The sequence below is a fragment of the Zea mays genome, chromosome 1 (assembly GCF_902167145.1).
Source record: "Zea mays cultivar B73 chromosome 1, Zm-B73-REFERENCE-NAM-5.0, whole genome shotgun sequence".
Taxonomy (NCBI): domain Eukaryota; kingdom Viridiplantae; phylum Streptophyta; class Magnoliopsida; order Poales; family Poaceae; genus Zea; species Zea mays.
The window spans coordinates 93216902-93288990 of record NC_050096.1 but is presented as its reverse complement, the minus strand read 5'-3'; positions in this window follow the sequence as shown (position 1 = coordinate 93288990).

Below are 72089 nucleotides of genomic sequence, written 5' to 3'. Positions count from 1 at the left end.
ATTACTCCACTGGACCTTGAACATCTTGATCGATTTAGCCCGAGTTGATCTTTCCTTGCAATCCAGAATCTTGGAGGGGTACTCTTGGTACGAGAGATCTGGCTCTATCTCCAATTCTGGCTCTGCTATGATCTCGGTCGGCAATCGAACACACTTCTTCAGCTGAGATACATGGAATACACTGTGAATGGCAGACATCTTTGAAGGTAACTTCAGCTTGTATGCCACGGGTCCACATGCTTCGATGATCTCATAAGGTCCAATGTAACGAGGGGCTAGCTTGCCTTGGATCCCAAACCTCTGCACTCCCTTGGTGGGTGATACCCTGAGGTATACAAAACTTCCCACCTCGAACTGGAGAGGTTTCCTTCTTCTATCATGATAGCTCTTCTGCTTGGCCTGAGCAGCTTCTAGATTCTTCCTGATTAGCTTGACCTTCCTTTCGGCTTCAGTCACTAAGTCAGGTCCAAAAACTTCTCTTTCACCAGGTTGAGACCAATTGAGTGGTGTCCTGCACCTTCTTCCATAGAGAGCTTCAAAAGGTGCCATCTTTAGGCTGGATTGATAACTATTGTTATAAGCAAACTCTGCCAAGGAGAGGTGCTTATCCCAGTTCTTGCCACAATCGATCGCACAAGCTCTCAGCATATCCTCCAGAATCTGGTTTACCCTTTCCGTCTGACCATCAGTCTGTGGGTGGTAAGCTGAACTCCTGATTAGCTTGGTTCCCAAAGACTCTTGCAATTGTTCCCAAAATCTGGCAACAAATTGGGCTCCTTGGTCAGAAACAATGGTCCGAGGTAATCCGTGCAAACACACGATCCGGTCAATATACAATTCTGCATACTTCTGAGCCTTATCAGTGGTGTGCACAGGAAGAAAATGTGCCACTTTCGTCAATCGGTCCACAATAACCCAAATCGAATCATGATGACGAGAGGTGTTGGGTAGACCCACAATGAAATCCATGCTGATGTCGTCCCACTTCCACGAAGGTACGGACAGTGGTTGCAAGGCTCCAGCGGACTTCAAGTGGCTTGCCTTAATCCTCTGACAGGTGTCACACTCTGATACATACTGGGCTATCTCCCTCTTCATTCTGGTCCACCAGTACAAAAGCTTCAGATCATGGTACATCTTGGTGCTTCCCGGATGCATAGAGAATTTGGAGAGATGAGCCTCATCCAAAATTTTCTTCTTGAGATCCTGATCCTTAGGAACTACCAATCTGCTTTTGAACCATAACACACCTTTCTCATCCTGGCGGAAACAATTGTACTTTTCAACCTTCTGATGGAGATTTTTCTTGATAATCTGCACTCCCTTGTCACTGAGCTGGGCCATGATAATCTGGTCTTGCAAGGCTGGCTCAACAGAAATGTGAGACAAAGAACCAGAAGAAATCACTTCAATTTGCATCTTGCTCAACTCATCACACAAGGTGTTAATGCGAGAATCCATCAAAATACAATTGCATTGCAACTTCCGACTCAAGGCATCTGCTACTACATTAGCCTTCCCTGGGTGATAATGTACCTCCAGGTCATAATCCTTGATCAGCTCTAGCCATCTTCTCTGCCTCATGTTGAGATCAGCCTGAGTAAAAATGTACTTAAGGCTCTTATGATCAGTGAAGATGTTGCAGTGGGTTCCTATTAGATAGTGCCTCCACATCTTCAATGCATGAACCACTGCTGCTAACTCAAGGTCATGAGTGGGATAATTTTGCTCATGAGGCCTGAGTGCTCTTGAGGCATAAGCAATGACTCGGTTGTCTTGCATCAAGACACAACCTAGCCCGGTGCCAGAGGCATCACAATATACATCAAAAGGCTTGCTGCTATCGGGTTGCGCCAATACCGGTGCTGTGGTCAGATGCTGCCTTAATGCATGGAAGGCATCTTCGCACTTCTGACTCCACACAAATTTGACTTCTTTCTTTAGCAACTCAGTAATAGGCTTCGCAATTCGAGAGAAGTCCAGAATAAATCTTCGGTAATAACCAGCCAATCCCAGAAAACTCCGAATCTGGCGAACAGTCGTTGGTGGCCTCCAGTTCATCACCTCTTGCACTTTATCAGGATCAACAGCTATTCCAGCCTGAGAGATAGTGTGACCCAAGAATTTGATTTCCTTTAGCCAAAAATCACACTTGGATAGCTTGGCATAAAGGTGGTGCTCTCGCAGACGTTGAAGCACTACATGCAAATGCCCGACATGTTCTTCTTCGTTCTTCGAGTACACCAGAATATCATCGATGAAAACCACCACGAACTTGTCCAATTCCGGCATGAAAACAGAATTCATCAGATACATGAAATATGCTGGTGCATTTGTCAGCCCGAATGACATCACCAAGAATTCATACAGCCCATATCTGGTTGAGAATGCCGTCTTCAGAATATCACTTGCTCGTATTTTGATCTGATGGTAGCCAGAGCGAAGGTCTATCTTGGAAAACACCTTGGCCCCGACCAACTGGTCAAAGAGAACATCAATACGAGGCAAAGGATACTTGTTCTTGATAGTTACCGCATTAAGAGGGCGGTAATCTATACACAGCCTCAAGCTTTCATCCTTCTTCTTCACAAACAGTGCTGGACATCCCCAAGGCGAAGTGCTTGGGCGAATGAATCCCTTATCCAGCAACTCTTGTAATTGCTTCTTCAACTCTGCCAACTCAGCGGGTGGCATTCGGTAGGGCCTCTTGGAAATTGGGGTCATTCCCGGTTGCAACTCGATGGCGAATTCAATATCCTGGTCCGGTGGCATTCCTGGCAATTCATCAGGAAAGACATCTGCATACTCACAGACCACTGGGATCTTCTTCAAGGGTAACTCCGTCATAGAGAAAGCACATGACTGAGAAGAACCCTGACTAGGCAGAATCAAAGTGAAATTCCCGCAGAAGGGAGAATTAACTTCCACGGTACGATTGGCTACATCAAGCACAACTTGGTGCAAGGTCATCCAATTTGCTCCTAGAATAATGTCCACATTTTCCAATCCCAATACAAGAAGAGTGGTTTTGATAATGTGGCTTCCCAGTTGAATAGGCACACTTTGGTTTAATTGATTAGTTGCAATTTTACCCCCAGGTGTGACTATCATGAATGACCCTTTTGAGTGAGAGAATGGCAGTTTGCAATTAGCACTGAACTTTTGGCTAATGAAACTATGAGATGCACCAGAACCAAACAGAATTAAAGCAGGTTGATTATAAACTGAAAAAGTACCGGTCATGATAGGAGCTCCTTCTGGCACTTCCTCCAGAGCAGTGAAGTTGAGCTTCCCTTGCCTGACTTGCACCTTCTGCTTTCTTCCCTTGTCTTAATTTGGTGCTGGCATCTGCCTCTGCTGGTTCCTGGGACAATTCTTGGCATAGTGGCCCACATTGCCACAAGTGAAACACTTGTTCCCATTGCCCTGGCGGAACTGCTGCTGCTGCGGAGGCTGATTGTTCCTTGGGGCGGGAGCTGGATAGCGGTTGGGTGCCGGCTGCTGCTGCTGCTGAGGTGGCCTGATCACCCATCTGCCTGCCTGCTGCTAAAAACCCCTGCTCCGATTGTGAGAAACAATCCGGAACCTCTGAGCCTGAGCGGATGGTGCTGCCATTGGTGCCTTTCTCTTCTTCTCTGCCCGGTGAGCAACAATGCAATCCTCCTGAGAGATGGCCATGTTGACCAACTCATTGAAGCTATCAGCCCGGACAGTGTTGAGTCGTTCCCGCAGTTTGGTATTGAGACCCCTGCGGAAGCGATCCCTCTTCTTCTCATCAGAATCAGCATGATACCCTGCATACTGGCATAAGTCGTTGAAGGCTTGCGCATACTGCAGTACCGTGCGGGTTCCTTGATTAAGGGCCAGAAATTCATTCAACTTCTGATCAAGAATGCCAGTTGGAATGTGGTGTCCTCTGAAGGCAGTCTTGAATTCCTCCCAAGATACCTCACGATCAGCGGGGAGCATAGCACGGAAGTGGTCCCACCAAGTCCGAGCAGGGCCGCGAAGCTGCTGTGCGGCGAAGCGAGCCTTGGCCTCATCAGGGCAGTCTCCTGTGAGGAGGGGAAACTTGGACTCGACGACGCGAAGCCATACGTCGGCGTCCAACGGATCCTCTGCCTTGGTGAACAAGGGCGGCTGCGTGCTCAGAAACTCTTGGTAAGTTGCCATAGCCGGAGGTCGCTGATGCTGGCCTCCACCATGATGCTGAGGGTGGGGCTGGCGCTGCAAGAGCTGTCGCAGAATCTCATTCTGCTGGGCCATCAGCTCCTGCACTGTGGGAGCTGGAGGAGGTGGCGGGGGAGCTTGCTCATTCTGCCCGCGATGCTGCCTCGCTGCCATCTGAAAACAAAGATTGTCGCCATTGTTATCCCAACTCACATTTCCGAACGTCAAGATATCATCTCATATGGAAGAAAAATGCCATAATCATAATATTAGGTTCGAAATGAAGATAACATGGTGACAAGGATCCCACAGATATCAAAAGTTTACAGGGTTACATTAATCAGGGGAAGGTACCCACAAGCCTAGTCCAAAATGTGATACTACTAAGCTCGCATAGGTTTCTATCCGCCTAAAAACGTCAAAGCGACTGCTTAACCCTGAGCGGTGGAAGCGACACTGGATACGGGTGAAGGAGGCATCGCGGAGGTAGTCCCATTGGCACCAGGGGCTGGTCCTAGCTCCTCGGGAGCCTCTTCTCCCTCGCTTCCTGCTTCATTGGCCTCCATCTCCAGGTGGTGCATGTCCAAGTGGTCATTTGCTTCCTCGAGTTCCCTCTGCACGTCGTGTAGCTGGTTCTCCAAGACATCAATGGTGTTGTCTCGGATCTCCACTTGCTGCTCCAGGGTAGCGATACGCTGGCTCAGCCTCTCCACCTGCAGATCCTTCTCCACCAACTCTGTGGATAGGTCGACCACAAAATCTTCCCGACTGTCGAGAGTGAGCTTGGCAGTCTGAGCGGTGTTAGCAAGAAGTGTCATAGCATCGCTCTGAAGGGCCTGAAGGCGGTACAGCGCACTCATGCACTGAACAGTGACCCTCCCAACCAAGTCAGGATACATTGCCCACACATCCTTCACATGGCTCACGCGGTTACACCACATGGGATCATCCTTCTTCTCAGCAGGGAAGAGTCCCAAGGGGTGCATCACCATCTCCAGGGGATGGTAGCCACAGAAAGTCGTCAGAGTCTTCATGGCTGCTGCCTCAACGGTGTCGTCCGTCCTGAGTCCAATCGTCTCGGAATCAAGAGAACGCCAACCCGGCTGAAGGGGATGAGCCTCCAAAGTCAACCAGACCCGACAACGAGGTACCCGATGCTCCTCATACAACTGCACCGTGTACAAAGGGGGCGTAGGGTAACCGGCGGAGTTAAGCACTTCCCACAAGATGGAGGGAAAGCCATCGCGAGAAAGGAAGTCAGAACTGAAACGAGAGTCTCCTCCACTGGCGGGGGTGGGTGAATTCATCTGCGGAAGGGAATCAAAGATAAAGATTACGGTGGAAGGAAAAGAAAAAGAGAGCCCGGATGGTTTTAAAGAAAAGGGGTTAGCTCAAATTTTAATTCCTCTTTGTGTTTTATAATGCATGCATGCTGAAAGAAACGTTGCCTCTCAAAAGGAAAATAGGGTGCCTTTTTAGGGCATCCTTAAAAATATAAGTATTGGCCCACAGGGCCTAATTAATTAGCCACCTATTTCTCCCTCTATGCCTAAGGCCTTTCGTCCTAGGTCTAGCGATCTAGTCCTGACGATCCGTAGTAGTTTCTAGGCAAGTTTTAGGTTTTGAAAATTGGTATTCATGGTTTATTGCCCTTCTCTGTGGTGGAATTTGCTCCGATACCAGCTGTGGCGGAACCACCCGAATTATTCCAGCTTAAGTGCTTAAGTCACGCCTCAGGGGCCGTAACACACTTAAATCGAAATAACCCGTCAGTCCCTCAGATCTAGTCTGATAGAGCCACTTAACCAAGATCAAATCCCACAATCTCACTCGAAGGTGAGTCACAGAAGAAATACAATAAAACAGGAAACCTCAAATTAAGTACGGAGTTATTACATAAATCGGAGTTTTTGAGTAGCAATTAAAGTTCATAAATTAAAGTGCAGCGGATAATCAATGTCGTCGGTAATGAGGAAATGGGCAAGGCCTAGCCCACTACTCCTCATGCTCCTCTCCTGCCGGAGCAACATCCCACTCGACCGTCCAACCCGGTGGCAGGGTGGTAGGCCAAGTCACACCATCAACTACATCCTGCATGGTACCTGCAAAAATGGTGCCACAAGCAAGGCTGAGTATACTAATACTCAGCTAGACTTAACCTGTGTGAGGAGTCTACTCCTCTACCTCTAGACTATGCAGCTGTTTGGCTGAGGGGTTTGGTTTGCCAAAAGCACTAGCTGTTTCTAAAATCAAATTTTAGCTTTTCATATTCTACCATCATTAACTTAGCTAGATTTGCTCCTTCTAAGCATCCATGGTAACAGTCAATTAGTTCAATCAACAAGTTATCTCATATAACCACATTTCATTTTTTACTCGATGTAGTACAAGGAATCAAGCAGTCTCATTAGCTGCGAGAAGCAGACGATTCGAATCGAGTTTTAAACCTTGCAAGGTAAACATAAACACACGTCAAGTCAGGGTACTCCGACCCCACACAAGACAACCGTCCCCATCGATTCCCCGTTCGCGTCCAGGCCTCACCGCCTTGGCATACAATGCTCCACTGACCCCGGCTGCCGCCGTGTAGTGACCGCACTTGTACCCACCATAGCTAGCATGGGAGACCCAGTCTCAGGTCGCATGAGGGATAAAGTCCGCGCCCGGCTTCACTCAGGTACTAGGTTTACCGGTTACCATTTTTCCCGGCATGTGCTTAGTACATTCAAAAGCTTGACTCAGGTATCCACACATTAATCCTTAATTCATTTTTCCCGTCTCATGGACAAGGCATCCCCCCCGGATCCAAGTCCATAGACCAACATAATTCCCGTTATCAAGATGAATACAATCAATTCCTGACCTCGCGCGAGTGCTAGAAAAATCACTCGACTTCTACCGAGATCCTGATTAGCAAGTAGCTACTCGACCTAGCATACTAGTATTCATCTCAAAAAGGAATCCTAAGTTCATGCAACTAGAGGTTTCAAGCAACTCCTACACTTAAGTGCACATTGCAATCCTACAAGCATTAAGTGTAGTAAAGTAGCATATAATAACACGGTTATGCATAAAACCGGGGCTTGCCTTCAATTGCTGGGGCTGCGGGGAGATCCTCAATAGCAGCTTCTGAAGCCTGCTCCTGGTCCTCCTCTTGGACAGGTCCTTGCTCGGGGGTGAGCACGTACTCTCCGTCGGCAAGATTACAATCTAATGAATGCAATGCATAAGATATATGCATGGTATGATATGTGCTTTTAGAAATTACAACTTAAAAGATGTATGACCTTTTGAGTTTAAACAAGTTAACTCTACTTATGTAAAACCCTTTAGTGGTACATTTGGTAAATTGGTTTAAACTTAGCTAAGGTAAGTAGTAGATTAAATTTTGGGGTTCCTCTGAATTCCTTTTAAGTCTCAGGGAGAATTGATAAGTTCCCAAGTTAGATTTATTGAGGTGGGGTTTTATTTCTTCTTTTCTTTTTCTTTTATTCTTTTAATGTTTTGGAGTAGGTTTGAACTACAAGTTGCTTTTATAAAATTCTAAAAATTCTGCAAAAATTACAGTGGCTTGTTACTGGTGTGTGTTGCTCTGTCTCAAAATTTGGGGATCAGAAAGTGAATAGTTTTCTCTGGACAAAATTACCAAATTTTAGGGCAGAAGGGGTACTTTGAACTACAACTATTATTTAACAGTGGGTAATTCTCAAAACTTATTTTTGCTGGCTTTTAGGTGTTATAACATGAGTTGATACAAATTTCTAGTCATTAATACCTTTTAATTCTTTTCCTATGGTTTTCTTAAGGTTTCTAGCCAAAGGGGTACTTTCTACTACCACTATATTTGAAAAACATCAAACAACAGAGTTCTTATTTTTCTTGGTTATTATTTTGTGCAAGAGCAATCATTCTGAAGTTTGGCTTCCTTTTGCTTAAGGATAGGGGTGGTTTGCATTATTTGAATTAAATGGTCTTTCTCATAAATTACTAGCAAAAGGTATGGGTTTACTTCTTTTTCATGGGTTTGCATTTTTCTCTGGTGGATTGTCTCATCAGGGACTTAGCTAATTTTTGGTTGCCCATTATCACATTATTTGGGGTTGTTCATGATTTAGTTGGAAAATGCCTTATTATCACTTTGCATTTAATTTCCTTTCTTAAAGAGTTGGGCTGGGGTGCTCTGTATTTTTGCAGTGGGGCTCTGGTGGTTATAAGTTCACTGGATTTTTATCAATCACTTTGGTTATAGTTTTGTAATTCTAATAATTGATTTGCAGTCTATATAAGGCTACATAAATCATCTTAATTAAAAACTGGTCCAAATTAATGATCTCTGTATTTTTCCTAGGTTCTCTGTTACATAAGTAAACTAGGAAAAATATTATTAATCACTGTTCATTAATTTATAAGGCCTTTCTGATTTTCTCTAAGTTTTGGACAAAATAGCTTTAAATGAATAACTACATCATAATCTATAATGCTGGGGTTCCTACTATTTTTAAATGGTGCCTAAATAAGGTATAAACATCTACAAATTTTCTTAAGCTCAGCACAAAAGAAAAACTAATTTTCCTTAATTAAACAAGGTTTAGGGGTTTCTGTTTTTAATTTTAAACTCTAAACTTTAGAACAGAAAGCATATGGTTCACTATTTTTAAAAGACAGATTATAATATTCCCAAGCTAGCAAAATTGGTTTGACCACTTTTTATTAAGATTTCATCAAGTTATGGATTTTCTAAGTTCTTTGGTTATTTTGAAAAGAATAACAGAATTGATTAAATGGAAATCCACTTTGCACTGGGGTCCCTGGCGGTTTTCTAAGTTTTCCTCGCGAATCAGTCCTTAGGTTACTATTCACATGAGTCGCTGACATTACAGAAAACCCCTCGAGTTCTACAGATCCTAACCCGAGGTCCTTCTTCTACCTTAAACAGTAGCCGCGGCGAAGAAAAGGGCGGAGGGACTTACCGGCGGCGAGACTGTTCCGGTGAAGTGGTCGAGGGTGAAGGGGAGGTCGCGGGGATCACAACGGTGTGCGGAACGCCGTCGGAGATGGCCGGAGTCGGTCGGTCCACGCGCGCAGGCGGGGATGCTCGTCGGCGGCGAGGAGACCGGCCTGGTCACGGCGAGATAGTTCAATTAAATAGGTCAGGGAGGTTCACGGGATGCCAGAGAAGACATGAGCGAAAGGAATTGGGCGGAGACTCACTGGATAGCTTGGTCCACGCGCGGCGGTGGAAGACCAAAGTCCGGTGAGGTTGATCTCGGGCCTCCGGTGAAGTCCGGTCGGGTCCGAGGGCTTGGCGAGCTTCACGGGCTACTGGCGGAGCTAGCCGAAGCACTGGCCTGCCCGGAGGATGGCTGGGGTGGGCTGGCCACGGTGGCCGAAGCTCTGGCGGCAATGGCGGGCGGAATTGAGCTCGCCGGAGCTAAGGGAAAGGGGCTGGCCGGTGAGGGTGAGTGCGGGGCGAAGTGGGGCGCTCCTGGGAAGGCTTTATAGGCACGGCGCGGTGCATGGGCGGTCGTGGACCGGCGAGTGCGCGCGGGCGTGCACTGGGAAGGCGCGGTGCGCGAACGGGCGTGAACCAGGGGTGTCAGCCGCGGTCGAACACGTGTTCCCGTTGCCTCTGCCCCTGTTCAAGCGCCGATTGGGAGCAAATCTTCGCGAATTTGGGCAAGATCACTGCAAGGGATTTGTTCACCAGACCAAGCTTTGTCTTTTGTGTATGGATGACGTGCGGTTTTAGGCTAGGGACAGGGAGTTGTAGCGTCACCAAGGTGCCAGTGTCAGAATGCCTGGTCCCGAGGTTGAGCTGCGCCAAAACCGTGTCAAAAGAATTTGGTTTGAGTTCAAACTTTCCCAGAATGTGTTCAAGGTAATTTGGCACGACTTTGATATTTGGATCTTCTGGCTTTGAGTTTTGAAAAACAGAGAACACAGATGATCTTTGAGAAGAGGTCTGAAATTCAGAAATTCAGAAATCTGAATTTCTCTAAGGGTTCATTGATCAAGGGTTGTTTTGGGGATTTAATTGAGTTATTTTGGCTAAGCCTTCTCAATCTTTCTTGTTGCTTAATAAATATACTTTAACTTATATAATTGGCTCAACTCAAAATTTTAAACTTTTCATTCCCTTTTCACATCTTCTTGAATTTTGTTCATGGGATTTACTTAGGGTTTTGAATTAGGGTTGCACATTCTTACCTTTCAAAAGTATCAATTGTTTTGATCATGACAGTATATACTTGGTGAATTCTTTCTCACTTAATTTGTTTTGTTGTTCATGCTTACTTTGGTTCACATAAAATGATGGTTCTTGGTTTGGCATTTGAGAAAAACCCTGAGGGACACTGGGGTGTCACATATATCCTGCATCAATAATAAGGTACGGGGTAAGCAAATAACACAACACTAGGGTTAGTAAACTGTGAAGGATACCAGTGCTGCAACATTTGCCCCTAAAGTGTTAGGGAAAACACTAAACATCCTCGGTCCCATGGGGGGATAACATTCAACACGAGAAGGAAACTGTATTCCACAAGGGAAGTGAGAACCAAAGCCACTGCCATGGGGTCCTTGGCCATATGGCACACGACCAACATCCTGCTGGGCATGAACACCCTGTGGTCTCACTACTTGAGATCTAGCAGCATGAAGCAAAGCTCCTCTAGGACTAGCAGGACGTCTCTAAATAGGAGGCTCATGAACACCATGAGAACGACAATTCATGTTCCTCCTGCTTGGCTCAGAACCCTGTCACTCGTCTCTCTTACTCCTAAAGCAAAACACAACCAAACGCACATCCATATCACAATACCCATAATGAAACCTCACCTCTCTCTTTTGTGGATCTATTTGTGGGTAGAGATGGCATTGTGTACTAAAAAATCGAATACTCGGTGGGTTTACCCGATATAAAGGTGGGTATGGGATGATTTATTTACCCCTAGGTATGCTAATGGGTGACAACCTCTACCCATCGGGGTAGACATGTACATATATGGGTAGGCACTATCCATACCCATGTACCCATGGATAAAATATACACGCATCATATCACTATTTACCATGTAATTAAAGTCATCTTAGCTAAAATAGAATACTTCTCCAGTTATTGTTTGTTTATCTATCAAGTTATGTAATCATATGGTTTGTGTATTTTAAGTTGAAATTTATTTTTTTGTGTTTGTTTGATATTTTGAGTGATTGACAAATTAGTATTTTAGACTTTTCTAGCGGATACTGGGAACTCGATGGGTACAACTACTAGCACGGGTACTGGTAAGATTCTATACCCACGACCTTATACGGGTAACCCGATGGGTAGGATTTTCTGATGAGTACGGGTATGGGATGATACTACCCGACAGGTACACACCCGTTCCCATCTCTATTGTGGGAGTGGATCTTTTTGGGTGGCTAAGGAGCTCTTGGATGGGAACAATAGAGATGTCGGGAAGGGTGTCAAGTGTGTTCCTGGGATGGTTAAGTTTTGGACACCATACTTGTTTCTAAGGAGGGGCTCTCATAGACTCCTCAATCACTCCATTTTTCACAGCAGGGATGACAATTTTAGGTGGAGTGAGCTTGATAACTTTTGGGGTGGCTGAAGGTTTCTCTGAAGGTTTTAAGCCACTACACTCACCAACCTTACCAAAACAAGCAACACTCCCATCCTTAGCAGCAAAGCCTAACCCTGGTCCGCCAGTTCCCCTCTTGAACTTACTAACCATCAAGCTAATTGGGGCTCACTGCACGACACCCAACTCAAGACCGATCGAAGGTATGTGTTTTCTTCCTTGATCTGAGTCTTGTCATATCTACAGGACCCAAGAGCAGACTACAAACCCTCAAAGTGCACAGTACACAGGTGCCAATGCACTCACTGAGTGTGACGGAACCTCCCAAGTCATTAGGCCCACCTACAGTTGCCCTTGTCCAATGGACTTCGGACAACCCTGTAGATGCACATAATCACTCGACAAGTTCGGTATCTGTATCCTTTACCTTTCCCAAGAGCGTTTCACCCGTCACGCAGATATTACAACACATCGGAGGAACGAATGAGCGGAAGCGAATTACAATAACTTAATTTACATTCATTAAAATATAGAAAGAGTATTATTATTACATCACCAGGTCATAAGAGTGCACAGTAATATTATTACAACCCTAGGAGGCAAAAACCCCTCCCGCATAAAAGTATATTGTTTTTCAAAAGGAAGGACCACGTCCTTCCGCAAGCATGTTACTGTTGAGGTTTGTCCTTGGGCACCACCTTAGTGCAAAAACAGCAAAAATCCATTGTTTCATCACCTACAACAACATGGGTTCGAAAACCCTGAGTACAAAGTGTACTTTCGCAAGTCTTACCTGTCAAAATAAAAGACTCTCAAGGATATGCTGGCTTTAGTGGGTCAAGGTAAGGCTTATTCAAGAATCAAGACTCTGTTTGCAAAAATGCTTACTATTAGTGGATCCGTAAAAATCCAGTTTTATTAGCAAGTTAAGTCATTACCTATCACTAGAGTTCTTTCTACCCTAGTTCAAGTACTTGGCCTATACTAGCCATCCTTTTATCAACCCTTCTTGTTCACTGGAATGCTACGTGTAAGTCAGTGACCAAGTCTTCATGTCCGAGAAGTAACGGCGATTCAAATCGATTAATACTCAGCTGAGGATCTCCAATCACACGATATATTTTGCACTTAACCCCTTGCATATGTCAACTCACCACCGGTTTTCTTAAGACCAGACTGGGTTCACGCCAACCGAGAGCACAGATACACCACCGTCCAGCCTCTTGCCACGGAGGGTACATGCTACTCTCGCCATCTCTCCACTCCCATTGCGTGTTGGCTTTTCTGGTATTAGTCTGCCCGAGGCAAAGCTTACCCATGACAAGGCATGTGACCAGTTAAAGGGTCCTCGATCATTAGGCCTACATCGACAAGGTCCTTAATTGACTCAAACAGAGACACTACACCGAGACTCTCTTCTCGTGCAAGTCACCCGCCTGGTCTCAGCTTTATCATTTCAAACCCAAAGTTTGGTACCTGGCAGAGGTACATCTTTTTCGATGTTGAACCCATCATGGCCATGATGGATCCACTACCAAGTTTTATGTTTGAAAACATCCCATCCTCTGTGAAGCATCACCTTTTGTTTAGAAACAAATCATTTGTTTTTCTAAAGCAGGGCTAAGCATTAGAAAAACCTTTTAAGAAAACAGGTAATCAAGGAATGGTAAACAGATCCAAGGAAGGAAATGCATCAACTGGTTTAACACACAACTACCACCTAATGCATTATTCAAGTGATAAAGAGTTTAAAACAGCAAGGAGGTGGCAAATGCACCGGGGCTTGCCTTGTGTTGTAGGAGAATCGGGCTCTATTCCACAAATATCAAAATAGAAGCAGTTCCCGGTAGGTGGATTTTCTATTGACGGAGTAGGCTCTTCCTCTTCAATAGTTATCTCTTCTTTGTTCTCTATACATAGCCAAATATAATTATGAATGCTTATGTAATGCTTATGAAAATGCAATAATAGAGAAACTACACTAAGTTGTATCTTGAATACAACTTTCCTTCACGCTGCACCAGGGTAACTAGGGTTTTTCTAGGTCAATATCTCATTTCCCTAAGGCACTTATTACCTAGAAGGCTAGGGTTTTGGGTTTGGGGATCAAACATTGTCCAAATTATGTCAAATTTCACCCAAGGTTTCTAAGTACCATATTAGACTTATATAAAAAGTCTTGTAATTTTTGGAGTTGCCTAGTAATTTCTAAAATTCCAAAAGTATAGGTTTTAGCCCTTTTAAATACTACATAATTCCTTGTTTGGACTAAAAATCCTAAAACTATTTTTATTAAATACTATAGAAATTTAGGAATCGAACAAAATTGGTCCCATATTTTTAGCATTTTTCTAGAATTTTCTATGATTTCTCTAATCTGTCAGCAAAAAGAAAAGGAGAAACAATGAACAGCGTTGGGCCCAATTCAGCCCAAGTCGGCCTGCAGAAGGGAGAATACGCGCGCGCCTGCGCCCGCGTTGTCACTTTGCGCAAAGGACCCTAGCGATTTAAACAACTTGAAAAGAGTCCGTAGCACTATATCCATGAGTCACCGACATTTGCATCGAGATGCTCGCACTTCTATTCCTTCACAACGCCAGGTCCACGATGCTGAACGACGAAGCAGTGGCTTCGACGAGCCTGTACCGGCCGGATAACGCAACGACCGGTGCTCAAGTATGGCTGACACCTAATTTAACCCCTAATGACCATTTCCCCTCAACCAATTGCACCAATTTGGGTCGGAATCTATCTGTCCACGGTGATGGCGCGAACTACGGATGAACCGAGGCGTTCCCAGTGATCCTATGTGTTCTAGCTCAATTGGCCGGGTCGAGAAGCATCAAGGGCACAGAGGGGCACTGAAACGAGGGAATAGAGGGCATGAACGGACCTATAGAGTGTTGGCCACGGCGAGCTTACACACGGTGGCGTGTTGAACCGAATTGGGGGAAGAGAGAAATCGGGAGGCTCTTGTGGATAATCCGAGGTAAGGACCAGTGCGTTGGATGCGTAATTACCTAGCGGAGTTCACTGGGGCGGCAATTTATCGGATTCATGAGTGGTGGCAGCTAATTTGGACATGGCCCGCTGGCGGCCGGAGAGAGGGACTGAGTCACTGGCGCGGTGGCCGTGGCTGTTACCGTGGCAAGACCTTAGGCAATAGAAGGGCTGTGTATTGTGATCAATTGCGACGTGGTAAGATGGCTGACGGCGTGGCATAACTGTGAGGAACGGCGGCACGACGGTGATGGTCGCGTGGCCACGTCGCCGGTAAGTGGATGAGCGACAGAGTGGCTACTGTACTCCAAGTTCATCCACGGCGGGATCTTTTCACCCGGGGATCGTTATCTGCGTTTAATTGGGCGTGAATCCGAGCGCAAGATCACCGGTGGCGAGGGGGGCTATATCCGTGATCTTTGTCAGCTACGGTACCATGGGGACCTTCTCCATAGCGCCTAACCAAGCATATTTGGGGATGATTTGCTCTAGAATTTGTGTAGCAACTTGATCCATCATCTGTATCAAAGTTGTTGAGCTACAATCCATCTTCAATTTTGTTATAGCATCCCTAGTCAAATTCTCATTGAATCCTACTCAAACTTGATCCCAAAGTTCGGTCAGTGTCACTGGTGACCATGTTTCAGTTTAAAAGCTGACTGACAGCCCGATTTGAAGTCCTTTTATCTCTCATTTATGTGCAACACTAGGGCTTGATCACTTAATCAAAGTTGTACTCCTATTATAGTTCTACAAATTTGATGTATTGACCCTAGGCAAATCCTTTATGGATTATGAGATATAAGGCTCCAAATATGCCTCCATCTCACTAAATTTCAGGCTTAGACTTAGGTGGCTTAAGTGGTGCTTTTTGCAAATAAGCCCAAATCCCACATTTTGACATGCAAATCCTCAAATGTGTGAATCATATAATTTGTGGTGCTTTAATACTTTGGTTTTTGCACTTGGGTCCAAAAGTGCACAGAATTTACACTTAGCCCCCTAGGGTCCTAATTTAGGGTTTTCTAGGGGTCTTTTCAGGGTTTTTAGCACCTTAGGGTTTTAGGGTCACTAAAGTCTATCCATGATGATATCTTATGATCATTCCTAATGAGTTTTGAGGTTTTAACTTATTTGGGCTTCATTTCCACTCATAAGCCCCAGTTAGGGTTAAGTACTCTACCCAGAGTTAACCACACATGAGTCACATCATTACAACTGATTTGAAATTTTTACCTAGTGAATGCACTCTAGGTGTAACAAACACATGATATGCCAATGCTCATGATGTTATGCTCAAGTTTTAGTGACAGTAATACCAGGGGTGTTACACTGAGCTAGCCTTATCAAGCGAGGCTATCCTAGTGTTCTTCTCTGCCAGCACAGTCTGCAAGTCAGGACAAGTCTAACACGCACCCAACAAACTAGACCTAGATTGAAGCTCATCGCGCTCATCTAGCAGGGGTGGCAAACTTGGTCTACAAAGTGGTGATGTTCAACATGTGAAAGGCACACCCATCACATTCAGTCTCATCGTACACCACAACTAAAGCTATAGCAGACTCAAGCTCCCTAAGCGTGCCCTCGTACTTGGACTTAAACTCTTTTCTCTCACGAGTAGCAAGCCTAAGCAACTTGTCCAAATTTGCCAAAGCAACGTTCAGCTCTTCTACCTAAGTGGTGAGATCATCGATGAAATGTGATACCTTAGAAGTAGAGTTGTCACTGATGTTCGTGCTATCGCCACCCACCGCATCATCAACAAGGGCCATGGTGCAAAGACCTCTAGTGGTGTCGGCGATGAATCATAGCCCATTGAGCTTGTCCTCAATGTGCCTCTCGAGCTCCTTGTCGCTTGAAGCAGACGCGGACTTGTTGGAGTCATGGTCGAGGTCGCTTAGAGAGACAAGGACAAAACGCTCCTTGATCTTTTCCTTCTGGAGGTACGTCTTCTTGAGTGCCTCCTTGTCGAACCTCTCCCTGTACTTATGCTTGTCAAATGTGTTCTCCCACTTGCTCTTTTGCCGACCAGAGTGGTGGTCGTGTGAGCAACCTTCTACTTGACATTCTTGGGGCAGCTGGTGATAAAGTGGTCAGGGTTGTCGCAGTTGAAGCAACCGTCCTTGGACCCACCATGCCGCTAATTCTAGCGGTTGTTGTGGAACTGCATGGACTGACTGGCTACAAGTGCTAGCTCCTCATCCCCAAGGCTCTCCACCTACTCCTGTGGTGAGGGGTTAGATTAAGAACCACCTCTAGAGACCTTGGCCATGGTGGGTGCACTTGGGTTCTCAATCTTGGCTTGGGTCTGGTGGTCAATCTCGGTGGACTTGAGCTGGCCCAAAAGCTCATCCATGGTGAGGGTCTCATAATTGGGTGACTCAATAATCACCAAGACCTTCACCTACCAAACCATCTGATCTAGAGCATGAAGTAGCTTGAGCTCTCTCTCATGATCATCATAGGGTAGCTACTCCTTGTTGGCGTGCATCTTGTTCACAATTGTCTGGAACCGAGAAAAATCGTATCAATGGTTTCTCTAGCCAACTGGACAAAGTTCTCGTACTCTTGCCAGTACGTCTCAAATAGTCTAGTCTTACATGATCATTGCCCTCATGGAATCTCTCGAGGGTGGAGCAGATCTGGTGAGCCATAGCCAAATGTCCAACTCCCTCAAACTCAGCAAGTGAGAGACACGAGAACGAATTATTCCGTGCCTTGTTGTTCGAGTCATGGAACTCCATCTGAATAGGAGTGACTTGAGCACTCTGGGCATCAAAAGCAGCATCGAGACGAATCTCCTAGACGTGATACCCAATACTCTAAAGATATGCCGACATATAGATCTTCTAGTATGGGTAATCTGTCCCATCAAAGAACGGAGGTTTGCCAACACCATTAGGGTAATTCTTCCAGTATGTCGCCTTCGTGGATTTTAGACATATTAGGGTATGGAAATTCTTAACCAGCTCCGATACTAATTGAAAGACCGGTGAGGCGAACAGAGGGGGTGAATGGGAGCCAATCAAATTTTGTTGCTTAAACATGGAAATTGAGCACTTAACTTCAACTGAATCGGTCCAAAAATGTATCGATTTCTAGTGCTGTTTTCAGCAGCTCAAAATTCAGATTTTGAGTGACAAACTGATCCAAATGGACTTCGATTGAGCTGAAATTTTACACACACCTTTAAAAATGATTTTCCAAGGTCTCCACAAATTTTGAACTCAATCGGATTTATAAATCAATCGCAGATCAGAAAACACAAACAGACTTGGGATTGAGAGTTCAGATCAATCCACAACCAAAAACTGTGCAAACTAGAGGATCTTAGTGGTCTAGGGACATAATCAAACCCAGGTAGAAACCCCAAAACAAACCCTAACTCAAGAACTTAATGATTCTCACAAAAATCAACTAGAGAGAAGAGAGGGATTGAGAGAGGAGAATCCAAATGAAAATCATAGCAGGGTCAACAAAACATGACTTGAACAACGCTAGACCGTGGGTGGTTACGATCACCCTTCCTCTCAAAATCACGAGTACACAGATGTGGAGTTTACAAAAACCCCTATGGATCTCCGGGCTAAGAACTAAAACAACCTAGGAAATGGAAACTAGGGTTTTCTATACAAGTGCCAAATGAAATAGCCAAAAGAGATTGCTAAAACTACCAACCCACCCATCTATTTATAAAGGGTTATTACTACTTCCTAAACTACCCCTAGATACAAAGAGCCTATCCACTCCACTGGGGCAAAATGGACCAACTCCTCGGATATTGATCTAACAGTCACGCGCTCCTCACGAAGTTGTTTCGCCTCGGCGCACCCTTCATGATGACGCCACATGTTGCATCTGATTCTCGCCGGAAACGCCACCGCCGAGTTTTAAGGCCCAATCTTAGCAAAACCAATAATTGGGTGGTTTTGCGACTCAACCACTGAAACCTCCATGAGCAGCACACCGCATGTGCGTCTCCCACGTCCTAGAGACGTGTCCCGTCAGTCCCCGACTATGCCGGCAACACGGCCTGCTCTACCACATCCTCGCGCTGGTGCATGTCCTAGGTGTCAGCCACCACGACTAATCACCTAGTGACTCTGGTCCCTTGGTCAAGTCATAGCGCTCGTCCTTCACCGCTCCCAGTCCATCGGCACGAACCTTCATGACCTTTACCTTCATCGTCGACCACTGTCCCTGTGCTCCACACCTACACACCACAAGCCGAGAGACATGGTTGCACAACATAATAACTCATGCCTCGGTTAGTCCACGACTCAACTCGAGACACTACCCATTGATAATCACTCATAATCAACCTAAACCACAAGGGACAAGTCAACCTTGTGTTCCCAAAGAGAATGAATCATGCTTTCTTTTAGATGTTCTAGAAGTGACACACTCTAAAGTTGAACACTCTAGTGCAAATGTTCTCACAAACAATAGCACAAGGACTTCGAAACGACTAGTCTCAAATAATTTAGAAAATCACGATGAACCAGATGACTCAGTTGAAGAAATCACCACAAACTTTGTAGAATCGGGAGTATTATATAACTGAAAGACTACAAATGTTGACCACATTGATTTTGTCTCTATGATCATTGTTGCAATCAAAGAGGATCCTCGCTTTTAAAGAGGCAAGTATTCGGGCCTGCCGCCTGCATGCCCATCAAATTACCCTAGTCAGGTTCAAATTGGTGTTTGCCCAAAATAGAGATGCGAACAATGTGGTGGTGAGATACAAAGCGAGGCTTGTAGCACAAGGGTTCATGTAGAGCCCCGACATCGATCACAATGAAACTTACTCCTCAGTTATGAGTGACATAATGTTTTGATATCTGATATTGATGACAGTAGGTTTAAACTTAAAAATTGAGATGATGGACATAGTGATTGCATAATTGTATGTGTCACTCGATTTAGAAATTTAGAATAAGGTTCCAGATGAACTAAGAATTTCGGATTCAAGTCAAATTACAACATGTACAATATTAAGTTGCATAGGGCACTGTATGGGCTTAAAAAACATAAGCAAATGTGGTATAATTGGCTTAGTGAATTTTCTTGAATAAGGGATACATAAGTCATTTAGATTCTTCTTATGTGTTTATTAGAAATCATAGAAGGGTTTAAGTATTATTTTGGTCTATGTTGATGACTTGAATATATTGTAGGATACACAAAGGATATTGAGGAGGCTAGTGTCTACCTTAATACAAAGTTTGAAATGAAAGACTTGGAGAAAATCAAATTTTGCTTGGTCTTGCAGATTGAGCATTTCCCTGAAGGAATATTTTTACATCAGTTGACCAATAGTAAGAAGGTCCTTGAGTGATTTAATATAACCAAAGCTCGCCCTTTAAAGGCCCCGAAGGTTGTAAGATCCCTTGAAAGGAGTATTGGCCCATTTATACCAAAGAGTGATGCTGAGGAATCACCAGGACCTAAAGTTCCTTACATTAGTGCCATTACAGCATTAATGTAGCTTGTAAGTTGTACCTTGTGTGCAATTACATTTTACCCCTTCCTTTTATATAGTAATGATTCACATTCGAAGGTGTATATTATGATATTTTACCATATAAACATGCCACACATGTCTTCTCTCAAACGAGGCTTCTTTGGGCATTGCTTCTACATGAAGGTATTCATTGTCGTCATCGAATTGTACCAAGCCTAATATTGTATCTTGTCTCCACCCAGTTCACATCACATTTTCATAGATAAGTTCATGGAGCCTTCAAAACACACTTAAATTTTAGCTAAGCTTGTCAGCCACAAATAGGTGGATAGACCGAGAGGACTAATCATATTCTAGAGGACATGTTGATAGTGTACGCCTTGCAGAACAAAGCCAGATGGGACAAAAGGTAGCTTTACACGAAATTCTTGCACCAACTACAATTATCATGTCAGCCTTAAGATGTCGCCTTTTTAAGTGTTATATGGAAAGAATTATATAACTCCATTACATTAGGACCAACATGGAGCGAAACAAGTTTTTGGACCAAATGTATAACTTGAGGCCGAGGAACCCATCAGATTTGTTTAGGAGAATCTAAAAATACCATAGTGGCAACAATGGAATTATGTTGACATAAGACAAAGAGAGTTGAGTTTCAAGGTGGGAGATTTTGCATATCTAAGGTGTCACCCATTTAGGGCATTTAAAGGTTTGGAGTCATGGGTAAGTTAGCACCGAGATACATCAGACCATACAAGATTCTAGCGAAGCGTGATGAAGTGGCCACTAGCTTGAATTGTCAAAGTCTGTTATCAGTACACAATGTTCCATGTGCCATAACTAAAAAGTGTTTAAGGGTACTGAAGGAACAATTAATGATGGAGGAGGTATATGTGCAAGAGGATTTAACCTCTATTGAGAGGTCGACCGAGACCTTGGAAACTATAGATAGAGTAACTAGAAGGCGGTCATAATATGTAAGGTTAAGTGGGGGTCACCATACTAAGGAAGAGGCTACATGGGAACGAGATGATGAGTTGAAAACCAAAAACTCGTAGCTCTTTGCTAACTGATCATGAATCTCTAGACATGATTCCTTTAAGGGGGACAGGTTTGTTAAGGACTGGTGAGGTGACAAAAGGGGGTGAATGGGAGCCACTACAAAATTCTCAATCAGCGAGAACAACTCTTGTGACTTGATTCCCAAAACAACCCAAAAACCTCTAGGGACTCAAAGCAGTAAATCAGAGTACAATACAAACCAGTGTCATTTCAATGTACCAAAAACCTGAAAACTGAGCAACCCAACTCCTTATGAAAAATCAGAACCAAAAGCATCAGTAAATTAGGGTGGCAGCGCCGGGGTCCGACAGTGCCTCGCACACGGGCAACAGTGTCGAGCACTAAAAAATGCCTAGAAAAATCTCAAACTTCACAGAAAGTTTGCATGGGGTAGTAGATGTTTACTGATGAAGTATGAACCCAAACAAATCAAAAATTGAAGCGTAGATTAGAAAACCGAGAGTGATGGGGTTTTGTTGGGGTTTTCTCAAAACGAACTCCTAGAAGAATCAACTCGGATCATGACCAAGCACTGTACCTTACGGGCGTACGTAGTGATCCAAAGAGTCTATCTCCTGACAAACCAATCCCCAACATCACCCGTGTCACAAGAACTTGAAGGTTCTCCATAAATCCATATAAGAAGGGAAAGGAAGAACATGAGATCGAAACAACTCCAAATTTTAGCAAAGATGCAAAACATAGATGGAGAAGCGACCAAAACCCATGGGCCATACCAACGACCCTTCCTCAGATTAAACATGCAAATCACAAACATAGTCGACAGTTACAAAATCACCATGGATCCCTTGGCTTAGCTGGTGACTACCTAGAGAGAAAACTAGGAGTTCTAAACAAGTGCTCCAAACAAAATGGCAGCCAAGAAATACCCTGAGCTAACAGCCCTATGCCTCTATTTATAGAGGGTTATTAACTTTCCTAAACTACCCCTATTTACATAGAGTCTATCCACTCCACCAGAGGCAACATAGACCAACTTCTAGGTTTTCGATCCAACGGCCATGCACTTCACACGAAGTTGCTTCGTCTTGACGCACCCCTTCACTGTGTTGCCATGTGCCGCCACTGATTCACATCGAAACCACCGTCGTCGAGTTTTGAGGCCCAAACTCGGCAAAAAAACTGGCATCCATAGCACTAGGTGGTTTTGAGGCCCAAACCACCAAACCAATGTGAGTATCACACCGCGTGCACGTCCCCCACATCCTAGACACGTGTCCCGCCAGTCCTCGACTGTGCTGGCAACATGGCCCGCTCCGCCATGTCCTCGTGTGATTGCGTGCGCTAGGTGTCAGCCACCATAGCTAGTCACCCCGCTGCTCCGATCTGTCAGCCAAGACCTAGCACTCAACCTTCACTGTTCCCGGTCCATCAACATGAGCCCGCATGACCTACTCCTTAGCCATCGACCACCATATATGTGCTCCATACCTGCACACCACAAGCCGACCGGCATGGTTGCACATAAATAATCTCACACTATGGTCAGTCCACTGACTACACCTAGAGTGCTACCCGTTGATAATCACTCATCATCAACCCAAACCACAAGGGACCAGTCAACCTTGTGTTTGCAGTCTCCTCCTTGATGAGTGTATTTTCAACACCACCACATGAACATATATAAGTAAGAGGAAGAAGAAGAAGAGAAACTCACTTGAACAACCAAAAGTAAGATAGAAGCTAAATAAGTCATGCAAGGCGAGAAAAGCTTAGTTCCCAAAGAAATGGGCAACATCTCAACATGACCAAGCAGAAAATGGCTAGTCCTCAAGAAGAGGCAAAAGCAGCGCGCAATACCACTAGCCAGCAGATAAGGCCACATCGGAGCACCAAATCAGCACAAAAGCTAAAAGCAAAGCTAGTTCCTCTAGAAAGGGGCAAATGGCTCAACACAATTAGCAAAAAAAACACCAAAATCCATAATCTCTCCCCCTGAGAATCTCTCCCCATGTGAAAATGCTCTCTCAAAGCATAAATTTCCCCTTTGATGATGGGAATAGCAGAAGCCCAAAATTGCACAAAATTTCTCCCCTTGATAGGAGACCAAAAATCTCAAAATCTCTCCCCTTGTTGACAAGTGAACTCAGCACAAAAGAGGGTAGAAACAGATTCTCCCCCTTAACAAGAGAATTCCCCCTAAAAATGCAGAAATACAAAAGAAATGGAAAATGGAGAAAATGCAGGAGCTTCAAGAGTATACTAGGCAGACTGTAAAAATGCTCTAAGTGGTGTTGTGCTAAGTGTGCAATAATAAACACACGAGCTAGCAAATACTCAAACTGGTCATATGCACAAGATATGTGAAGTGTAAGGATTTTGATTCAGCTTTAAGCAATTTAAAAGCGACGTTCACCACTAAAGACAACACTAGGCATATAGTAAGCAGGAAATTAACCAAGTGCAAGTCAAGGTAAACCTGGTGAACTACCCCAAACAGTGGTCACTCATCATACTAGAAACATATTTGAAATTGATATCAGTTGAAATTTTCAAGGTTAATCGAATTTTGCAGTGGATTACAAGTTTTACTGAAAAGCATGTGAGTGTGAGAGGTTGTAATCATTGTCATTGTCTAACTTATTAACCGGGTGTAGCCTATGCAGAAAAGCAACCAGAAGCTAAAAACACCAGTTTCGATCATTCACGACTGTAACACCCCAGGATCCACAAACACCCTGAAATGCTACTAAACTACACAACTAACATTCATATATAAAATTTCGACAGCATCTCCTTTGGAAATTTGCATAAACGTGGAAGCAACAGAGTATAAACATATATCATGATAAGAAAACATACTAGACATTAATAATCTGCTAGCAATGGGAAGATAACCATAACGACATAAACTGAATTAACTAGTGTGCACGACTAGTTAAAAACAAACATCCTTGACAAGAAGTTTCTAATTAAATCATGGTTGTGCCTGGGCAGCGTTATTATGAGAGTGAAGGTGGACGTGCTGCTACTTCCCTCATTCCCAACATGAATTAAGTACCTGCATTGAGTAATGCAAGAGTGAGATGAAACATCTCAGCAAGTAAAATATTTTGACGAGATATTTAAACCAAAAGAATTGAATTAATCAACATTTTAAAAGGGATCACAATTGAGATCAGAAATACTTGTAGATATAGAACTCAATAGTCCCAAAATAACCAATGCCATCTCATTTCCTCGAACGACCACAATAGGTTGTATAACACTTCCCTGCGTCAACAATACCTGCAAATATCACTTCAATGTATGCATAGGAATGCAATGTGTAAGTCCTCTGCCTTCATATCTCTTAGAGTATAAAACCACACCATCTACAAATATCACTTCAATGAATGCATATGAATGCAATGCATATGTCCTCTGCCTTCATACCTCTAAGGGTATGAAGCCGCATCGTACCCCTCCTCGGGCAACGTTCGATGCTAAGTTGTACCGGTACGGTCGGACCATAGGTCAGGACAAAACTTCAGATGCAAGTGAATCATGCAATGTATATGGAATGCTGCATTTATCAATATACTTCACTTCCTTCAAATACAATACAAACCTCAAACAATACTTCGTTTACCTTCAGATACAATACAAACCTCAAATAATACTTCATTCACCTTCAGGAGTGTGAATTAATCTCGTGGGTCATACTCGAATCATCATCATCATCAATATATGATTAAGCATCAATATAATACAATCAAGTAAAGCATCCCATAGAGTTCAATTACGAAAGAATTCGATGATTCTGAATATTAGAGTGTAGGCGATAAAACAACAAGTCAAAACGGTAGCAACCACCGCTACATTCACTTGCCTTCATCGAAGAAGAAAATGTACTAAGCATGATCCGGAGCATAACCACCTGTTGCGGGGCATAAAACTTAGTACAAATATTTCATAAACATTTGCCAACAATCAACAAATCGTTCCTACGCTTGAAACCAAGACCTGGTGAAAAGACTCCCACCGTGAACCACATGTCAAACAGCAGCAGCGCTGTTTGTTAATTTTGTATTTTTAAAATTATAACAGTGGTGATATCAAACAAATACTCTAGAAGTATCTACATAAAATACTCTACAACTTCGGTATTCAATAGATAATTAAATTCTGCCATCTATAAGTCTAAAACATATTACAAGATAACTGACTGAATCTGTTTTAGACAGCCGCATAGTTAACTTTCAAAATTCGATATCTCACAAACTACTCAACCAAAAATCATGAAATTCTGCTGGAAGTAAGAACTTTTATCCCTCTACAAAAGTCTCCATAGCTGGGAGATCCAATTCGGCCATTTACTTGATGAAACCTACCAGTGAACAGACCCACTCATTTCTGTCAGGCCAACAGAAACAGCCACCGTAAAACAAACATAACTAGAGTTTCATAATTCATATGAATGCACTCTTTAACAATCTGGAAAGCTTATGAAATTATCTACAACTTTTCTTACAAGCCCAAGGTTGAATTCTGTTGATAAAATTGCCTAAATCTTAATAGAACAGATTCTGCACAGAATTATGAGACTGAAAAACTATTATAATAAAACTGCAATAACTTTCTGATCTGATGTCCGATTGAGGTGTTCTTCGCGGCCACGGAAAGATATCTAAATTATCTACAACTCATAAATATACTTTTTATTTTTTTGAGGCCTCTAAGACCACGGAAAACTGGCATGAACAAAAACTATCGAATCTGTTATTCTGCAGAGACTAATTTCGAGATCAAAAATCTAATCTCCCATCTAATCCAACATAAAGGGCTAATTGCAGGGCCTAAAACTCATCCAAAACAAGGTAAAACATCCATCAAGTGGGGACAATGGAGAGAGGAAAGGAAATCCAACCAATTCTTGAAGAGGAACGATGACGACGACAGGCGACTGTGTGCCCTAATCTTCCCTCTCTTCTCTCCCTTGTTCTTCCTTTCTTCTCTTGAGCAAGGCACAAAAGGGGATGGCTGCTAGGGTGGGAGGACGTGGCTGCTAGGGTTAGGGAGGTATAAATAGAAGAAAACTCCCTCAATCCTAATATCCAATGGCTCAGATCGACCGGCACTTGAAAAAACTCATTCAGACTCCAAACAAGGCAAACTAGTAGTTGATCGGAATCGTCTCGACGATATCTATGCATCTACGGTTTTCGATCATCAGTAGGACACACCATATTAGGATTATAAACATGGTTTGGTTTTTAGGGTATTATATTCTACCCCCCTTAAAAGAATTCGTCCTCGAATTCAGCCACTTCTACAAATCAAGACATTCACCAACGGTAAAACTCGGCCAAACACCCTAAATAGACTCATATAGTAGACTAGTAGCCTTGACGAGATCATGAAAAGAGTTTTTCATGAAATAACCTCTAAGTCGGACTAATTTACCAAAGAAAATGACACACCTTGATAACAATCATAAAACAATATAAAATGAATTCCCAAGGCATTGTCATAGGTGCAATCAACACTAGGATTTGCTATCATTGAATTTGGATGCAACTATACATCAAGATCAATGTCTTAAAACAACACTCTTTTTATGAAGAGGTAATATGCACTAAGAACAACTCTTACCAACTTCAACAATTCATTTTAATTCAATTGTCAAACATCCACACCAGATGAATGCATAAGAAGATCAAACACCTCACATCAAAGCACCACGAAACAAGTCGTTCTATTGAAACAAAACTCCTAATCTTCCTAAACCTTGTTCTTGACGTCATGAAAAAGATAATCATGTAATCTAACATTCTTTACACCCCACAAAAGGGAGAAAGTCTACAGAACTAATGGAGCAATAAAGCCAACAAGAAGCCAATAACATTCTGTGCGGCACAGTTCATCGAACAAATGCCAAAAACTCCACAAAGAGCACTGACAGCACAACAACAACACAATACTTTGCTTAACTAATGTCACTATACTTCATCCAACAACTCAACTAAAAAAAATATCCAAACTAGTAAGGTTAACCTACTCATAATATAAGTCTTCATCTACTGTAGTTCAGAAACTTACATTTCATTCCATCATACGATGCACTCAAAGTACCAGACATACAGGGTCAATAATAACCCTGTAATCCTTCACACACATGACAAACACCTCAATCTGATGTAAGAACCACATCATTTAGAAATAGGTGACTAACCACACCCAACCAACTCTAGGCTAGGCAATGACTTCATTCAAACCAATAGATAAGTGGTCCAACAATGGCTCCACAAGCATGCATCAGGGAGATAACCATCAGATCCTCAACGTATTAATATATAATCAATGGATCAAGAAAATAAAAGATTTATTCTACAATTAGCATGACTAACATGCAACCACTTTAAACCACATCTAGGCTTTGTGGCTACTAAAACACAAGATAGAAAGGAGACATGTAATCCACTCTGGCTAGCTATGTAAAGACTTTCCCCCCAAAATCCATATAAAAGTACCAATATTCATTTCTTTCAGAACTGGTTTCTCGGCATAAACAATCATTCCTTGCAAAGATAGTTGGAGCTATCCACCAACCGCCCAACAACTTAAATCCAAATCGATGGTTACCTTGTAACCCAAAACATGCAATTCACACTCCTCTTGGAAACATCCTCGATCAAACATATATAACAATATTATTGTAATAAAACTCAACCATGAAAAACATGTTGAAAACAACATAGGCATACACGTATATCACAAGCATAATAACGACTTCAATCTCACAAAATAACAGCGATATCAATCTTATTAATAAACAATATCAAAATTTAGAAATGAATTATATCAGGCATTAAGTCATAAACAACTTACCACATCACCGTAAAGGATTAGGGAGGGTGAAATTATTTCATCTGCACTTCAAAGACATTAACATATATCAAAGATATTTGAACCCACAACCTTCCTATATGTGCAAGTGTGTCAAATTTATCTTCAAATTGCCAAGAATCTAAAGTCTATGCTTTGATACCAACTGTAACACCCCAGGATCCACAAACACCCTGAAATGCTACTAAACTACACAACTAACATTCATATATAAAATTTCGACAGCATCTCCTTTGGAAATTTGCATAAACGTGGAAGCAACAGAGTATAAACATATATCATGATAAGAAAACATACTAGACATTAATAATCTGCTAGCAATGGGAAGATAACCATAACGACATAAACTGAATTAACTAGTGTGCACGACTAGTTAAAAACAAACATCCTTGACAAGAAGTTTCTAATTAAATCATGGTTGTGCCTGGGCAGCGTTATTATGAGAGTGAAGGTGGACGTGCTGCTACTTCCCTCATTCCCAACATGAATTAAGTACCTGCATTGAGTAATGCAAGAGTGAGATGAAACATCTCAGCAAGTAAAATATTTTGACGAGATATTTAAACCAAAAGAATTGAATTAATCAACATTTTAAAAGGGATCACAATTGAGATCAGAAATACTTGTAGATATAGAACTCAATAGTCCCAAAATAACCAATGCCATCTCATTTCCTCGAACGACCACAATAGGTTGTATAACACTTCCCTGCGTCAACAATACCTGCAAATATCACTTCAATGTATGCATAGGAATGCAATGTGTAAGTCCTCTGCCTTCATATCTCTTAGAGTATAAAACCACACCATCTACAAATATCACTTCAATGAATGCATATGAATGCAATGCATATGTCCTCTGCCTTCATACCTCTAAGGGTATGAAGCCGCATCGTACCCCTCCTCGGGCAACGTACGATGCTAAGTTGTACCGGTACGGTCGGACCATAGGTCACGACAAAACTTCAGATGCAAGTGAATCATGCAATGTATATGGAATGCTGCATTTATCAATATACTTCACTTCCTTCAAATACAATACAAACCTCAAACAATACTTCGTTTACCTTCAGATACAATACAAACCTCAAATAATACTTCATTCACCTTCAGGAGTGTGAATTAATCTCGTGGGTCATACTCGAATCATCATCATCATCAATATATGATTAAGCATCAATATAATACAATCAAGTAAAGCATCCCATAGAGTTCAATTACGAAAGAATTCGATGATTCTGAATATTAGAGTGTAGGCGATAAAACAACAAGTCAAAACGGTAGCAACCACCGCTACATTCACTTGCCTTCATCGAAGAAGAAAATGTACTAAGCATGATCCGGAGCATAACCACCTGTTGCGGGGCATAAAACTTAGTACAAATATTTCATAAACATTTGCCAACAATCAACAAATCGTTCCTACGCTTGAAACCAAGACCTGGTGAAAAGACTCCCACCGTGAACCACATGTCAAACAGCAGCAGCGCTGTTTGTTAATTTTGTATCTTTAAAATTATAACAGTGGTGATATCAAACAAATACTCTAGAAGTATCTACATAAAATACTCTACAACTTCGGTATTCAATAGATAATTAAATTCTGCCATCTATAAGTCTAAAACATATTACAAGATAACTGACTGAATCTGTTTTAGACAGCCGCATAGTTAACTTTCAAAATTCGATATCTCACAAACTACTCAACCAAAAATCATGAAATTCTGCTGGAAGTAAGAACTTTTATCCCTCTACAAAAGTCTCCATAGCTGGGAGATCCAATTCGTCCATTTACTTGATGAAACCTACCAGTGAACAGACCCACTCATTTCTGTCAGGCCAACAGAAACAGCCACCGTAAAACAAACATAACTAGAGTTTCATAATTCATATGAATGCACTCTTTAACAATCTGGAAAGCTTATGAAATTATCTACAACTTTTCTTACAAGCCCAAGGTTGAATTCTGTTGATAAAATTGCCTAAATCTTAATAGAACAGATTCTGCACAGAATTATGAGACTGAAAAACTATTATAATAAAACTGCAATAACTTTCTGATCTGATGTCCGATTGAGGTGTTCTTCGCGGACACGGAAAGATATCTAAATTATCTACAACTCATAAATATACTTTTTATTTTTTTGAGGCCTCTAAGACCACGGAAAACTGGCATGAACAAAAACTATCGAATCTGTTATTCTGCAGAGACTAATTTCGAGATCAAAAATCTAATCTCCCATCTAATCCAACATAAAGGGCTAATTGCAGGGCCTAAAACTCATCCAAAACAAGGTAAAACATCCATCAAGTGGGGACAATGGAGAGAGGAAAGGAAATCCAACCAATTCTTGAAGAGGAACGATGACGACGACAGGCGACTGTGTGCCCTAATCTTCCCTCTCTTCTCTCCCTTGTTCTTCCTTTCTTCTCTTGAGCAAGGCACAAAAGGGGATGGCTGCTAGGGTGGGAGGACGTGGCTGCTAGGGTTAGGGAGGTATAAATAGAAGAAAACTCCCTCAATCCTAATATCCAATGGCTCAGATCGACCGGCACTTGAAAAAACTCATTCAGACTCCAAACAAGGCAAACTAGTAGTTGATCGGAATCGTCTCGACGATATCTATGCATCTACGGTTTTCGATCATCAGTAGGACACACCATATTAGGATTATAAACATGGTTTGGTTTTTAGGGTATTATAACGACCCTGCTCAAGTTCACCCAAAAGTGCAAATGGAAGCACTCTCAATACAGAGAGGTGGGGACAAATGCAAACCCATCTTGATCTTTCTGAATTTTTCACTTATCTTAATTTTGATTTTAAGCATAGTGTTTATGATCTAAGATACTGAATGACTCAGAGTGTGAGACATAGCCAGCTAGCGTACTAGTGACAACACAAAGAATTTCAAACACATCCTACACATGCTAGGTGCCAATCTCAAATGGTGGACATGTTTTGGATTCAACAAGTAATAGTCAAGTTCACAATTATGAAAACAAGCTTAGCTCAACAAGATTGTATCAATATAAGCAAAAAGAGTCTAAGCCTGCCATAGCATCAACATGTACACATAGAACATACTACTAGGAGCATGGTTACAATATAACAGTTATATAAGTGAAGCTCAAAATGCTACATGGGATGCAGATATAATATAGGAATCAAGAAAGAAAAACCAAATATACATGAAAAATCAGAAGAGAGAAAAAACCAAACGGGAGCCCTCGATCAAAAAAGAAGCAAACACCCAATTCCCCTCACAAATGTGCAAAAGTAGACTGATCAAGGGTTTTGGTGAAAATGTCAGTCAGCTCACGATGGGTATCAACTTGGCACAAATCGATGTCGCCTTTCTCAAAATGGTATGAAGAAAGTGAAAGCGAACATCAATGTGCTTGGTCCTCGAATGTGGCACATGATTCTTGGCAACACTTATGGCACTCGTGCTATCACAAAGCAGAGGCACCTGATGAAAATCCAAGCCAAAATCCCGTAAAGTAGACATCATCCATAACAAATGTGAGCAAAAGCTAGCGGCAGCGACATACTTAGCCTCTATGGTAGACTGAGTAACGCTAGACTATTTGCGCGAAGACCTGGAAACCAATTATTGGAGGCCTACTCTACCGAAGGTCCTCAGAATGCCTTTGCTTCGGCGTGAATTAATGTGTTTCAGGTACATAACTAACGGTGGACAAATCTGGCCTTTGGACGGAGTGGTGCCAAGAAAAGTCGAAGCTATATCAGGAGAAACTTCGTCAAGTACATAGAAGTGGCAAGGGTGCAACTTGAAGCCGTCAACCTCGGCATGAAAGGGCTTTCAAGCATAAAGTGGCGAAGCAGAAGAAGTTTGAGACTTGTGCAACAAGAAAGAAAGAGAAAATACAACAATGCCCCTACATCATTTGTAAACCATGTGTGTGAACTTTATGGACATGTTTGTAATTTCCTACGAAGTTGTTCATCTTCCTTATAAATAGGTGAAGAGTGCCCTACATAAACTCACCTTTCCAAGGGCCTTAGCTTCGTTTCGCTTAGCCTTCAAAGACCCTTCGACCTACCTTACATAGAAAAGTCGAAGGTATGTTTGTAATCTTGTTTAGCACAAGGGAAAATGGAATAAAATTGTTAAGGCATAAGAGATGAGTATTGTGCTTTGTTGCCTATTCTCATGTCATTTAATATTCCCTCGTTGCATTTCCTCTCAGGAACCTTTGTCTTCAAGTTGTTACTTCTAGTAACTAATAATATGAGGATGAAGGTTCATATTCTTAACTTGTGTTGCCTTATTTTTTATGCCATGTAGCAATTGGAAACAAGTAACCAACACCAATGAAGTCCCCAAAAACTGACAAGTCCTAGAAGTAGACTTATGCTCCAAGTGACATCCCGCAAAATCAGCATCATTATAACCACAAAAAAGATAGAACAGAAGAAGAAAAGTACCACAAATCAAACTCAGGAGTGAAGTGCATGTACCTCATAATCTGTTTCACAACCTGTCTATGAGAAGTGTGTGGGGAAACCTCAAAACGAGCACACAGACACACTGCAAAGTGTATATCTGGCCTTGTCGCAGTCAAGTATAGGAGGGAACTAATCATGCTCTTGTACTCCTTCTAGTCCATGGGCTCGCTGTCCTCATCGGCATCAAGCTCCATCGTGGTGGACATGGGCGTAAAAAGAGGCTTGGCCTCACCAATGTCGAACTTCTTTAGGATGACCTTTGTATACTTGCCTTCATGCACAAAGGTCTCGTCTTGGTGAAAGCTCTCTTGTGGGTTTTGGTGTTTGGATGACAACTCAATTAAAGGACTAACAAGTGTCTAAGTGTTGTACAGGTGCTTAATGTAAAGCTAACAGGGTTCAACACAAGTGAACAAGTGTGATGGTCCAAGGACAAGATGATGGATAGATAATGGACATTGCATAAAGTGAGACTCGGGTGCATAGCTCGGAGACAACTGATCAAGCCAAGGATGGAGGCAAGTTGAGCTTCGAGGTACCAAGTGCACGGGAGAAGGTCAAAGAGGCTGAGGAACCCAAAGCCAAGGGTGAAGAAGAAGACTTGCAAAGTCAAGGGTGATCGAGTTGAGAAGAGCTATGGCACATCAAGGATCACAACATAAGGACGTGACTTACAACCAATGAGGAAACATCTATGGTTATGTGGTGTAAGTCATAAGGCTCAAAACCAAGCTCTAAGAAGGAGATCAAGGTCACTAGAACGGGAACAAATGTCAAAAACAGAACTAGAAGCAGCCCAAAAGAGCTAGGTGCACTCTGATCTTCAGTTTGGGTTGTTCCTATGTTTGGATACATCTATATGACCTTTGCAGGGTGTTGGAACTCTGACATATCAATCTAGATCAAGTCAAGCTGACTTGAGGTTTTGAAGTTCCACATTAAATATCAAGACGTGCCAAATGCTAAAATTGGGTAAAGCGCAAATAAAGGCACGAGGTATGTTTCCAGACCTAATACATTGCTTTTGAGCACTAACATGGTTTGTCTGAGTGCTGGAAACAGAAAGAAAAGAAGAAGAGAAAAGGAAAAGTGTTGGCTATGAGCAGCCAATTTCAGCTCGGCTTGGCACACCGGACTGTCCGGTGGTGCACCGGACAGTGTCCGCTGCGCCAGGCTGAACTCTGTTGAACAGGTCGCTCTCGGGAGGAGTCGGTGGCGTACGACTATAAATCACCGGACTGTCCAGTGAGTCGGCTGCGGCGAAGTCGCCGCTCTCGGGAGAAGTCTGGCGACATTCAGTTATAATTCACCGGACTGTCCGGTGAGCCAACGGTCAGCTGGACCAACGGTCGGCCGCTCAATCCGCGCGTGACGTGTGGCCGAGCCAACGGTCAGATGGGGCACCGGACTGTCTGGTGTGCCAACGGCTCCAAGACTGCAACGGTCGATTGCGCCAATTTTGGAAGGAAATCGGGCACCGGACAGTGTCCGGTGGTGCACCGGATGTCCGGTGCGCCACCCGACTAAAGGCAAGATTTGCCTTCCTGGATTGCTTCCAACGGCTCCTAGGCCCCTTGTGCCTATAAAAGGGACCCCTAGGCGCCTCAAGCAATATACAAGTGCAGCCAACAAGTGTAGACATCACTCAGATCAATTCTCTCTCTCCCTCTCTTGTATATCTCAATAGTTTGTGTAAAGGCAAAGCTATAAGCCTCTAGAGAGTGGAGAAGTGCTGCTAAGAGCTAGAGCATAGTCTTGAGCATATTGTTACTCTGCTGGAGTGCTGTCAAGAAGATTGTAAGCAGCCGCGGCTCTATTGTAACTACCTCAACATAGTGGAAGGCTCTACCTGTCTGACTGACAGATCTGAGCAAACGGAGGAAGGAGTTGAAATAGACTCCAAGCCCAGGAGTGGCTAACTCCAACGAGGACTAGGCAAGCATTTCAGGCTTGGCCGAACCTCGGGATAAATTCCTGTGTCCACGTGCTCTACTCTGTGTTGTGTGCTGATTCTCTGTCTTATTCAGTTCTTACGTTTGCACTTCACTACTTACTTGTGGTACTAGCTTTCTTTGAAGTGCAGGATATTCTCAAGACAGGAATCTCAATTCCGCTACAATCTACTCGAAGGGTTCTTCACTCCACTGCGATCTAGTCTTCGAGTAGAGTAAGAGTTTAAGTTTTAAAGTGATAATTTTTATTCGCCTATTCACCCCCCCTCTAGGCGACATCCAGATCCTGTTCCTGGGTCAAAGGGAACTTTCAATTGGTATTAGAGCTAGGCCTCTCCAGTGTGGGCTTAGATGTCCAGAGATGACGATGTCGTCACAAGAGGTAAGTGTAGAACTTCTTTTAGGCGATGGTTCTAATTACAAATCTTGGTCTGTCTCTATTTATAATGCTTTCTTGCATGTTGATCCTGATTTGAGACAGATCTTTAGTAGAAGTATTTTTCCCTCTAATGTTAGTAAAAATCCTTCTAATGATGAACTAAGATGTCTATCTCTAAATCACCATGCTTGCAACATCTTAGTTGATTCTCTTTCTAGAGGTGCCTATTTTGCCATCATGAGTAGTGATAGTGACTTATTTGTTGATGCTCATGATCTATGGACTAAACTTAAGTTGAAATTTTTTAAGTCCATATGCACTTCCTCTGCTCCCTCTATTGCTGGTGATACTAACTTGTCCAAGGGAGAAGAACAAGAACGATGGCAACCAAACGATGAATCCACCTCATCAACAGGTTTGTCTTCCACTAGTAATAAATGTCTTATTGCTAACAATGATGGTGGAGACAAAAGTGATGATGAGGAAGAATATGAGGATGAGGAGTCTACATCATCACAAGGTACATTTTCCTGTTTTGCTTCCACTGATAATAATGACAGGGAAAATGAGACCGACGATGTGGAAGAGGAGATTCGTCGTTTCTACACCCATCTCAACAAAGAAGACAAAGCACTCTTGATTAAGCTGTTGAGAAGGAACAAGGAATAAGGCGAGACGCTTCTCAGGCTAGAGGAAACTCTCATCAAAACCAACAACAGCCTGGAGAAGATGACCAAAGAACATGAGGAGCTAAAGTACTCTCATGGGAATTTGGTCCAACGGTATGAATCTGTTTTAATTGAGCAAAGAAATAATCATGATGTATTATCTAATGCTGCTCAACTTAAAACTGAAAATTCTATGCTTAGGAGTCAAGTAGAAATGATAAACTTAGAAAAACTTGCTCTAGGTGAAAAGTATGATATGCTTTCATATTCTCATAATAAATTAGTTGATGACCATATCATCCTTGATGTTGCTCATGAGGTCGTAATTACGAACTTAAATTCATGTGAACTTCATTCTTGCACAAATACACATTTGGATAATCTATCACCATGTGCTAACCCCTGTCGCTCAAAAGGAAGCGAATGTATAAATGAGCAAAAAGTTGTAGGGTCACAAAAGAAATTGTGTGGGAACAAGAAGCAAAGACAACTAAGGAGAAGACGCATTGCTCAACTTTTTCAAGATATCCACGGGCGCGTGGTGAAGAAGCTTGAGAAGGGAAAAACTGCAGCAAGTGTTAAGCTCCATAAGAAGGATGTTCCTAAAGATGAAGAAATCAACATGAGCCTGAAAAAAGGTAAAGATTCAATTAATCATGTTGTTTGCACTGACCATTTCTCTATGTCATCCAAGAACAAAAAGAGAAAAGGAAAAAGGGGGTGCTTTAAGTGCAATAAGGCAGGACACCTCATTGCGTCGTGTCCATACAACGACAAGGGAGAAGGGATAAGGAAATGCTTCGGATGCAATGACAAGAACCATACGATCACTTCTTGTCCGCTATTGATGAACCAAGCATGTGCATTCTCCAAGATGACTCTCACCAAGGAAAATGACAAACAGCAAGCGTCATGTCAGGTTGAGCAACGCTTCTGCTACAAGTGTGGTGAGCAGGGTCATCTATCCAAGGTACGTAATAAAGGTAAGGTTCCTAAGCAAGTGAATTTGTCTCAATCTCATTCGCTTAGGAGACCCAAATCATACACTTATGCTAGATCTATAACGAGATCACCTAGAACTAGCACAAAGTCTATTTGGGTACCAAAGGCACTTTTAGTTGAACGTCATGGACCCATCCCGAGGTGGGTACCAAATTGTGCTAACTAGACCATGCAGGTGCCTTGAGATGGACTGGAGACCATGGGAGAGCTTAAGACAGTTATCTCAAACTCTATGCTTAAGCTGTTAATTGTTTTGGTGTTTATTCATTGACCCAAGGCTAAATTACTGTGAGACACTAATACCATGTTCATCTGAAGTGAAATAAGGTGAATAGGTCCTTAATCATTATTGGTGAATCAAGCAAAGGACCTTGATGAGATTCTGCAACTTGCTCTCCATGAGATGGTACCCTTGTATCTTAAGTACTTTGTTGATAATCAGTACTGCTCTTAAGTCTGATTGTTGTGCTACCTGTCCTTGGAGCAGTTATGCTTTTTTGATTGCCTGTGTTGAGTACCTTTCAGTCAATGATTAATGATTTCCAAGATCGTAACCATGCGTTCTTAATCATGATTGTGTGCTTTAGAGGTTATGTCTCTTGAATCATTTAATGGGTAGTTTTTCATTAGATATATCCACCATGATTAACTCTTTTTGTGTTCGTGAATAAACCTGTATCCCTTTGTGAGTTATGCTATATGGTTTTAATGATTAACCTTTGTGCAAATATGACATTTTGTTTAGTTTATGTTCACATGATTACTCTAGTCTGGTATTGTGTGAATACCAAAATCCATGTTGTGCCTCTAATGCATCCTTTTGAGCTATAAGGTGCATGAACAAAAGGAGCCCTCAATTAGTGACAACTGGTGCTCTCATGGCAATTCAGGAAAAGGCAAAGGTATGGAAAATGGAACTATGCAATTTCATTGAATATCTTGAAGTTCCATTGATTGTGATCACAGTTATGGTCTTGCCTCTGAATTGGTAGTATCTTGGCTTAGGTGCTCCTTACTTTAAAATGTTGTTTCTTTTGGTGTACCTAAGGAACCTTCTTAATTATGATGTGCTTAGACATTGCGCTTTATATGCATGATCATGTTGTTTTTCAATTGGTATATGTGGTGCAATGATTGTCAAGTATGAAGCATGTCTAGGTTGCTTGTAAAATGCTGGTATGAAGCATGTCTAGGTTATAATTCTTGAGGCATGCATTGTTGTATTAAGTCAACCCTTCATTTGGTATTCAATTGTTATCTCTTTGTGATGAAATTGAGAGTATGCCTTGACCAAGATATGTTGTGATCCCCTCTAGTTCTGAGAAAGCTAGAATGTGCAAAGTGCAAGTTATTCAAATACTTGATGCACAAGTTCAGGGGGAGCACACATAACTTGTGCCTTTTGAGACTAATTGTTTTTTGAGCGATCTTGTATAGTCTCAAGGTGGAAAAGAGAAGATGAGCAAGAAATGGAGCAATCAGGACTTGGGTACCTCTGTAAGTTAAGAAATTGGTATCTTAAGTCGTGAGTAATTACATATTTTTAGATTGCTCATGCTCTATAATATTTGGTGATACTAGATGCTTATCCTTAAATATCATGGAGCTATGATAATAAATGACTTTTCAATTGGTAGCCGTGATAGTTTGCTTCAATTTACATCTTTTAGTAGTCACTAGAATAGAAGCTTCATCTTGTGCCACAATACTATAACTTGCTCTAAGCTTGGTGTCTTAGCAACAAGAAAAGGTTAGGATAAAGAATCAGGCACAAGTGTGGAGAAGCTCCCGAGAGATTAATACTTTCAAGATGGGAAGTACACTACAACATGGTAAAGGTACAAAAGGGAGTATTGACCTTTTTGCTTATATGTATCTTACTCAAATGTTGGTAGTGCATATGTTTAATAAGTAAGGGGGAGTTTTGATAGTGTGTTTTTCCTCCTTAACACCCTGCTGTCCCTTGACATCATCCTATGTTCTTGCTTGAATATGGTTTTGGTGTTTGATGTCAAAGGGGGAGAATTTGTGCATTAAAGCTTATCTCAACCTGAGAGGAAAGCTTATCCTAAGGGGTGATGTGTTAGCTTGAGCATTGTTAGTGTGTTATTGTGTAGTTGATAATTCGTATCATATGCTTCTTGTTGTAGTATATGGTGATGGTGCGAAACTAGTGCTTTCACTGCTATGAATTAATTGGCATCTATGGTGCTCATTCTATAATAGATATTCATGTGGATAATGGTGCATGTGGTCAATAGATTAATGGTGCTTTACGATTGCTTTAAATTGGTATCTTAGTTTAAATTGGTATCTTAAAGGTGAATAGTGGTAGGTTGATATTCCTGTGATATATCCACTCAAGTGAATGGTGTTTAACACTGATTCTGTGCATTTATGTGTTATACGCATCATGGTTTGATTCTTGACACAATGCATCCCACAGGTGCTAAGGTGTAGAAATGCTTCGATTTAGCCTAAGTATGTGCATTTTGGCATTTAAGGCCAAAGTTAAGTTTTTAATGTAAGCACATATTTAGGGGGAGCATTCTACAAACTTAGAATTCAAAATTTGTGCTTTAAATTTCACTCTTATGTATGCTTTAATTGTGTTGCCATCAATCACCAAAAAGGGGGAGATTGAAAGCTCTCTTGTGGGTTTTGGTGTTTGGATGACAACTCAATTAAAGGACTAACAAGTGTCTAAGTGTTGTACAGGTGCTTAATGTAAAGCTAACAGGGTTCAACACAAGTGAACAAGTGTGATGGTCCAAGGACAAGATGATGGATAGATAATGGACATTGCATAAAGTGAGACTCGGGTGCATAGCTCGAAGACAACTGATCAAGCCAAGGATGGAGGCAAGTAGAGCTTCGAGGTACCAAGTGCACGGGAGAAGGTCAAAGAGGCTGAGGAACCCAAAGCCAAGGGTGAAGAAGAAGACTTGCAAAGTCAAGGGTGATCGAGTTGAGAAAAGCTATGGCACATCAAGGATCACAACATAAGGACGTGACTTACAACCAATGAGGAAACATCTATGGTTATGTGGTGTAAGTCATAAGGCTCAAGACCAAGCTCTAAGAAGGAGATCAAGGTCACTAGAACGGGAACAAATATCAAAAACAGAACTAGAAGCAGCCCAAAAGAGCTAAGTGCACTCTGATCTTTAGTTTGGGTTGTTCCTATGTTTGGATACATTCTATATGACCTTTGCAGGGTGTTGGAACTCCGACATATCAATCTAGATCAAGTCAAGCTGACTTGAGGTTTTGAAGTTCCACATTAAATATCAAGACGTGCTAAATGCTAAAATTGGGTAAAGCGCAAATAAAGGCACGAGGTATGTTTCCAGACCTAATACATTGCTTTTGAGCACTAACATGGTTTGTCTGAGTGCTGGAAACAGAAAGAAAAGAAGAAGAGAAAAGGAAAAGTGTTGGCTATGAGCAGCCAATTTCAGCTCGGCTTGGCACACTGGACTGTCCGGTGGTGCACCGGACAGTGTTCGGTGCGCCAGGTTGAACTCTGTTGAATAGGTCGCTCTCGGGAGGAGTCGGCGGCGTACGACTATAAATCACCGGACTGTCCGGTGGTGCACCGGACAGTGTCCGGTGAGTCGGCTGCGGCGAAGTCGCCGCTCTCGGGAGAAGTCTGGCGACGTTCGGTTATAATTCACCGGACTGTCCGGTGGTGCACCAGACTGTCCGCTGAGCCAACAGTCGGCTGGACCAACGGTCGGCCGCTCAATCCGCGCGTGACGCGTGGCCGAGCCAACGGTCAGATGGGGCACCGGACTGTCCAGTGTGCCAACGGCTCCAAGACTGCAACGGTCGACTGTGCCAATTTTGGAAGGAAATCGGGCACCGGACTGTCCGGTGCGCCACCTGACTGAAGGCAAGATTTGCCTTCCTGGATTGCTTCCAACGACTCTTAGGCCCCTTGTGCCTATAAAAGGGACCCCTAGGCGCCTCAAGCAATATACAAGTGTAGACATCACTCGGATCAATTCTCTCTCTCCCTCTCGTGTATATCTCGATAGTTTGTGTAAAGGCAAAGCTATAAGCCTCTAGAGAGTGGAGAAGTGCTGCTAAGAGCTAGAGCATAGTCTTGAGCATATTGTTACTCTGCCGGAGTGCTGTCAAGAAGATTGTAAGCAGCCGCGGCTCTGTTGTAACTACCTCAACATAGTGGAAGGCTCTATCTGTCTGACTGACAGATCTGAGCAAACGGAGGAAGGAGTTGAAATAGACTCCAAGCCCAGGAGTGGCTAACTCCAACGAGGACTAGGCAAGCATTTCAGGCTTGGCCGAACCTCGGGATAAATTCCTGTGTCCACGTGCTCTACTCTGTGTTGTGTGCTGATTCTCTGTCTTATTCAGTTCTTACGTTTGCACTTCACTACTTACTTGTGGTACTAGCTTTCTTTGAAGTGCAGGATATTCTCAAGACAGGAATCTCAATTCCGCTGCAATCTACTTGAAGGGTTCTTCACTCCACTGCGATCTAGTCTTCGAGTAGAGTAAGAGTTTAAGTTTTAAAGTGATAATTTTTATTCGCCTATTCACCCCCCCTCTAGGCGACATCCAGATCCTGTTCCTGGGTCAAAGGGAACTTTCACTTAGGTCTGCTTGATTTGTAGCCCAAGAAATGTAATACCCAAATTTGTAAATCATCTGATAAGAGAATATTTCCTTTACCTATATGGGTGCGCCATCCCTATTCATCATTTCATGTGGACACCTCACTTAAACAAAGAAATAATTAACAAAGATGTGCCACTAAATCATGCATCATGCTGGACTTCTTTTGTTTGTGCATTGAATAATAATAACACTAATAAAAAAAGACATAGCAATGATTTGGGAATTTAGATTTATCCCAAAGGCACAACTTAAGAAATTGGAAATGGTCTAAAAAATAATAAGGAAAGAGAGAAATAATATAACATATAAAACAAAATTTATAAACATATAAACCCACCCATACTAGTATGGTTAAAATCTATCTTTAATTGAGTACAAAATTCAAAGTCATACTTGAAATTCAAATTTGGGGATTTAAAATAGGAGGAAAAGAAAACCAGAGAAAAAGAGAAAGAATTCTAACCTAAATGGGCCGCAACAAGCAATTTAAACCATCTACCCCTTCCCACGCGCGCCTCCACCGTGGCAAACCCTAGCTGCCAGAACCCACACGTCGTGCACGCGCGGTGACACCATCCCGGTGGGCCCACAACACTGCCTAACGGTAGGCCTACGTGCAGCGTGTCCACGCTGACCGACAGGGCCCACATGGCAGCCGGTGTTACCCACGCTGGCTCGCTCCGTGTCTCCGGCTGGTGGCCCCATGTCGTCAGGCGCATCTCCCTAGCGTAACCGTCACGGGCGAGCTGACCGCCGAGATCCGCGGGGTCCGGTGATGGCCACCCAGGCCACCAGCTGCGCCACGGATATATGAAGCCGTACCTGCGCCTATGATTACCCTCTCAACCACCTACACCTCCCATCGTGTGAGTTTTCGCCAGCGGCGGTCATCACCGAGAGGAGAAAGCTGACCACCACCGTCGTCTCCATCCCCACGACGCTGTTGGGACCTAATCGAGTAGGCCGGGTGCTGCGCCACGTCTGCGGGAGGGTGCGTGTGGACTCACCAAACGCAAGCGGCGGGCGGCTCGCAACGAATTGCTCGCCAGAGCAGGGGTGTCTGCCACGGTCGCGCCTCTCCGTGGGCAGGGAATTCCACACCTCCAAACTCGGTGAGATTTGCTTCTCTGGATTCGCCATGCCCTCTAGTTCGTGTAGCGCTAGTCGGGCAGTGTGGGAAGGTCTCGGGGCGCGGGATGGCTATCTCCGGCGACAGCTCCGTCGTGGGGAGCTCCTGGCGTCGTCGCTCGGCTTGGACAGTGGTGGGAGATGGCCTCCTGGCCGTTGGATCTTTAGGCGAGGGCTGTGGTTAGATCGGAGTATTGATTCGTCCAAGGCTTCTCTCGACCGTTGATCGGCCATCCTGCGCTCAGGATTTAATCGCAATATAGCGTTTAGGTTGGTGAAATCCTCACCACCAGATCTTGATCTAGTGGTCAATAGAGCGTACCCCTTCACCGTTATATTGGATCTATCGGATCAGGATCGGACGACCGAGAACCTACCTTACCCCTTCGGCCATGCTATTATGCAAAAGAGACCCTAAAGTTTAATAATAATAACCCGCCATCCACCGCGGGGTTATGCCTGTGTCTGGGGAATTTTCCCAGTGAGCCCCTGCAGTTTTCAGTATTTGAGGCCCAGTCCAGAGGATTAGAAAATCAGGGAAAATTAATTTGGAATTAGAATTTTAGTAATAAATTAATTGCAGGAACTTGTTTAATTCATAGAAAATGCATATGAACTCCAAATTGGTCTATTCCAGTTCCTAAATTTTTATAATATTATTGTCTATCCATTTGTGCCACTGTTTTGGTATGAAAAACATATTAAATTTATCTAGTACTTAATCATGTATTAAATACACAAAACCTTGGAAAATTCATATCTTAAAATCTAAAACTCCAAATTTAATAATTCCAGTTCCTATGATCTTATCTTAATGTCTAGATTATTACTGTGTATTTTATTTACATGTTTGGTGTGATGTTAATTTTTGCTATACCATGTATGTATTGTGTTGATGCGAGTAGACGAGCAAGCTACACAGGATTCCGAGGTTCAGCTGGTAGAGACTGCTGAGCACGAGCTCGTGGAAGGCAAGTTGTGCCCTTGATCACTTATTTTACCCATTCATGTTCTTATTAATCATAATGATCTGCATAGGTTAATTTTGCTGGAACCCAATAGGTTACCCTAGATTTTGACTATCTTTATACCTTGTTTCACCACTAGTTTTACTACTAAAGTTTTGGGTAGTTCATGCTATTGCTTTATGTGGATTTGGGTATAGAGATATTCATCACTCATTGTTATACTTTTTATTATCTATTTATTCTTTACTGTTCATGATAAGATCATTATGTTAATGGGAACATGGAGAACCACCCGGGAAAATAGTGCTACCACAAGGGTTTAATGTGACGCCCTTGGCTGATTAACTAGGAAAGCTAGTGGATGACTACCATACCCGAAAGGGGCAAGGGCAGTAGGGGAGTGGTCAGTGTAGGGAGGTCCTTGGGTTGATTTTGCTGCGATGGCGGTCAGGCGAGGGATTCCTGCACTGGAGCTTCCTATAAATTGTAGCGGGTTTTCTGAAGCTAGTGGAACTTTGTAAAGGCCTCGTAGTGGTACCCTGCCTTGCTTCCTTGGTAGAGGTGTATGGGGTCTGATCAACTCCGTGGAAAATGGGTAACACGACTTGTGGGTAAAGATGCGCAACCTCTTTAGAGTGTAAAACTGGTATACTAGCCGTGCTCACGGTCATGAGCGGCTCGGACACTCACATGATTAATTTATGGAACTTAAACTTAATTTGTCATATCATTGCATTTGGGATTATTTTATTATTACTTTTACTTATTATTTCTAAGGTTTGGTATTTCCTTACACTTCATGAACTCCCACCTTTGGTGAGTTCATGCAACATTATTCCCCACAACTTGTTGAGTGATGAACATGTGTGAGCTCACTCTTGCTGTCTCACACCCCCCACAGGAGAAGAGCAGGTGGTCGAAGAGGAGCCGCCTAACACTGAGGCTTTCGACTTGATCTAGGTGGCGTCTCCCAGTCAGCTTTCTAGCGCCAGGGATAAATTTTAGTTCCTGCGATATTCATATTTTATTTTTGTAAGACTTCCGCTATGTAATAAGTACTCTGATTTTATTGTGACATTTATCTCTATACACTCTGTTATTATATATGTTGTCTCCTTTGGCGCATGTATGAGATGCACCCGGCTTTGTTCCTTAAAGCCTGGGGTGTTACAAGAAAGAAGTTCAGCTCGCCCTTCATGCTCATCTCAAATTCCCTGCTCATAAGATCTGAAAATCTGGAAACAAGAGCATGAGAAGAGCCACCAAAGATAATATCATCCACGTATATCTGGACTAAAAGGGTATTGCTGTCATGCCTGAGTAGGTAAAGAGTTTTGTCCATAGAGCCCATTTTAAAACCCTTTAAAAGCAAAAAAATAAGATTTCAATCGCTCCTACCAGGCTTTAAGCTCTTGTTTCAAACCATACAAAGTTTTTTGCAATTTATAAACATGGTTTGGAAACTTGGAACTCTCAAAACCAGGGGCTGTATCACATAGATTTCTTCCTCTATATACCCATTCAAAAAGGCACTTTTAACATCCATTCAAAAAGCTTAAAACCCTTTGAAGCAGCAAATGCTAAAAGGATCCTAATGGCCTCTAAATGGGCAACAGGGGCAAAGGTCTCCTCATAGTCAATACCCTATTTCTGGCAAAACCCTTGGGCTACCAACCTCACCTTGTTTCTCACTATCAACCCATCCTCACTCTCTTTGTTTTTGAAAACCCATTTTGTACCTAGGGGATGGTAGTTTGAAGGAGGTGGCATCAAAACCCAAACCTGATTTCTCTCAAAATTTTCATGCTCCTCAAGCATAGCATTGACCCAGTTAGGATCAGACAAAGCGTGTCCAACATATCAGGGCTCAAAAGAGGCAACAAAAGCTGAGTGAGCAAAGCGGGACATCTGTTGATACATAGCTAGTGGGGTCGGCTCGGGATCACCCCAATCAGCATTGTCATGCTCCTCCTCCATAAAGATGGTGTGTCTCATCGAATGTAACCTCACAAGTCTCCATGATGCCTTTAGTCTCCAGGTTAAGAATGACGATACACACAAGAATGTAATGCATAACCCAAAAAAACCCCATCAGAAGACCGAGACTCAAATTTGTCCAAATTGCCCTGTTTCCGCACAAAGCGTCTGCAGTTAAACACCCTAAAATGACTAGCCTTTGGTGTCGTGCAAACCATAACCCATATGAAGTCTTGTTCAAGAAAGCTCAAAGAAAGATGCAATTTGACACATGGCAAGAAGAGTTGATCACTTCGGCCCAAAAGCGCCTAGGAGTCCTATGCTCATCAAGCATCATCCTAGCCATCTCAACAAGGGCCTGATTCTTGCGTTCAACAATGCCATTCTGCTGAGGCACATACGGAGAGGAAAACTGATGCTCAAGTCCCACAAAAGCACAAAAGGTCTCAAAATGAGTATTTTTGAATCTTGTGCCATTGTCACTGTGTATAGCTCTCATGGCATTTTTGGGAAACTCATTTTGAAACCTAAGAATCAAATCTCGAGCATGAGTAAAAGCCTCATCCTTTGCCTTCATGAAGAACACCCATGAATAGCGAGTAAAGTCATCTACGACCACAAGCACATACCACATCCCCAAAAGGAACAAACCCGAGTTGGACCAACCGTGTCCATATGAAGCAATTCGTCAGATTGTGAGGTCATCACCGTGGCGACCGGGAAATGGGAAGCAACCACCATCTTGCCGTGATGACAAGGATGACAAACAAGATCCTTTTCAAATTTCAACTTAGGCAATCCTTGGATCAGGCCAACTGAGCTCAGTCTACACAAAAGATCAAAGCTCAAGTGTCCAAGTCTCGTATGCCGCTTCCAAATCAAAGAAGAGGATCCTGCTAGCAAACATTGAGAAGGGCCAAAAGAATATGAAAAATCAACATTGAAAACTCGACCAAAAGGGGAAATCTGACAAACAAGATTCCCCTGGCTTCCAAAACCTGAGAAAGACACTTTTTAAAATGCACTACATAGTCGTCATCAAGGAGTTGCGGAAGTTGTGAAACAGAGAGCAAATTGAAATGCAAATTTGAAACCAAAGCAGCATCCTTAAGGACAAAACTCTCGTTCACTCGAACGGAGCCACGAGAGACAACCTTACCTCTCGACTTATCTTGAATGTGATGTATTCCTTACTAATCATGGGCTCGAGGTAGGAGAACCATTTGTTGCTTCTAGTCATGTAGCACGAACAACCAGAATCCATGAGCCATATGTTCTCCAAGCCTCCATCATGCATCAATAGGAAGACATTGGGTGAGCAAATGGCAGAGCACTGGGGTTAGGATACTGAGAATAATACCAATGTTGCGGCATCTACCCATAAAAAGTCTTAGGAAAAACACCACCCATCCCCGGTACAAAAGGGAAGTGATCACCAAAGAAGAAAGTTGTGGTCTGCTAGAGAAGTAAGAACCAAAGCCACTGCCACAGGGTCCTTGGCCATATGGCACACGAATAGCACTCCGCCGGGCACGACCACAGTGTGGTCTCTCCTCCTGAGGCCTAGCAGCAAGATAAAAAAATCCTAGGCCTTGCAGGACGTATCTAAATAGGATAAGCATGAACACCATGAGAGGGGCGGTTCATGTTCTTCCCGCTCGACTCAGAAAGCCGCCGCTCATCACTATTCCTCCTAAACCAAAAATCAGCCAGATGCCCATCCCTCTCACAATACTCACAACGGAACCTGACATGTCTCTTAGGTGGAATTTGTTTATGGGAGGAGTCTTTCCTTTTAGGTGGCAAGGCTTTTGGAGGGGGACAACGGAGATGTCGGGAAGGGTATCAAGTGTGTTCCTAAGGTGGTTAGGTTTTGGAACCCACACATGTTTCTAAGGAGGGGCTCTCATAGGCTCCTAAATCACATCATCTTTCACAGGGGCAATAGGCTTAGGTGGGGTGATTTTGATAAGCTTGGAAGTGGCTGAAGGTTTCTCTGATGGTTTCAATCCATTCCACTCACCAACCTTTCCAAAGCAAGCAACACTCCCATCCTTAACAACAAAGCCTAACCCCAGTCCGCCAGTTCCCCTCTTGAACTAACTGACCACCATGCCCAACTGCGACTCACTTCATGACACCCAGCTCAAGACCGACCAAAGGTATGTGTTCTCTTCCTTGATTCGGGTCTTGTCATGTCTGCAGGACACAAGGGCAGACTGCAAACCCTCACAAAGTGCACACTGCACAGATGCAGGGGCACTCACTAAGCTAGCCTTTTCAAGCAAGGCCATCCTAGTGTCTCTCTTTGCTAGCTCAGTCTGCATACCAGGATACATGCACCTAACAAAATAGATCTTGATCTTAGCTCGTCATGCTCATATAGCAAGGTGGCGTACTTGGTCTACAAAGTTGTGATGTTCGATATGTGTAGAGTGCACTCATCACATTTAGTCTTGTTAGACACCACAACTGAAGCTCTAGCAGACTCAAGCTCCCTAAGCGTGCTCTCATACTTGAATTTAAAATCTTTCCTCTTATGAGGAGCAAGCCTAAGTAGCTTATCCTGACTAACCAAAGCAGTCGTCTGCTCCTCTACCTCAGTGGCGAGATCATCGGTGGAATGTGATACCTCAGACGCAGAGCCGTCGCCGATGTACTGGCTATCGCTGCCCACCGCATCATCACAAAGGGCCATGGTGCAAAGGTCACATGTGGTGTTGGTAAGGAAGCAGAGTCTATTTAGCTTGTCCTTGACTCGCCTGTTGGTCTCCTCGTTGCTCGAGGAAGACGTTGCATCGTTGGAGTCATGGTCGAGGTCGTTGAGGGAGGCAAGGAAGGTACACTCCTTGACCTTGACCTTCTAGAGGTACTTCTTCTTGAGCGCCTCCTTGTTGAATCCTCCCATGGACTTTTACTTGCCAGAGGCGTACTCTCGCTTGCCCTTGCACCAACCAGAGTGGTGGTCATGTGGGCTAGCCTCCTACTTGCCCTTCTTTGGGCAACTAGCAACAAAGTGGTCAGGGTCGCTACAGTTGAACCATCCATCCTTCAACCCATCATGGCGCTATTTCTGGTGGTTGTTGTGGAACCACGTGAATCGACTGGCCACCAGCGCCAGCTCCTCATCCTCGAGGCTCTCCACCTGCTCCTCTATCATAGACAGTAAAGAAGACAAAGCAAACATAGCCGGTGAGGGGTTAGAGGAGGAACCACCTCTAGAAACCAGGGCCATTATGGGTGCACTAGGGTTCTTAATCTTGGCCTGGTCTGGTGGTCAATCTCTATGGACATGAGTTTGCTGAACAACTCGTCCACGGTGAGAGTCTCATAGTTGTGTGACTCGATGATCGTCGAGACCATCACCTCACAAACCCTCCAATCCAGAGCATGAAGTAGCTTGAGTGCTCTCTCATGATCATCATAGGGTAATTGTGCCTTTGTTGGCATGCATCTTGTTCATAATGGACTGGAACCGATAAAACATAGTGTCTATGGTCTCTCCAGCTAACTGAACAAAGTTCTCGTACTCTCGTTGGCATGTCTCAAAGAGTCTGGTCTTCATATGATCATTGCCCTCATGGAATTTCTCGAGGGTGGACCATATCTCGTGAGCTATAGCTAAATGTCCAACTCGCTCAAACTCGCCCAGCGAGAGGCACGAGAACAAAGCGTTGCAAGCTTTGTTGTTCGAATCAAGAAACTCCACTTGAATTGGAGTGATTCATTCACTTGCAGCATTGAACGCATCATCGAGGCAAATCTCCCAAACTTTGTATCATATACTCTGAAGATATGCTGACATGCGAAGTTTCCAGTACGGGTAGTTTGTCCCATCAAAGAATGGTGGCTTCCCAACAACGCATTCCATTTCGCCTTTGTGGATTTCGAGCCGATTAGGGAAGGGAAATCCATAACCGGCTCCGATACCAATTGAAGGACCGGTGAGGCGACTAGAGTGGGGGTGAATGGGAGCCACTACAAAATTCTCGATCAGCGAGAACAACTCTTGTGATTTGATTCCCAAAACTCAACACAAAAACCTCTAAGGACTCAAAGAAGCAAATCAGAGTACAATACAAACCAATGTCATTTCAATGTACCAAAACCTATGGGTCGTACTAGCGACCCTTCCATGGATTAAACTTGCAGATCACAAACATAGTCGACAGTTACAAAATCATTATGGATCCCTTGGCTCAACTGGTGACTTCCTAGAGAGAAAACTAGAAGTTCTAAACATGTGCTCCAAACAAAATGGCAGCCAAGAGATACCTTGAACTAACAGCCCTATGCCTCTATTTATAGTGGGTTATTACCTTACCTAAACTACCCCTATTTACATAGAGTCTATCCAGTCTGCCAAGAGCAAAATAGACCAACTCCTAGGTTTTCGATTCGACAGCCACATGCTCCACACGAAGTTGCTTTGCCTTGACGCGCCCTTCGCTGTGAAGCCACGTGCCACCACCGATCCCCACCAAAACCTCTGCCACTAAGTTTTGAGGCCCAAACTCAACAAAAAAACTCGCCATTCATAGTGTTGGGTGGTTTTGAGGCCCAAACTACCAAACCGCCGTGAGTATCGCACCGTGTGCACATCACCATGTCCTAGACATGTGTCCTGCCAGTCCTCGACTGCATTGGCAACACGGCCGTCCACCACTTCCTCATGTGAGTGTGTGTGCCAAATATCAGCCACCACAGCTAGTCACACGACTGCTCCGGTCCATCAACCAAGACCCAACACTCACCCTTCACCGCTCCCAGTCCATCAACACAAGCCCGCATGACCTTCACCTCAGCCATCGACCACCGTCCCTATGCTCCACACCTGCACACCACAAGCGACCGACATGGTTGCACATACATAATCTTACACTCTGGTCAGTCTACTGACTACCCTAGGGTGCTACCCATTGACAATCACTCATCATCAACCGAACCACAAGGGACAAGTCATCCTTGTTTTCGTAGTTTGGAACATCTTATTTTATTTATTAATCTTCCCTTACTTAAATTAAAATTTAAATCCAAAATTCTACATAAATTAGGGCCATGTTTAGTGTGCAAGCCATGTTCTTTCTAGTTTTAATTAAGCAAAACGACTAAAAGAAACCCTAGAGCCTAAATGTGTGTTTGCATTCATGCCAATGCAAAGTTTTGTTGTTTTCTTTTCTTTGGTTGAAATGTGGAGAGAGAAAACCAAATTAATCCTAGAAAAGGATAAGAAAACCCAACGATCTTCTCCCTTGTCTCTTGCTTCCTTTTAGCCCGAGCCTAAGTTAGCTATCAGCCCATTGGTCAAAACCCTTCCCCTCTCCTACCTTCATGTCTTGGGCCATGAACCAATGTCGTCCCCTATAGCCCAACATGCCCCAGCATTGTGCTGCGCTATGCCTTGGGAGGGGGCCCACACGTTAGTAGCGCTCCTTTCTCCTACCTCCAATCATCATCGTCGTGTGGATACCACGCATGACGTCACGGTGACCTTAGCCTCCTTTTTGTGGTTCGGGTTCCATTGCACCCATGATGTCCTCCCTTTCATAAGTACTTGCCACCCGACACTGTGACCCATGGATGCCCTTAGTAGTTGCAGCCGTTAGGCCATTTCTCTACCCTTTGTCTGCACATGTCATTGTCGCCAAAATGATGATTGTCACTAAGCACCTCACCAACATAAGGGAGGTACTAGAGCTCTGCCTCAATGAGATATTCCTAGTGTTTGCCATTGTTTTCTCGCTCTCTCTCTCTTTCCTCCATAGTTGAACTCATTGTGTCCACTGTTTACATAGCACCACCACCGTCATCACCATTCGCAATGTCCTTGTTCCCTAGCCCATAGGAAGACAACATTGAGCGTTGCACTGAGGTGAACGATGTTGTCGCCCAACCCATATTTCCTCGATTACTCCCTGTGCTATGGTTGCTCCTTGGAGTAGAACTCTATGAGGTCTCCACCGCACAACATCACCTAGTCTTCACCTACCTAGACCAACCCCTCCACCAAGTTTCTTAGGTCGTGCCCTGACTCCTGACCCAACCCTGAGGGCTAAAGGCCCCTAGGTTGTATTATCCCTCATGCTCCGGTGATCCTCCGTGTCTAAAACAATGCAAGTGTCCTTTGACCTATTAATGTTCGACATTCATGTTAGAACTTACCTTTCTATATAACATGCTTAACCTAAGGATGACTAGTTTATTAGTTTATGTCCTTGTTTATCCATGGGGATGGGTTGTGTTGTCTACCTACTAGTGCTTGAACATAATGAATGCACATGATGAGTTGAGAATACTTTTTACATTGATAATGTATCCAATGAAACTAAAAGTGGCTTTATAGCAACCTAAAGCATTGAGTTGGTTTCTCAAGTGCTTCACCCTAAGAACCACTTCGTTAAGCGAGCAACTAGGACAACAATGCAACCTTGAGGGTGGTATGGGACAACCTTGGTTGATTAATTAGAGGAACTAGAGGCGTAGTCTATTTCTTCGATGTGTTATATTGGGGTCTAGGGCATAAGCCTTACTCTACCAAGGGTGGGTGCAAAGGTTTATTTGTTTGGTTTTATAATGATGTTATCTTTTGTTGTCAATGTTTGGTGTACTGTTTTTTTATTATTATGGGTGTATTGAATGCATGTTTGTATCACATAGATGATGATCAGTCTATGGAGCCCGAAGGAGCTATTTGTGAAGATCATGAGTAGCAGCTTAATGAAGGCAAGTGTCCTTTGACATATTAATGTCCTACAATCACATGAGAACTTACCTTTCTTAATAACATGCTCAGCCTGAGAATGACAAGTTTATTATTTCATATCCTTCTTTATCCATGGGGATGGGTTGTGTAGCTGTTAGCGCTTGAGCATAGTGAATGAACATGATGATATGAGGATACTTGTTACAATGATAATGTATCCAATGAAAGTAAAAGTACCTATATAGCAACCTAGAGGCTTGAGCTAGTTTCTCAAGTGCTTCCCCTAAGAACCACTTTGTTAAGCGAGCAATTGGGACAATAGTGCATCATGAGGGTGGTATGGGACAACCTTGGTTGATTAATTAGAGGAACTAGAGGTGTAGTTTACTTTGTCGTTGTGTCGTATTGGGGGTCTGGGGCATAGGCCTTACTCTACCAAGGGTGGGTGCAAAGGTTTATTTGTTTGTTTTTTATTAGTCAGCGCCTTAAGAGGGGAGTTCTATGCTTAGTAACTAGATTATCCCAATAGGTGACTATACCTTTAGGGAATATTTGTAAAGGCTTCGTAGTGAGCCCTTGTCGTTTCACCTTGGGATTGATCAAATGGGGGGAAATTGTACAACCTCGGGCAAAATGGAATCATGACTTGTGGGCAAAGTGTACAACCCTTATAGAGGATAAATTGAACCTAATATATTTGGCATGGTAACGGTTAAGGGCGACCTGGTTTTTCCTCTTTGAGTAGAATTTATGTGGTTTAGTTATAATGTGGAACAACCCTTAGAAGTTATACTCTTGGGTTAATAACTATGGTATGTTGCTAGGCTAAGTTGGTGATTAATAAATTCATTATTATCTAAAAACAACTCATATTAGCCTAATTCCCTAAAAAACTAGTCCACCTTAGCCAAATGGGGCACTTGTGGAGTACGCTACATACTCACCATTCTTTCACGCAAACGACATGTTGCCCCCAACGCAACCACTACTTAGGTGGAGATGCTACTGATGCGAACCTTCAAGACTCAGGAGTTCCAGAATTTCGACGAGTACGAAGACTAGGCCAAAGATCTCTCCTGGTCAGATACTTGTGGAGGGTCATGTTACTTTTATTTTCTTAGTTTCTGTTTCCACATAAGTTTGTCAAACAATGTTACACTAATGATGTTGGTTTATAATAAGGTTAAATACTCATTTCATTTGTGCATTGTGTTGTGATATGACATTTATGTAATCACTATGTATGTGATTTTGATCCATAGTATGTAAATCGTTCGCGTTCGGTTTGTCTTCTAAAACTGGATATGCAGATATCTATCATATATACTAGCAAGACACTCTCGATGTTTCTTTCATGAGCTGCTAGGTTTTTAAGTGTTCTCCGTATCTCTTGTCAATATTTCACTTATGTCCATTCATTATTTGTGGGGTCTTAAACCTATTTCACATCATCTAGGTTAGAGATCCAAAGATATGACAAAAAGAGTATTTAAAATGTGGGCTTACTAGATCTAGTTGTGTTTAATTAAAATAACACAACATGATATCACAATGACGCATTAAAAAGAATACTAATGTTCTTGCAGAGGCAACAATATATGCAAAACATACTTATACTTACCAACTTCAAGTTAGTGCATGTTGTCCTATTCCCTATACCTTTTCTTATATAAATGTCCTATCTAATTTTCTATCCGTGTTTATAATTGTTTAGCTTCTAGTATGTACTCCTTATAATAATGGTGGAACATGACATTATGTACGTCCTAGACTCAATGAGGAAGTCAGTCTGAGATTAGCAAGAGGTCATGGACATTCTTAAAGAGTGATTGCTGCATTCCAAATTAACTATCGAACTATTGCTTTTACCAATCATGGACCAAACACCAGTCCTTGTCATGTGCACGATATGGGGTATCTCAATGTTAGTCTAGAAGAAAAACTTATGCTTAGACCAAAATTTTTGGTATGTATGGACCTGCACATCTTGCATGTTGTTTACCGATAATACTTCTTCTTTTAGTGTTGGCAAGGCAAGAATATATATATATAGTTTATATATTAAGAGCCCTGGGCTTCCAATAATAGAGGAAGCCCAGGCTAGTCAATATGCTCATTTGGGTTGAACCAGACCTGGTCAACAGTTCCCAGTCACGGCGCCGTTACACCATTTCTCCCGTCAGCCCAGCCACGTCTCCCCGTTTCCCGGTTTCTAAAACCGTCTTCGCGCAATCAACTCAGACAAACCCGCGTCGATAGGAAGAAAACCCCAGCGGCCGCGCTGTCTTTCCTTGCGTCTGAGGTGACTCGCCAGGCGATTTCCGCTGCTCCAATCCAGCGCTGCTCCAATCCAGCTGAGCTCCTTCAATCTCCGAGCATTGCAGCCCGATTCAAGAGCAAATGCTTTCCCAGAAGTTCCAGGTAATCCAACTTCAAATACATCTGGGTTTTCGTCGATTTTTGAAGCATTTTTTGTCGATTGAAGTGGATTTGATTGTAACCTTTATTCTTCAGCTAAATGTGTGATTTGTATCCGATTATACATCTCTCTAATCGGCTCATTGCATCTCTCTTTTGTTCAGGAGCCCCGATCTTAGAGCATCTGCATTTCTTCTAGATCCACTGTATCGCTCGGCATTCATAGACCTATACAAAGGCTGTGGATCAGGTATTTATTCACGAGTTTGCAGAGAGTACCTTTACACAATATTAGTAACACGTATATGCTTATTGTATTTCATATATATGCATGTCGTCAATAATGTTTATGCACATTTGGACAAATGTTTTGAATATTGGTCAGGATAATATGCATAATTGCATTGTTCTATTTACTTGAATCATTAGTTTACACACCTGTTTTATTATATATAAAATATACTTATTGGATTTGATATATATGCATATCGTCAATACTGTCTATGCTCATTTGTACAGATATTTATGAACATTGGACAAGATAATAAGCATAATTGCATTGTTCTATCTACTTGAATCAGTAGTTTACACTCCTGTTTATTATATATAAATACATACAGATACTGTTATTTATGCAAAAGTTATTTAAATATTCATGTTTGAATATCAGATAAATGTGTATATTACTATGAACCAGTTATTAAAATATGTTGTATAGTTAGTTGATGCAAAAAAGGCACTTATTTTATCATGCTCCAGTTACAATTATATGAAATATTAAATTAATCTTTATGTTTGTATATAACCATTGTTCATTAAATGTTGTCATATAAATGGAAAAAGGTAGTTTAAGTTATGTAACTCCATTTAGTATTATGTAGTATGCATTGTAGATAGTTATAGTAAAAATTAGATTTTTTTGGCGAATTTATTCATTCATAAATCATTGTATTTAAAAACAACTTTTTTTCAACAGATTTATTCAGTGTTTAATCATGAGATCTGTTGATCGCCCTCCAACTAATCCAAAAAGACTAACCATTGAGTCAAGTTAGGAGGTTTTTTCCGTTGACATTTCCAGACGAACTCGATCTAGCAGCTCAGCACATCAAGATGATAATCCACATAATCAGAAGCAGACTGAGCCACAACCAGCACTAGTTCATCGTTTTCGCAGAAAGGCACTAGCTTGTCGTGTAAAAAGAAATCCTCCTTCTGCTCCATCCACACTGTCCGATGATGATTTCATGGATGTTCCATCTTTGAAGTGCCAATTCAGATTAGCCTCACCTTCCCCTTCAGAAAAAAAAAACAGTGCAAAGAAGATTAAAGTCCCTTCCCCACAAGTTCCGAGTGTGAAAAGCAGTCCAAAGTTTGATATAGATGTCAAGTCTAAACAGAAGACTCCTAGAAAATCCCAAGTACTATGTATATATTTCTGTTTATTTATGTGTTAATATTGGTGCCCAATCAATTTTGTATTTCCCCCCATGTTACATTTATGTATATTATTATCTCAAAGTATGCTGTTTATTTTTTTCTAGTGTTGTAGACTAGTTATTTACAAGTCTCTAATAAATATCACTTGTATGTATATATAGTATCCTTAGTTATAACAATATATATACTTATGTGTATTAATGCATATTCATTTATGCTTTTAGAAATTGAATATCCGCTGCATTCCTTATGATGTTATTGTCTCAACTTGGATAATGAGCGATCGGCAGCGCGATGCAGTCGCTAGGTTGGGATTTTCTAGTATATTTGATTTGCGAACTGATGCCTTAGAGAGCAGATCTCTCATCAGGTGGTTGATGCATAAATTGGATCCACATGACATGACCATACACCCAGGGGCTGGCAAGGAACTGAAGATAACAAAAGAGACGGTTTGTCTTATTTTGGGTCTGCCATGTGCTGGAGGGGGCAGGGAGTTTACCGATTGGTATGGTGAAGTGGATGCTGCTGCAAAACTGAGACGTGATCTCAAAGTTGGTAAAGAAGAATTTGATGTTGTCAAGCTTCAGGACAAGATAGTGCTTGGCAATGATGATGAGTTATCAATCAGATGCTTTTTTCTGATTCTATTCAATCGACTTCTTTTTCCATCTGCTTCATGGGGCATTACAAACAATGAGGTACTAATGAGTTGAAACATGGCCCGAATGGCTGATATTGACTGGTGTCAACTAGTTTACACGGATTTGTGTGATGCTGCCACACGTTGGCACAAAAGGAACAAAACAAATATTACTGCAACAATATATGGGTGTTCACTCATTGTTCTAGTAAGTAATTCTTTTATTTACTGTGCATATATATGATATGCAAATATTTGTTTTGTACTAATTATATATTTTTTGCATTATTTTTTTAGATTTACTATCTTGATCACTTATATCACCCTGCATCTCCTGATAACAAATATGGTACTCCCCGCATTAAGTTTTTTGATAATGAGACCATAAAAGATTTGGCTAGGGGTGACAGACGTCCCCCCCCGTAAAACTGGTGAACCATTCGGCCATGCAGAGGTTAGACATAAACATTTTTTGTCCTGTTATGTAGATGTTACAATTTTAATTACTGCTAACAGTTGTAACTGGGCTTTATACAGTTTCGTAGCCGTTCAGAAACGTGTTACGTCATTGCACCAGAACGGCCCGTTTCTGACGTTTTCAACATATATGTGCCACGTATCAGGCATTTGATTGGCAATAAGTTGAAATGTTTGCCCTCCCAGCATCGACCGATGTTTGAATCAATGTTTAATGCTCATGACAAAGAGGTGGATAAGTACTGTGATTCTCTTCAGCTGATCCATCGGATGATTGTTTCGAAGCATATTGAACTATCTGAAACATTTGGGGAAAATGATCGATGAAGTCCTGAGGGCTGCAACGCAGCGCGATTCACAGCAAGAAGGTTTTATTATTTATGTTTATTTTTTTAAATTAATCAAGCTCATGAATTATTAGGGGAAAATTATATTTAGTTATACGATCTCAAATACTTTATTTTATGCAGCATTGTATATATAACTTATGCATTAATTTTCACTCATACAGTCACCAACACCTTTCAGTTGATTTTATTTTGAAAACTCTCATTTATTTTATGCATCCCGATATTATATTGATGTAGTTTGCGATGATGTGTATGTTTAACCATTTTTTTATAACGATACATTTATATTTCTGGTACATTTCAGTAACAACTACTTTATTATTATATTTTTCAAATGTAGATATCCTCCCCACTACCTCAATGCCTCCAACAAATGCTCCAGTATCCACTCCACCTGTTCCAACCCCTGATAATCAGCAACATGATCAGGAAATACATGTTCCTACTGATGATATCAAAGTATCAGAACAGGTAAGTTTTTTCATACAAACTTTATATATAAATCATATATTAAATATAGCATACAAGTTATTGTTTACTCAAATTTCATATGTTACCATTACAGATTGTCAGTGGAAACGTTTGTGAAAAAAATTCAGTTATGGATGCCCCTATATTTGACAAGACTCCAAAATCAAATGTTTGTCTTCCTTTATTCACATTTATTATATTTTCAATTACAATTTATGCAAGTAGCAATAATATATGCATGTTTTTATACTAGGCTCCCACAACCGACAAGATTGTTGTTTCTGAAGTAACACCAAACATAAATAATGTCAATATTTATACCTTCATCATATTATGTTAATATTAGTTATAACCTATGTTTGATTACGTTTATATTAATAATTTTTTTGTTTTTCAGGAAGGACAAAAAACTGTTAAACATGATACTCCCGTATATGGTGCACCACAGTTTGACAAAACCCCATTGACAGAAGTAAGTCATGTCGTTTCATCTTCTTATATTTTTTATATATGCAATACATAATTATTTATTCCATTGATTACTAACAAATATATATATCAGGCAACTACTGAACTTGTTGCAAAGGATATTTCCTCTAAATCTGCAGTTGCTGAACCTCCCCACGTATCACGTGAAGAATGTGCTCGCCAACTATTTAAGTTCATTTTATCAGGACAACTAGATCCGAGCATGTATGTATTCATTATTCAAACTTCAATTAAGTATAATTAGATAATTTGTAATTAAAGTTTCATTTTTTCCAGGACTATCATTGATTTTGGAGGATTTGGAGGTAATGTCCTGGTTGTTGTCCAATCGTTTGGCCCTAATAAATGCCTTGAGAACATTTTCATGCAGGGATTTATCGAATGTATTCGTGATGATGATGTATTATACAATCCAGATACCATAATCAACACTCTAATACTAAATGTCAATGTTGGGGTATTTTTTTCTCCTCAACTTTGTATCATATTTCAACCCTTACTGTATAAATATATAATACTAATCAATATATTTTTTGTCCAGACCGTTTTGAATATCGAGGAGTTCGAACAGCACAGTTCAAATCCCCAGCCCTTCTCAACATCAGTTCTTAAAGAACAACTAGAACCGACGCTTCCTCCAGATGAAGTTCTGAACCAAATAAAATTGGTGAGCCCCAATCAGTTTTATTTGTAAGAATATTTTAATGTTCTGTTGGTCATAAGTTATATTTTACGTTATCTTTCATTTTCCATACACCTATTATTGTTCATTCAGAAACTTATACATATATCTTAACAGATCCTGGTTCCTATGCTACGCCGTAGTCATTGGACCCTTTATGCAATCAACTTTCAACTTCGTCGAATAGACATTTTAGATTCAAATCCTTATGGGACATTGCTTGGAGGCACTACCTGGAAACAAATCCACAATGATCAATTGTTAATAAATGGAACGAAGATACCTTGGTCCAGATTAATAATGAGAAGACTTAGCATTGCGTTACAAGAAGCTCGACCGGATACAAGTTTACCAAAGTTTGGCAACTACAAGATTGGGCTTCTTCCCAATTGTCCAGCCATGTTACCAGGGTCAAACGATTGTGGTTTTTTGTCGCAAACTTCCTCCGATACTACGATTTTGATGATGGCGACTTATCAGAATTTTATGTATCGTTATGTTACTAAATTAGTGTTTTGATCATGCATATATTACTCCTTCATACTTATTCTTAGCATTAATTCAACTATTATGACTATTTCAGGATGAACCATTGGACCAACGTGCTTTTGTTCTGCATTACCTGACCTTTCATCGCAACAACAGGGTTTACCCCCTCCCTGCAGAACTGCTGCCTTTCAAGTATGTTCCAAGGAAACGGCGTTGTTTGAAAGCCAAGACTTAGATATTATAGCTGAACATGATTCCCTGTGGGACCCCTAAACTGTTTATGTTACTTCTTAAGTCACTTATGTCAGGTGTTGCTCATGTGTATGATACTCCCCATGACACTTATGTTCGCTGTGTCCAGTGTTTATGCTACTTCGTATCAGTTTTTATTTCAAGTGTGTAAAACATAAGTGTTACCATACTGTCTAGTTATGTTATCTGTTATGAACTTATATGCTTTTCATTTCCAGATTGTGAGATGGTTAATCGTTTTTGTCCAATGTTTGGCGTATTTCTATTATCATATTATCTTTAGTATTCAAGTTTTATGCAACCTATATACTTCCTTATTTTATATACATTAGGTTCCTTTTTTACACATTTACCATGCTAATTATGATAACTGTGACCAGTGCCTATGCTACAACCTTTCTGGTGTAGATGTAGTGTAAACCCGAAGTATGTACTCCCATTTGCTTAGTTATGTTAAGTGTATTGAGTCTATATACCATTTATGTCCAGATCGGCCGATTGCTAAACGTTCAATGCCAATTTTTGGTATATATTCAGTTTCATAATTTGGGTAATGGTCTAGTTTTACGCAACATATTATAGTATTATATCAACGCATTATATAACCCAGTCATGCAAACTATTAATTTCCAAAAACTAAAACATAGGTCATTGTGCTATTACAAATTTATACTACATCGACCACTCTTTAGTCACACTTCAAATTATTCACCCAATTCCATATGCTCAGCGGCTTATTCATTTTCTACTTCTTCATCAATATGATGTTTTTTAGCAGTCGCTGTTTCATTCCACTGTGGAGCAGTTGTTTTATTGTTTAGTCTTGATCCGGCCGGTCGTTCTCTCTTTCGATTAGCCAGTTTTGCTAGTCTTGCCCTGTTCTATTCCACAGACAGACACGTTCTGCTGTTATATCCATCTGCTATTCCACAGAATTGGCATCTCCTATTCTTCTTTTTTTCTCCTTTCGCACCTAGTTTCATAATCCTATCTTCTGTATTTTTTATTGTCCGTCCTTTTGGTCTTGCACGATCCAGCATACTCAGATTTATAACATCCACATTAAAATTCAACCTCTGTATAATAAAAGAAGTTATTAATTAGTATACACATATTTACATAAAGTATCTTTCTACCAACCAGTAAAATTATTTCTCAATGCTCACCTTTTTAGCTTCTAAGGATGCACCAATATGTTCCATTTGTTCATGTGCTACGTGACACGGAGAACTTGTATCACCAACCTCAGGTGGAATTCTCATGTTGTCCACCTATATAGCCCAACCCAAATACATCAACATTTCCATGCAGCATAAACATATATTTTCATTATATACCAATGAACAATATTTTTTAATATGTACCTGGTTACCAGCTGTTATTAATGTTAACGCATGTTCACATCCAGTCATGGTTTTATCCTCATCCTACAAAATAAAATTTGCCTAGTTCATTGATTTTATATATTCATTATATACAATACTTCATGCAAGATTATATATTTATCTTTTACATACCATTTTATGGCATGTAATTGTATTGTCAACTTCCATCCCATCGCCAGCATCATTATTATTTAATTCTCCTTCCTGGTACAAATAATATGTTACTATGCATACTATATGTTACAAATAGTATAACATTTAAAAAACTGGAATCTTATTACCTGGTTTTCCTCATCATCACTAACATCACATGACTCATTACATCCAATATCTGGCTCTAATCGGCATAGAACGCCATCGAGCTCATCCAACACATCCATTGCCTTGTCGTACCCTGCTTTTGACATACACGCCCGGCGAACCACTTTCATTGTTTTCGTTAGCAACATTTTCTGTCTGTATGATTTAGTAACTCCATCCTTTCCCCTGAAGCTCTTATCAATTCTTTCAAACGGTACATCTTTTCTTGACGAGACAATGTACCTTTGCAATATATACTTTGAAGGTATCTTTTCAACTTGAAGATGCATGAAGGCTCTTAAAAGATGAACACACAATAGACCTTAAAACATGAAAACCAACCATTATTTTTTAACGATATACATTAATTTGTACTACAATCAACAAATTATTTAGTATGCAAATTTATTATTTTAATCAACCCAATATGTACAAACCTGTATGTTCCCACTGTTTGCACTCGCATGTATACTCCCCAGCATCTATGTCCGCTGTTATCTTGAATTGATGTTGTCCCCACACAATTTTATTAGACCCTTTTGTATGTTGTACGATCCAATCTTTATCACAACCGTCTGTGTCCTTTAATATTGTAACACCCGGTTTTAAGGGACAAAGCCGGGTGTATCTCATACATGCGCCAAAGAAGACAACATATATAATAACAGAGTGTATAGAGATAAATGTCACAATAATCAAAGTACTTATTACATAGCGGAAGTCTTACAAAATAAAAGATAAATATAGCAGGATCTAAAATATCCTTGGCGCCACAAAGTCAACTGGGAGACGCCACCTAGATCGAATCGAACTCCTCGATATGCGGCTCCTCTTGAACCACCTGTTCTCCTCCTGTGGGGGGGTGTGAGACAGCAAGGGTGAGTTCACACATGTTCATCGCTCAATAAGTTGTGGGGAATAATGTGGCATGAACTCACCAAAGGTGGGAGTTCATGTGATGTGTAAGGCTGATCAATAAAATAAAGGTTGAAGCTGAGCATTGCTTTTATAAGTTGGACAAAATTTTATTAGCAATTACTAAGTATAAGTGAATACCAAACCATAATAAATAATAGAACAAAATTAATAACAAATTCCATGCAAATGCAAATGACCAATTTGAATTTAGGTTCCATAAATTAATCATGTGAGGGTCCGAGCCGCTCATGACCGTGAGCACGGCTAGTATACTAGTTTTACACTCTGTAGAGGTTGCACATCTTTACCCACAAGCCGTGTTACCCATCTGCCAAGGGGTCATGAATCCCATACACCTCTACCAAGGAAGCGAGGCAGGGTAACACTACGAGGCCTTTACAAAGTTCCACTAGCTTTAGAAATCCCGCTACAGTTTATAGGAAGCTCCAGTGCAGGAATCCCTCGCCTGACCGCCATCGCAGCAAAATCAACCCAAGGACCTCCCTACACTGACCACTCCCCTACTGCCCTTGCCCCTTTCGGGTAAGGAAGACCTCCACTAGCTTTCCTAGTTAATCAGCCAAGGGCGTCCCATTAAACCCTTGTGGTAGCACTGTTTTCCCGGGTGGTCGCTCCATGTTCCAATTAACATAATGATCTTATCATGAACATAAATAACATAACAGAATAATTGGAACATGGATATAATAAAATATTAATCCCAAAACCATATAGAGCAATAGCATAACTACCCAAGTGATTCAGGAGGTAAAAAGGATAAACAATCTAGGGTGACCTATTGGGTCCCATCAAAATTAAACCAATGCATTGAATAAGTGACATTAAAGAACATTATTGGGTAACAAAAGTGAATCAAGGGCACAACTTGCCTGGCACTTGAGATTCCAGTTACCAGGGTGATTCTTCAGATCCTCGAAACCTCACTGCTAGTCGTAGCAATACAAACAAACATGGTATAGACAAAATTAACATCACACCAAACATAAGTACAAACTGAATAAGAATATTCTACACACTGCTACGAGATCGCGGAATCGAGAACTACTAACATCGGAGTTACAATTAAGGAGTCATGATTTTATAGAAGATCTGTGTGAATAATTATCTCAACTTTAATCTAAGTTATAAATTGACCACTGATCATAGTTTAGTAAATAATGATGAACGCATTAACGAGACTAACCAACATAAGTTAAATAAAGATCTAATCATAAAATAATGAGACATGGTATAATAAATATTGCTATTGCATAATAGATATTTGTACGAGACTAACGCAACTGGAATGAGTCAAATCGAAATTAAAATGAGGAAGTTATGAATTTTCCAATATTAAGGCATTCTTTTTGTACTAAAAATGATTTCTGCCCTTAATTAATTCAATTTCCTCAGTGAACTGTACTGCGCGCACAAAACTGGAAAATCCCAGGGTCAGTCTGCAAAACTGACCTAGACTCAGCCTACTCTACGCAGGACTGCGGGTTTGTTTCTCTAAAACATAGGGCCTCATCTGCAAAAGCGACGCGACGAAGGGGTACCATGCGCTCAGATCCACACGATTCCCTATCAGCGGTCCAGATTAGACTCTGTTATCTACGAAACAGTACGCCACGCTGGCCGATGGATCTCCCATCGATGGTGCAGAGTTTAAACGAGCGCGCCTGGTCGGATCCGTCCGATCACAATCTAACGGTTCCTGTTATCTCTATTCGAAGCGTTACGCGGCAACCAAATCTAGGCCATCAAAAGAATATCCAATGGCACCAGGCCTTCTTCTATCTCCGTGGGCCACGGCGAACAGCACGCACCGCGCGACGGCGAGGCCACTGGAGCAACACCCGGCCAACCCCACGGTGGTTCTATGGTTTATTACCCAGACTAATCAAACCTAGACTAAGCGGCGGCCAACATGAATCCAGGGGAGACATCCATACCTTGAGTTGCGTGCCCAACATCCCTGGCCACGGGACGCCACAGCCCTGCGGCGGCAAAAGAGCGACGACGAGAAATTCGCACTGCACCCAGGCGTCCCGGAGATGCTCCCTACCCGGTTCCGCGAACTCGGCCCTGCTCAAATGTCTGAATCGACCGCGGCCGTCCCGCCGAAACCCGCTCCCGATGAACGCTCAAAATGCCACCTTCGCGAATCCGCCCAACGGCCGACTGCAGTCGCGGAGGAATCCCGACGGCGGCGGTGGTCAACCCGAGCTCAGATCCCGCCGGTTCGAGCTCGCGATTTCTCCAACGTTGCCGGTGCCGTGAGGGGGTTTACGTGATTGGGTTCGAGGGCACGAGAGAGGGATTTCCCCGTCATATAACCAGGAGCCTAGGAAGTCGCCATGCAAGTCCGGCATGCCCGACCGGTGGTTACGGAGGTAGTTGGTAGGTGGGCAGATGCGGACGCTCGGGGGAGAAGATAAACAGTATGGCGCCATCCGGGTGGTGGAGCAAGCTGCGCCAAGGCCCGCGGGGTCAGCGGCTTTAGCTAGAGCGGGGTCGTCGACTGGTGAGCGGGCCCCCGATGCAGTCACGCGTGGTGTTGAAGGACAGTCGCGACGAGTAGGGCCCACCAGACAGTACGCGCCACGCAGCAGAGGTGGGAAGGACATGGTGGGCCGCGCGGGATAGGCGGAATGGGAATGGGCCGATGCGAGGTAGTTGGGCCAGTAATGAGAAGTTGGCCCATGACAAGTGAAGCCCTTTTCCTTTTTATTTATTTCATTTTCTTCCTAAATTTCAAACTCTAGTATTTGAATTCAAATTTGTTTGTGATTTCAAACCCAGGTTAAATTCCCAAATAAAGTTCCAGTAGGAAGAATTATAAGCACTCATATATTTTTTCTTTGCATATTATTTTCCTTGTTATTTACTCATGGAAGGAATAAATGGTTTCATTAAAATTCTTTTTCCCATTTTCTGTTTATAATTCGCGGTCAAATTTAAGTTATGACTCCTTAATCTCGATAAAATGTATTGCAACAAAATCATCCGTACGTGATGCACGCTTCTTTATTTACCTATGGGTTTCTTGACTAGTTCAATACTATTAATTGAACATGAGGGTGGGGAAGAGCCCAATAGCTTTTCAAAGGTCTTCAAAAATTTTCAAAACCTTATCATAAATGTATTTATTCTTTATTTTATTATTATTATTATTTTCTTCTTCTTTTACCAATTTTAGGGCTTTACAAATCCTACCCCCTTAACAGAAATCTCGTCCTCGAGATTTGTAAGGAAAGGGTGTATACCCATATTGTCTCAACACATATGCACGAACAAAGATCTCAGCATGATGCAGAATTTATTAGCAACATATGGGGTCAATTAGACATTATTATTCCTTCTAAAATAATACCATATCATCTACTAACTAAAGTAACATCTAGATCTTACAAATAGTAGTACTTTATATTTATGTTTATGTAGCTTGGGGGAGCTGGTGGTGGTGGTGGAGGTTGTTGTTGTTGTTGTCTCTCCAACCGCGCTTGCCTTATTTCTTGGCGGACCTGACGTATTTCCTCGCGTTCTTGTCTTATCTGATTTTGCATCTCGGTCACCAGGTCTGTTAATTGTTGTATTACCAGTCTTTGGGCAGCAACCACTTGATCGATTTCAACAGGTGGAGGATTTGGAGGATTCATTTCTGTTTGCTGTTGCGTGATAATCTTTCCTTTCCTGGTATTGACCATGAAAGTTAGAAGCATATGGTAATAGTTTTGCAAAGGAAATTATTCAATAAGCAGAATGAATAAGCTAGTAGCTGGTTATAATCTGAAGATTCTTTAGTAGGGCTTAATCTTTGTTTTATGTCCAGATTGGGGTAACCAGTCGTATAAGGTGAATATCCAAGGGTAAGATAGAATCTGTCCAGATGAGAGATATATATGGGTGAGATAGACTATAAGATGTAGGTTAAAAGTTTGTTTGTTGTTAGGTGGGAATAGAAAGGTTATACCATTCATCATGGCTCTATGGGTTGGGTTAGCTCATGGTTGAGTTGATCCAATGTGCTAAGTTAAGTTAATACATGGCTAGTAGGGTCTAATCTCTTCTACTAGTGTCATTAATCTGTTTAAGTGGACCACATTAGGTTAGATAACATTAGACCACACTAGATCAGGTCACATTAGGTAAGATAAGATCTAGATTAGATTGGATATGACTAGATTAGACTAGTTTAGGTTAGATAGGTCCAACAGGGTAGAATATGTATTATTAAGATATGTTAGAATCTTTTGAGATTTGTTAGATATGTTATGATAAGATATAATCTCTTCAAGATAAGATGAATTTATTAAGGTAAGAAGAATCTTTTAAGATGAGGTGGATCTAGTAAGATAAGAGAGAATCTTATAAGATACGATGAATCTATTAAGATATGGGAGAGTCTTTTAAGATTAGAGGGATCTCTATGAGATAGATACATTTTAATGGAGGATAATCTAAATTGCTTAGTTTTCTTATGAATTCTATTTAAGCCTATACATATATGCAGATGTAATTGTGGACATTACTCCACAACCCATCACACTCAATCAAAGATCCAAATCAGACAAGTATCATAAGAACAAACACTCAAGCATACCAATATCTACAAAAATAGTTTTGCTTTTGTCCCTAAGATTAGGTCTCCTATTCCTAAAGTCACTTTAGGTTAAGGATTTCAAAGTGTGAAATCCACATTTGTCTTTAGAAGTGAAAAGGTAAGAGTAATCAGAGTAAAGCGGAAATAGATGAGAAAAGATTAAGAAAAGTTTAGAAAAGAATCAGAGTAGCAAAGATAAGTATGTAGGGGTTGTCCAGTTCTATCTAGGTTTCGTCCTACAGTCAACATTCCTCTGATACCACTTCTGTAACACCCGGTTTTAAGGGACAAAGTCGGGTGCATCTCATACATGCGCCAAAGAAGACAACATATATAATAATAGAGTGTATAGAGATAAATGTCACAATAATCAGAGTACTTATTACATAGCGGAAGTCTTACAAAATAAAAGATAAATATAGCAGGATCTAAAATATCCTTGGTGCCAGAAAGTCAACTGGGAGACGCCACCTAGATCGAATCGAACTCCTCGATATGCAGCTCCTCTTGAACCACCTGTTCTCCTCCTGTGGGGGGGTGTGAGACAGCAAGGGTGAGCTCACACATGTTCATCGCTCAACAAGTTGTGGGGAATAATGTGGCATGAACTCACCAAAGGTGGGAGTTCATGTGATGTGTAAGGCTGATCAATAAAATAAAGGTTGAAGCTGAGCATTGCTTTTATAAGTTGGACAAAATTTTATTAGCAATTACTAAGTATAAGTGAATACCAAACCATAATAAATAATAGAACAAAATTAATAACAAATTCCATGCAAATGCAAATGACCTATTTGAATTTAGGTTCCATAAATTAATCATGTGAGGGTCCGAGCCGCTAATGACCGTGAGCACGGCTAGTATACTAGTTTTACACTCTACAGAGGTTGCGCATCTTTACCCACAAGCTGTGTTACCCATCTGCCAAGGGGTCATGAATCCCATACACCTCTACCAAGGAAGCGAGACAGGGTAACACTACGAGGCCTTTACAAAGTTCCACTAGCTTCAGAAATCCCGCTACAGTTTATAGGAAGCTCCAGTGCAGGAATCCCTCGCCTGACCGCCATCGCAGCAAAATCAACCCAAGGACCACCCTACACTGACCACTCCCCTACTGCCCTTGCCCCTTTCGGGTAAGGAAGACCTCCACTAGCTTTCCTAGTTAATCAGCCAAGGGCGTCCCATTAAACCCTTGTGGTAGCACTGTTTTCCCGGGTGGTCGCTCCATGTTCCAATTAACATAATGATCTTATCATGAACATAAATAACATAACAGAATAATTGGAACATGGATATAATAAAATATTAATCCCAAAACCATATAGAGCAATAGCATAACTACCCAAGTGATTCAGGGATAAACATGGTAAAAAGGATAAACAATCTAGGGTGACCTATTGGGTTCCATCAAAATTAAACCTATGCATTGAATAAGTGACATTAAAGAACATTATTGGGTAACAAAAGTGAATCAAGGGCACAACTTGCCTGGCACTTGAGATTCCAGTTACCAGGGTGATTCTTTAGATCCTCGAAACCTCACTGCTAGTCGTAGCAATACAAACAAACATGGTATAGACAAAATTAACATCACACCAAACATAAGTACAAACTGAATAAGAATATTCTACACGCTGCTACGAGATCGCGGAATCAAGAACTACTAACATCGGAGTTACGATTAAGGAGTTATGATTTTATAGAAGATCTGTGTGAATAATTATGTCAACTTTAATCTAAGTTATAAATTGACCACTGATCATAGTTTAGTAAATAATGATGAACGCATTAACGAGACTAACCAACATAAGTTAAATAAAGATCTAATCATAAAATAATGAGACATGGTATAATAAATATTGCTATTGCATAATAGATATTTGTACGAGACTAACACAACTGGAATGAGTCAAATCGGAATTAAAATGAGGAAGTTATGAATTTTCCAATATTAAGGCATTCTTTTTGTACTAAAAATGATTTCTGCCCTTAATTAATTCAATTTCCTTAGTGAACTGTACTGCGCGCACAAAACTGGAAAAATCCCAGGGTCAGTCAGCAAAACTGACCCAGACTCAGCCTACTCTACGCAGGACTGCGGGTTTGTTTCTCTAAAACTTAGGGCCTCATCTGCAAAAGCGACACGACGAAGGGGTACCATGCGCTCAGATCCACACGATTCCCTATCAGCGGTCCAGATTAGACTCTGTTATCTACGAAACAGTACGCCACGCTGGCCGATGGATCTCCCATCGATGGTGCAGAGTTTAAACGAGCGCGCCTGGTCGGATCCGTCCGATCGCAATCTAACGGTTCCTGTTATCTCTATACGAAGCGTTACGCGACAACCAATTCTGGGCCATCGAAAGAATATCCAACGGCACCAGGCCTTCTTCTATCTCCATGGGCCACGGCGAACAGCACGCACCGTGCGGCGGCGAGGCCACCGGAGCAACACCCGGCCAACCCCACGGTGATTCTATGGTTTATTACCCAGACTAATCAAACCTAGACTAAGCGGCGGCCAACATGAATCTAGGGGAGACATCCATACCTTGAGTTGCGTGCCCAACATCCCTGGCCACAAGACGCCACAGCCCTGCGGCGGCAAAAGAGCGACGACGAGAAATTTGCACTGCACCCAGGCGTCCCAGAGATGCTCCCAGCCCGGTTCCGCGAACTCGGCCCTGCTCAAATGTCTGAATCGACCGCGGCTGTCCCGCCGAAACCCGCTCCCGATGAACGCTCAAAATGCCACCTTCGCGAATCCGCCCAACGGCCGACTGCAGTCGCGGAGGAATCCCGACGGCGGCGGTGGTCAACCCGAGCTCAGATCCCACCGGTTCGAGCTCGCGATTTCTCCAATGTTGTCGGTGCCGTGAGGGGGTTTACGTGATTGGGTTCGAGGGCACGAGAGAGGGATTTCCCCGTCATATAACCAGGAGCCTAGGGAGTCGCCATGCAAGTCCGGCATGTCCGGCCGGTGGTTACGGAGGTAGTTGGTAGGTGGGCAGATGCGGGCGCTCGGGGGAGAAGATAAACAGTATGGCGCCATCCGGGTGGTGGAGCAAGCTGCGCCAAGGCCCGCGGGGTCAGCGGCTTTAGCTAGAGCGGGGTCGTCGACTGGTGAGCGGGCCCCCGATGCAGTCACGCGTGGTGTTGAAGGACAGTCGCGACGAGTAGGGCCCACCAGACAGTACGCGCCACGCAGCAGAGGTGGGAAGGACATGGTGGGCCGCGTGGGATAGGCGGAATGGGAATGGGCCGATGCGAGGTAGTTGGGCCAGTAATGAGAAGTTGGCCCATGACAAGTGAAGCCCTTTTCCTTTTTATTTATTTCATTTTCTTCCTAAATTTCAAACTCTAGTATTTGAATTCAAATTTGTTTGTGATTTCAAACCCAGGTTAAATTCCCAAATAAAGTTCCAGTAGGAAGAATTATAAGCACTCATATATTTTTTTTCTTTGCATATTATTTTCCTTGTTATTTACTCATGGAAGGAATAAATGGTTTCATTAAAATTCTTTTTCCCATTTTCTGTTTATAATTCACGGTCAAATTTAAGTTATGACTCCTTAATCTCGATAAAATGTATTGCAACAAAATCATCCGTACGTGATGCACGCTTCTTTATTTACCTATGGGTTTCTTGGCTAGTTTAATACTATTAATTGAACATGAGGGTGGGGGAAGAGCCCAATAGCTTTTCAAAGGTCTTCAAAAAATTTCAAAACCTTATCATAAATGTATTTATTCTTTAGTTTATTATTTTTTTTCTTCTTCTTCTTTTACCAATTTTAGGGCTTTACAAATATTTTGTATGCAATGGCGTATTTCATTGATTCCTCAAATCTATTCATAACAGCTCTGGTTTATGCTTTAGAGACTCTCACTTCGAACCTATACAATGTATCTGTTGTCCTTGGTCCCTATAAGATGTTATTATCATAATTAAACAAAGTATTTACATAAACATGTATGCCATACGTTATTGATAACAAGCACGACATACCTTGCTCATCAATGCCTCCTTTGATTCTTTCATTTTCCTGCTACGCAACATTTTCATCATCTATTTAGCGAACTCATGCAGAGGGGTGTTCGCATCTACATGTGATTGCTTCACTAATCTGTTCATGCTCTCACTTCGTTGTGTAGATACCATTACCCCACAGAAGTCATTTTAAAAAATGCTGGTATCTATTCTTTCTTTATTTCATATAATTTGCGTAGAGTCATATCTTCATGAAGATTGAACTCCTCTAGCATCATTTCCCAGGCACATTCAAACTCATGAGGAGTTAATGGATGATGTATAATAGATTGGAATGTTGTTTTAAAATCCTTATCAGCAAACCTTGCATATATCTCATTTAAGAATGGCATAAATCTGTTCTGGACATGCCATAAACACAGTCTGTGAACTGTTTTTGGAAATACAGTTCTCAGAGCAATTGGCATTGCAGGATCTTGATCTGCAATTGCTCACAAACTATTAATTTACTTTCACAATAAATTAATTCACTTTTTTTGCATAACAAATTGACATACCACATACCTGTTAGCATAACTCTCGGACCCTCGCATCCCATACATGTTTTGAATGAATTGAAAGCTCATTCAAAAGTCTGCACTGTTTCATCTCCCAACAAAACAAATCTAAACATTGTACACTGCAGATGGTTGTTAGCTCCAACAAACATGCCCAGTGGTTTATCATATATATTTGTCTTGTGTGTTGTATCAAATGTCACAGCATCCCCATAATCTGCATATTCCCCCTGCATACTTGCGTGTGACCAAAAAATACTCACTATTTTCCCATCATTGTCTAACTGAAAATCACAAAAAAATTGTGGATTATGTTTCTTGCATTCTGTAAAGAATGCCAAAAGTTTGGCTACATCATTTGCGCAGTTTTCTCGTCTCCTTGCTGCCCTCCTACATTTGTTTGCAAAAAAAATGATTATACAAACATTTACTATAGTAATATATATGGCACTTAATATATACACATGAAACATAAAAATATTGCTTACATGTTTTTCAGATCTTGAGCAGTTACCGGTATATTCTCTGGCCCATCATGCATTTCTGATATAAAATCAACTATGCAATGCTGCGGCACTCGGCTATC